This window comes from Tiliqua scincoides, chromosome 3 (genome assembly GCF_035046505.1).
Source record: "Tiliqua scincoides isolate rTilSci1 chromosome 3, rTilSci1.hap2, whole genome shotgun sequence".
In the NCBI taxonomy this organism is placed as follows: domain Eukaryota; kingdom Metazoa; phylum Chordata; class Lepidosauria; order Squamata; family Scincidae; genus Tiliqua; species Tiliqua scincoides.
In genome coordinates this window covers 60,942,469-61,014,557 of record NC_089823.1, presented here as the reverse complement: position 1 = coordinate 61,014,557, position 72,089 = coordinate 60,942,469, and the positions used below count along the sequence as shown (strand labels likewise).

The 72,089-nt window shown below is 43.2% G+C and overlaps 3 protein-coding genes and 1 pseudogene across 9 annotated transcripts; 1 reads left to right on the top strand and 3 right to left on the bottom strand.

Moving 5' to 3' along the window:
- Positions 1-18,893: 18,893 nt before the first annotated feature.
- LOC136646583 (5S ribosomal RNA) lies at positions 18,894-19,010 on the bottom strand (annotated as a pseudogene).
- Positions 19,011-30,753: 11,743 nt separating this feature from the next.
- C3H21orf140 (chromosome 3 C21orf140 homolog) lies at positions 30,754-31,512 on the top strand. Its single transcript, XM_066618860.1, has one exon. It carries the CDS (start codon positions 30,754-30,756, stop codon positions 31,510-31,512), a length of 759 nt encoding a protein of 252 aa, XP_066474957.1.
- A 5,762-nt stretch (positions 31,513-37,274) lies between these two features.
- Positions 37,275-49,672, bottom strand: SMIM11 (small integral membrane protein 11). 7 transcript variants are annotated; one of them, XM_066622046.1, is made up of 5 exons: positions 49,595-49,616; positions 45,722-45,803; positions 44,000-44,110; positions 40,813-40,929; positions 37,275-37,495 (listed from the first exon to the last, which is right to left on the bottom strand). In XM_066622046.1, exons 2-4 carry the CDS (start codon positions 45,756-45,758, stop codon positions 40,826-40,828), a joined length of 252 nt encoding a protein of 83 aa, XP_066478143.1. In that variant the 5' UTR covers positions 45,759-45,803; positions 49,595-49,616; the 3' UTR covers positions 37,275-37,495; positions 40,813-40,825. The 7 variants fall into 7 exon arrangements, with proteins under 7 accessions (XP_066478143.1, XP_066478142.1, XP_066478144.1 ...); XM_066622045.1 differs by lacking the exon at positions 49,595-49,616 and adding an exon at positions 46,486-46,568; XM_066622047.1 differs by lacking the exon at positions 45,722-45,803 and having other exon boundaries at positions 40,813-40,993; positions 49,595-49,672.
- Positions 49,673-53,049: 3,377 nt separating this feature from the next.
- Positions 53,050-53,427, bottom strand: KCNE2 (potassium voltage-gated channel subfamily E regulatory subunit 2). The gene has a single exon (XM_066622508.1). The coding sequence runs from the start codon at positions 53,425-53,427 to the stop codon at positions 53,050-53,052; it is 378 nt and encodes a 125-aa protein (XP_066478605.1).
- Between the last annotated feature and the right edge of the window lie 18,662 nt (positions 53,428-72,089).

Genomic DNA, 72,089 nt, shown 5'->3' with positions numbered 1-72,089 from the left:
CCTAGTTGCAGTAGATGAGAAGTGAAGTTTCAGTTCATGCTGTGTTGTAATAAAGTAACACTCAGCACTTTTTTAAAGAAGTTTTTTTAAAAATTTATTGTAAAATTTAAATGTATACATGCTGGTACATCTATCTTCACAAAAGAGAAAAAATCACAATAATTTTTCCTTCTACTTTATTCATTTCACAACAATCAAAGATGTCTCAACATGTCTTCTTTTTACATGCTTAAAATATCACACTGCAGCAAGAGCAGCGGCCCAATCTTAATAGGCCAATATGCTGTCATTGGTTCTCATATTCTGGTGAAGCAGAGGCCTTTCCAGCATTGCAACATCCTATGTGCTGTTGCACGCAACTGGCATTCACTGGAAATGGCAAGCTGCAGTGGCTGAGTGACAGCAACAGTCCTGGATACCCTGTTGCCTGTAAGTTGGCACAGGGGATGGGCAGTGGGCAACCAGTATGGAGTAGGAAGGGGGAAGATTGGTGTGGGACCTCGACAGAGCGGGTGTGTGTGACAAGGACAGGAAGAGGTTGATTATCAGTGGCAGTGGCTCCACTGATATCCTATTCCCCCTTCTTGGCCTCTATCCACTTCCTCACTCAGAAGATCCACTTGGAGTTTCACTAACCAAAGAGCTGGCACCGGTCTTAGTAGATCTAACCTGTTAATTGGGTAAGAGGCACTTTTTCAAGTGGGTGCTCCTTTTTTAGCAGGGGGAGAGTAACTGGCCCACCTCACCCCAGCACTGTCTGTTCTAGTGGCTGCCTGCTGGTATTCTTTTGCATCTTTTTAGATTGTGAGCCCTTTTGGGACAAGGAGCCATTTAGTTATTTGATTTTTCTCTGTAAACCGCTTTGTGAACTTTTAGTTGAAAAGTGGTATATAAATACTGTTATTATTATTATTATTATTATTATTATTATTATTATTATTAATAATAATAATAATAATAGATTATTATTATTATTATTATTATTATTATTATTAATAATAATAATAATAATAATAGATTATTATTATTATTATTATTATTATTATTATTATTATTATTATTATTATTATTATTATTATTATCGGAAAAGTGGAGGCTTACCTCAAAGAGAACTTAGGGACTGCCTCCCTGCAGAATAATACTCTGTTAGCATGGCTGTATTGGAAGGGGGGGGGAGGATTGAGTTAGGATTGGACCATCAGTGTACCAAAAAGTGGTGCATTTTTGTCACTACACTTATTCACTTATGTATTTCTCTCTCTCTCTCTCTCTCTCTCTCTCTCAACCCAAGTCATCAGGTCAACTCCTCCAACGGGACTCAAGTCAAAGCTACCTCCAAAATGGAAGGAATTAATAACAAGTGTAAATGGCTAAGCATGCTGCATGTGGGAGAAAAGGGGAGGATTAATGGAAGTGTACCAATGATGACATAACATTTGGAGGTCATTGTATATCTTGAAAATTAGTAAAAATAGGGCTTATTTCAAGTATATGTGGCTATGATGGGATCTTAAAGTTCATTTTCAGTTTGGTCAGGCCTGCACAATTTGGGACTCAACAAACCAATGAAACACAACTCACTTGGTATCTGCTGGGGCCAAGTGCTTGACTACCCCCTCATTTTCAAAGTCCCAGGCAGGAAGCAAAAAGAAGAGGTGTATTGAATCTTTTAGAGGTGTATTGATCAATTTAGATTTATCACGTTGTGCAAAGTGGAGCTAGGCCGTCTTGTGCCAGTTCGTGACAGTGTTCTTCGAAATCCTTTTCATTTATATGATGACCTAAATCTACCTTGCATTGCTGCGAACATATCTATTCATATCTCCCTATTTATCATGTATTTCCTTATGAGTGAATACCAGGGATATTAAATCGAGAATGATAAAATGAGGTCAATTAGCATGAACAATACGTTGGGTCCTTCCCATGTTAATTGCCAGTCAAGGCTTTCCTTAGAAATCCCTGATCAATCAAGGCACAGCTTGGGAAGGAGAGTACCTCGTGAAGGAGAGATCAGCAGAGAGCAGCAACTGTGTTCCAGGGACAAGGCGAGGGTCAGGCGAGCTGCCCACTTCTGAGTGCAGCTGCTATCTCTGGTGGCAAGGGTGATATTCACAAAGGGTTGTTCTTTGGGGGTGGGGGAGGTTGGAAAGCCCTATTACAGACACTTCAGAACACTCTAGAACAGTGCTTCTCAAAGTGTGCTCCATGGACCAGTGCCAGTCTGTGAGCTATTGGCTGCTGGTTCACAGCATAGCCCCTGTGGTTTCTGACTTCTGGTGGGTTGAGGGGGTCCAGAGAGATTGGAGCTGTGAAGTCTCCCAAAGCTTGCTGCAGCACTCGGACATTGCCTCTTAGGTTTGGCATGCAGGGCAACAGGGTGCAAGGTGGGGGGGGAAAGAAGAGGGAAACAGGAGGCTTAAAAGCAGTGGAGGCGCAGGGAACAGACCTACAGCAGGAAGGGCGAACAGCAGGAAGGGCGAACTTATAGGAAGAAGGAGTAGAAGACAGGAATAAGATAGCTTGAGAAGCACTGCTCTAGAACACCACCATGCACGTATGAGCATAAGACATACCAATGGTCAGCCTAGAATCACCTGCTCTGACTGGTTCCCCCAAGATCTCATGCAAGGAATTTTCCCATCACTTGCTGCCTCATCTATTCAACTGATGTTGGTGCTGATTGAAACTGGGACCATCGGTTTCCAAAGCATGTGCTCTACCACCAAACTACAGCCCAAACATTTGTACTTGATGCCTTGAAAAATGCCCTGAATAGTTGAATTTGTTCTCCTGCTTGAAGTGCCCTTTGCACACCACTTACCTCACAGATTTCTCCCTCTTTACAGAGATAAGGTACAACAACAACAAGAACAAACCTTTATTAGGCATATAGTTTTACAACTAATATCTCCAGACAGTCATGTATGAAGGTATATGTTAAAAGAGAGATAAAAATAAGGGTTAAAACACAACAGTTTACTTCCAGAGTTGCTCCAAGTTCCTTAGGACCAGCAGCTTAGCCTGCTTCAAGTTGCTCAAATATAAAAATTTAGCAACTGGAAGGGTCACTAATTCAGATTCACCCGCCAGCAAAAGTTGTAAAGAGGTGATCTCAGAGAGACCTTTTTTTTGATTCCTGACAATGAGGGGAGATACTGGTCTCTGAGCACTTGATTGAAAGCACAGTGCACAACAATGTGTGGAAGAGAGTCTGCCTCTCTGAGGCCACAATTGCAAAATTGTTCTTCCTTCGGGGCATTTCTAAACCTACCAAGTAGGACTTTAGAAGGCAACATGCTGCAACAGGCTAATGTAAAAGCCCTCCTTGCAAAGGGGCACTCTAAGAAGGTCAGGTACTTTGGTTGTTGACCAAAGGTATTGTTTAGATGGAAATTTAGGGGCAAACATTTTTTTTGTGCTGCAGCCATAATCTCTTGCCTTTCTATGTCGGTTAGTCTTGTTGTCAAGAGCCTAATAGAAACCTCAAGTGTAGCAGCTCCTTGTAGATCTTCTTCGAGACCCATTTGTCTAATTTTCTTATTGAATAGAGCTAAGCAAGGAGATAACAGCGAGTCAGTCAATAACCCCTTTAACAATGGGTTTTGGTCAGCCCTAAAGCACACTTTGGCCCAGTATTTTAAGAAACTGGACCAAGCTAGAAACTCCAGCCTAAATTGGCCTGTCTCCAGGCAAAGTGCCACAAAAGGAACGCAATGTGGTACACCTAAGATCTTATATAGAAAATTAGAATGGATCTTTTCAATTGAGTCATTTAATGCTGGCATCCAAACAGGAATGCCATACAAAATTTGAGGTGTAACTTTGGCATTAAAAGCCTGGAGAGCAGCTGGAATGAATGAGTTACCCCAAGAGAAGAAAAAATGAGTAATAGCCTGAACAGCTAATTTGGATGAGTTGATTACAGTAAGACGATGGGAAGACCAGAAATGCCGGTAATGAAACCGGAGACCAAGATACTGAAATTCCTTGACTTGTTGTATTGATTTACCATTGAAAAACCAAGACTGTGGTTTCCAAGAGTGCCCAAACACCACAATCTTGGACTTTTCATAGTTTAGCTGCAGGGCGTTGTTGGTAAAATATTCTATGCAGGCGTTAACCAGCCTTCTTAATCCTATTTTAGTTCGGGATATCAGGGCCATCAGCATACAAAAGTAGAGGGATATCCACTGAACCTAATTTGGGGGAATGCGTATTGAAGTTTGCTAGATAGGGAGCCAGATCATTAATGAAGAGATTGAACAGGGTGGGAGCAAGAACACACCCCTGCTTGACCCCCTTATTGATTGGAATTGGGGCCGAGAGGCCGCCCCTCGGAGATAATTTCACTTGGCAAGAAGTGTTTAAATGAAGGGCACGAATTAATATTAATAGCCTTTTGTCCACTCCCATCTTCTCAAGTTTATCCCAGAGTCTATCTCTGTCTATGGAATCAAAGGCCGACTTTAAATCTAAAAAGGCCACATATAGTCAGGATTTATTTTGAGTCCTTTGTTTGGAGATTAGGTGGGAAAATACCACACACTGATCAATAGCGGACTTATTTGGTGTAAAACCCGCTTGCTCTGGGCCTATGATGTTATGGTCAGAAATACAGGCTGAAAGTTTCTTCAGTAGATGGGAGGCATACATTTTCCCTGCTAGGTCTAAAAGGCTGATTGGCCTGTAGCTAGGGGGGAAGTTTTTATCCCCTTTTTTGAAGATGGGAACCAAGATAGATCTAGTCCAAGTATCTGGAAGTACCCCAAATTTATCAATTCTAGTTAATAGTTATACAATTATTGGGGCCCACCACTCTGGTGCTTCTTTATAAATATCAGGAGGAATTGAGTCTGGTCCCGCTGCTTTGCCCACCTTTAACTGATTAATGAGTGAAAGAGTTTCATCCAGTGAGACTGCAGGCCAATCAGGGAGATCTAACGGGAGTGGCATATTAACCATGGAGATAGGTTTAGATTCATCAAAGAAGATTGATTTAAAATGTGCTTCCCACATTTTAGCTGAAATTGCTGTGAAACCAAATGAGTTTTTATAGAAACAGCCTGATATAATTTGCCAAAAATTCTTGGCGTTTTTAGATCTCACAGATTTAAAGAGATAAGGTATTTAAAGTTTCATAACCTACAATTGTGTTCAGTGAGATGACACTTGTGTTCTTCTCTTGTGTTTAAAAGAAGCGGGGTAAATCCTTAACTGCTCTGAATGGCCAATAATAAATCTCTTTTTTTAAAAATAAACATTTGTTTACAAATGGCACCAGTGTCTTCTCAGAAGCCCCGCTAAGTTCAATGGGGCTTATTCCCAGATAAAGATGCATGGGAATGCAGTGAAAAGGTCTTACACCCAGAATTTTGAAGTGAGTTTGGAACCATCGTATTCATGACCCGAAGAGGCTCGGTCTGGTGGTGTTCTTTTGCATCTTTTAGATTGTGAGCTCTTTAGGGACAGGGAGCCATTAGTTATTTTTTGACTTTTTGAACTTTATGAACTTTTTGCTGAAAAGAGGTATATAAATACTAATACTACTACTACTACTACTACTACTAATACTTCTACTAATACTAATAAAAAGCTCTTGTAGTCTTAAGTATGGTTTCCATGTTGTATCCATTACTTTGCTGATTGTCATTATGCTGAAGGACATTATACTGGCGATCAAAATTTAAAAAAATACATGCACCACCTGTCTGAATCACTTTTATTCTGCATCACAAGAGCCTTGCCCATGTTTTGATAAATTTACTCGCAAGTGTCAATGAAAAAAATGACAATTTAAAACAATAAGTGAATGACTACTATCTGGACCGCAGTTTCTGTTTAATTGACTAGGATAGTCCACAACTGCACAAGAGTATCACATTCTGAGTCAGGAGACCATTCTGAACATAAGAAAAAAAGTCAACTGCAGTAGCTGGTTTCTTCCACCTCAAATCTGGATCCACAAGAAGTACCTTGGTCCAGTGCCAGCACACAAGAGATGTAATTCTATGGTTTTACATCGCAAGCATAATTCTGGTCAATTACTACGAGATATTACTCGTTTATTTTAATAATTACAATTATTATGTTACTACACACGTTGTAACGTTAATTACAATTACATTAATAATTACAATTATTACTCATATTACCTGTCAAGCATCTTTATCAAATACTGAGGAACCTAAGAATCAATCAGTAACCAATGATCTGATAAACAGCAATTAATCTCAGCTGCATCAAGTGTGACTGTGATCAGAAAAACTACAGTACTCGATGCAGATCGTGGAAATCCAGGCTCATGTGCTGAAGGATAAACTGTGTTCCTTTGCTTTTCTTAACCTGTAAGGGATCAAATAGGACTTTGCACCTCTCCTGGGAACTATCATTGCCTTCCTTGGAATCCTGGCTGGAAGGGTATCTGGAATGGAAGCTATGCAGAGTACAAACAAGAGACTGTACACACCCCACGTCCTTCCTACAATGACTGTTGCAATTGAACCCAAATGCTAGGGTAGCATAGCAGATCGTATCACATGTATCATACTGTAAATTCATTACTGCCCTGTCTCTAAACAAAAATCAGCTACTTTATTATTTAGAGACGTTTATGTCCCTCTTTTCTCATCATGTTAATCAAAGCAACTTACAATAAACATCAAAAGCAAAATTATATTTAGCAATGTCAAAAAAAGTGTGTTAAGAACAGTACCCAAAGCTATTGGCACAAAATAAACATGGCGGGTACATTTAGTTCATTACTGCAGGCTCTGCCAGGAGCTTCTTATGACCCTTGAAGATACGTACTAGGATTTGAATCTGGGGATCTTATACATGCTAAGCATGTGCTCTGCCACCAAGCTATGACCTGTCAGCTAAGTGCTTGTTTATTTGTTTGTTTGTTCATTTAAAAGCCTAGCCTTCCTTTGGTGGCTTATGCAATCACCAAAACAGCTTACAAAATATATGCAAATAACAGCCTTCTACTGAACTAGAACAATGATTCATACAGTCCTACAATATAATAGCATTTGTATCACATTTCTAGGTGAGCAAACAACCTCATGTGGTCTTTACAACAACCCTTTACGGTAGGTATGCTCTTTTTCCCATACTGCAGAGGAGAAACTGAGGTTCAGTAGTTTGCCTGAGGCCATGTGCAGCACAATCCTATCTTGCATTGGAACAGGCAGGCCAAGAGAAGGTCTGAGCTGTATCCAGCACAAGATTGGGGCCAGAATCGGCTCAGCCGGAGGAAGGGGAAACTGTTCCCTTACCCTCAGGTAAGTCACCACAGCCTCAATGGGTCTCCTTGGACCTGCACCACCTCAGGAGGTGGCACAAGTCCAAAGAGAATGGTATGGCTTGGAGCCACTCCATGCTGCTCAGGGAACTGTGTTGTAGTCTGGCATAACTGTCGGGTCCCAGCCCCGCTTCCTGCTCCCCTCCTGTCTGCCCCCTGGGATGCCCTCTACCCCTCCCTGTCCCCAGAACACCTCACTCCTACCTCCTCTCCGCCCTCCCCAGACCCCTGTGTCAGTCAAGTTCCACAGATGCAACCTTCCTGGTGCAAACCACCACAGAGGCTGGGTGCAGCCTCTGTGATCCAATGCACCTTCATGTGCTGGTGCGGCTTGCCCCCAAGGAGGCACAAATGTGCTTTACAGCACATTTGCGAATCTCCTTGGCTGGCGCAAGAGACTTGCTTGACACAAGGTTAGAACTGTGCCTTTAGTGAGTTCATAACAGGCATAATTTGAACCAGGGAAATTCTGATTCAGAATGCACTCTTAGCCATCATGCTACATGGCTCTGTACTAGCTACTGAAACAGATAACAGTTCTCCAACAGATTATAGCCCGATAAACAGATAACAGATAAAAATCTGATATTTTTTAATGGAAAAGCTAGGGATTGATGCCACACTTTAAAAGCATGCTTAAAAGCATTACTTATAGCACTCAGCTATGAGTAATAACAAAACTATCTGTTACTGCCAACATAACCTTGTCATCCATTACGACCACAATAAATTCACTAGCCATAATTCACTACAGTAAATTTACCATGATCATAACTCTTGCAGTGAACATTATAAAGGGAATGACCAACTGAGAGATTATGGAACTAAAGAACGAATAGCAGGTTGACTGCTAGTGGTTACTGGGGGCTAGTTCACACAATACTTTAATCACCTGACCATGTGTGTTCACACAGTGTGCACATAGTGTAATGATCTGTGCCTGGCCCTTCTCCTTTGCATGTGGGCGAGCCTATTTAACCAGGTGCGGTGGTGGTGGTTTGTCCCAGCTGCCCCTCTACTTGAGTTGCCAATTGCACTTTAATAATAGGTCTAGTGGCATAGTAGGTCTAGCAGCATGTATGGAGGCATGGACTGGTTGAACTGGGGGAGGTCTGTGGCTTAGTGGCAGAGGGCAGTTTTTGCATGCAGAAGGTCTCAGGCCACTCCAGATAGGACAAAGAACAATTTATGTCTGAAATCCTGGACAGCCACTGCCCAACAATGTTGACAATACTGACCTAGATGGGCCAATGGCACTATTCAGTACAAGGCAGCTTCCTAAGAATCCTTCCCCATGCAATTAAGAAAGCTCAAACAGAAGCAAGGAAAGGCAGGGTCTAGGAGGGGGGGAGGGGTAATTTGTACCTGGGCCCAGGGTCAAAAGGGGGGCCCAGGAGCCAAAGGAGGGAGCCCAGAAATTTCCTAGGATCTGACATTTTCCTGTCTACTCAGACTTTTTGTCCGTACAGGATGCTGGAGACACTACTATGACTGGGGATGCTGGGGACATTACTGATGCTACATGGATGGGTAGATCTGGGCTCCAGAGGCTTTTCCAGCTGTCTCTACCCTCCTTTCACCCTGCTTCGCCCCTCCCTGCCCCTATTCTGCTCACCCGTCACCACCCTCCTCCTCTGTTTCACTCCTCCCCCTTTGCAAAGGGGCCCAAAAAAACTTGGTACCCCCTGATAAAATTCCTTCCCAGCACTGACATAAGGGCAATGCAGCTTCAAGGTAAAGGAACAGACATTCCCTTACTTTGAAGAGGCCTCCGTGAGTGACACCCAACTGCAGGATGCAGCACCTGTCCCATTGGCACCACTATGCCAGCGCTGGAAAGCACCGACATAAATGGTTAGGATTGCACCCTTAATTGTGTGAGTCCATCAAGACAATTGAAGTATCATTCCAGAGTGATGAGAGATTGCTGGAGGGCAGAGCAGCAACTGGAGACAGTGTTGAAACTGAGATAAAGGGAAACTTCTGGCTATTCAAGGATAAGCTGAGGTGTCTGTAGCAGATGGAGACCCAACCCAGGCCATTTTTATTAAACAATTAATTGCAAGGTATTGGAAAGGGTACTTACAGTCCCCATGAGCCTCCTGGAACCTCACATGAAAGAAACATATTAGTCTTCCCTTTAAACCTCTACTTTCTCCATGGGGATCAACAGGGATAAGCAGAGCAGACTAAAGGCAAGGTGATATCTCAAGATAATGAGATCGATAGCAGAACATATTGGCTTTTAATTCCCCCCCCCCTCAGTGACTGAAAATAGAAATGATGTCCTATTGATTCATTTCACCTGAGAAGGAGACTACAAGCAATAGGGTGGATGATAGTGGCTGCACGACTTCTGATCCACCACAAAGACTTCCATCATCTGAAATAACCAAGAGAACCAGATGCAACTTTTAAGTTTTAGCATATTATAGACTGAATGGAAATTTGTGAAAACTAACAAGGTCATTCTCCTGAAAGGCATACACCTTCAGCCTAACATAGCACACTTTCTGATGACATAGTTCAGAGATTTTCAACCACTGTGCCATGACACATTGGTGTGCTGTGAATGGTCCACTGGTGTGCCACCATTAATTAATAGGGTCAATGGGGGAGTTTGAGAGAGGGCAGAAGAACCCAGTGTCATTCTTCAGTCAACTGAATTGGGTGTGTGTTATTCCATGTAGGCTTGCTCTGATGTATTTTGTTTGTTATTTCTATATCTTAATAGTCATTTTTAAAATTATAAAATATATCCTTTAAAAAGTGCTGGGATGCCGTGACAGTTTCAGCACCTTGGCAGTATGTCTTGAGATAAAAAAGTTGATAATTGCTGGTATAGTTCACAGATCACCTGTTGTGCAACAGTAGCCCTAAGTCATGCAGACATCAGGAAGAATGTATCTATTCTTGAAATCTCACATCCTCCCAATTGTTCAAGATTACCACCACCCAGCCCCTTTGAAGATCATGCTCCCAACTCTTCCCTTGTCTGTGCAACTCAGCCTGTTGCTGCAATAAGGAAGTCAGCTTCGATCCATGGTATGCAAAACTCCAGAGTTGTCTTAGAGTTCTGGAATGGATGATCTCAAGAACCTTGTCTAGAGCTAACCTCAACAGAAGATCTTAACCCTTAAAGCAGTGATTTTCAACCTTTTACATCTCAGGGCACACTGACAAGGCACTAAAATGGTCAAGGCACACCACCAGGTTTTTGAAAATTGACAAGGCACACCAAGCTGCCAGTGGGGGCTCACATCCCCCATTGGCCCTGACCTTCCCCCAAATTCCTGTGGCACACCTGTGGACCACTCGCGGCACACCAGTGTGCCATGGCACGGTGGTCGAAAATGGCTGCCTTAAAGACTTAGGTAAGGTGATAAAAAAATTAAAATTAGAGAAAAATTAAAATGAAATGGCAACATGTCATTAAAGACTCCTCAATGACAGTGTGGATATTTCAAAAATATGGCTACTTCCACCCCTTTCAGTGTTGTGTCCATTTCATCAGAGAAAAGAGCCATTCTTCTTTTCCAGAAAGGAGAGAAGAATCACTGAACATAATTCTCCTGGTGGGAAAAACTGGAATTGTATGTAGAAGTTTATTTCTTTATTGGAATTGTATATGTAATTGAAAATTTGAGGATGAGGATATGAACAATGGTGTACCAAGAGTGAAATGGGGGAGAGTGGTATCCTGGGGCTTCTCCTACAGCAAGGGCAGGGATGTCATCAGCAGGAGTGCTCAGGTTTTCCCTCTGAAACCATGTTTCAAAGAACCTAAGCAGAGAAGACACCTGAGGCTCAGCAGAATTTATGATGACCAAACCTTCAGCTGACCTTTTTTCTAAGGCTGCAATCCTACATGCACTTTCCTGGGAGAAAGCCCTATTGAACATAGTGGGACTTACTTCTGAGTTGACTGGCATATAATTGCACTGTAAGTGGAAGTGTTTGAAAATGGTGTCATTTATTTTACTCAGAAGTCAGTCCATTGTGTTCAATAAGACTTAGGCTGTAACCCTATCTCACTCATTGGAAACAAACAGCTCTAGCTGTAAGTTTGTTTCTTGTGTATGTAGTCCATAATTACATGTGTTTCCATATTCAAATATATGTTTGAATTTTTCTTGTGTTTATAATAAAAATGTGTGACTAGTGTCCTGTCCAAAATATTCCAGCTCCTTTCCAGTGCCCCCTTTCTGGCTAATTAACATCTCACCTTCTCCAGAAACCACAGCTTCAGTGTTTGACTCAACATGAGTGGCCCCTGCAAATGAGAAGGAATGTGCTGATTCCTGGAGAAAGGGAAAAATGCATCCCTTTGAAAGTTTAAAAAACTGAACAGTCCTTTAGCAATAGCCTCCTTAATGAGAGAGAGAGGCAGCTGGCTGACAATCCAAAAATCCTCTGTCCTGCAGACCCCTCCCTTCCCCCAGCACATGAAAGAAAGGTGACCATTTTGCATTGGTGAAGGGAGGGGCTGAGTGAAGTGCTGATGGATTGTCTTCTTAATGACTCTTATCTTAGAGTCAAAAGGTCTCTAAGCAAAGTCACTGGAGCAAAGAAACTTTGTTTTTTAAATTGATTTGCTATAGTGCATTTTTTAAAATCCATATGAGTGCTTGGAACAGAACCCACACAAATAATTAGTCTCAACCTGTACCTTATCAGTTTGAGAGCAATTAACAAAACTTATTGCTATACAAACACTCCCTGGCAGTTCCTCTTGTCCAGAAGCTTTCCCTTCCCCCAAAACTTCACTTAGCTTAATGCAAGCCCAGAGCATCTAGTCCAAGTCCACAGCAGCTTCAAAGCACAGTCCAACAGAATCTTCCCAGTCCCAATGGCATTCCAGCAGCATCCCCACATCTGTCCTTGAATGGGTCCCATGCAGATCTGTCAGGCAGTCTCCACATCCTCCTCCATTCCCCTCATGTGCCTTCTGCTCTTATTCCTGCAGAGTCCCATTTTCATAATAAGGTGCAACTGTTGAGCTACCCCTTCAATCCATGTCCACCAAAGTCTCCATTGGCCTTAATTAATTACAGCTGTGGACTGCAGCCTCTATGACTCCAGCCACTAGTCCTGCCCTTCCCAGAGCTGTGAACCAGCTGTCAAAACATGGGGATCACTGTCAACACCACATCATCTGCCCAGTGATCTCCTGATCTTCCATTATGACTAATACCATGTGCATTAATTCTAAATAACTCTAGAACAGTAGCTCCAGTATTCGCAGTCATGATGTCCAGCCATATTTTATGGTAGCTTTGAAAGTCCACTGTCCTCATCGAGCTATGTAGCATACCAGACAGGAGAAAATTTACTGTACAGTCCAGACATTCAGAAAAATATTATGACTCAAGGTAATTTTCTTTGGCCAATATTTATATGGGGTTTTGTTGTTGTTTTTTTGTCAAACCTTTATTTTTCAGTAAGAATGGGCCTAGTTAGATAGAGGTGGTGGCTTTAGACCAGTGTTTCTCAAGGTTTGTTCTCCACTCTTCCACTTCACATGGTCCACCTATTCAAAGTAGCACTGGAAGTAACTGGTGATAGCATCATTGCCAGTTACTTTTGGGTTTGGAAGCCAGATGCAATGCAACAAACGACAGTAAGAGGCTCCGGGTGGATGGGAGGGCTTTTTGGAGAGTGGAAAAGCATGCTTTGGAACTCTGCCCACTGAGCCGAGCCTCCCACTGCTGTTTGTTGCATCACATTCCCGGTCTCACTGCCAGGCAGCAGGTGTCCAGAGATCCCGCAAGTACCACCAAACACCACCTCAAGGACCACTGTTGGTATCCGTGCCGTTGGTTGAGAAACACTGCTTTAGACAATCTATCCCCTGCTCAGTGAAGTCAGACTCCATTTCTGCTGAGGGGGAAAAAAAACTGCAGGAACTTTCATTCAACATCAGGGCTAATTTCAGCAAATGTGGTAAACAGTGTGGAAATCTACATGTTAGTCATAAAATGGGTGTATATGCAAAGTGGTGTAAAGTGTACTGATAAGACACTTGCAGCCTAAGGGGAAACAAAGCATAGCAGGAAAAGTTGCAATCAGGCAGATGCAACATTTTCCATCCCAGAGTTTTGTAACATTGCTCCTTTCTGCCTTTTCTGTGACTCGTTTGCCTTGGGGTAAAAGTAACAAACAAAGAGTATGTTTCCATAGGACAAGCTGGAAACAATCTGCTACAGGAACCTATGGCCAAGGCAGGTATAGTATTTCCATGTGAAACAAAGTCACATGAAGCCAACAACTGTGAAGCAACAAGTTCCATGTGCAATGTGGAATTGGGCTGCAATATATTCAATATGAAGTCAATCAAATTGCACATCATACAGTTGATGAACAGATTACCATATGTCTGTAAGAGGATATCGAATGACCTCTTTCTAACGTGGTTCCTTGTTCTGCAATCCTAGACATCGGCTTACTGCATGTCTTTGAAACAATGGCAGAAAGCCTAGCATCACTATCACTGCGTCTTCCTCATTGATATTAGCTGGACTTTCTCAGAAGTGGGCGTGCTGATCATTTTGACTTCCCTGTCACGTGGACCTTTTCCTTACTATTGGTTGCTATAAAACGGAAGAAACCACTCCTCCTTTCTAATATTTGCTGCATAGATAGAATCAGCTTAGGGTTGATATTAAACTTGCCTCAGCCAGGGCAGCTGCTCACACCAGGCAGAGCATGAAGTGTAAGTAGACAAATACAGTCTGTATGCTGCTTTTATTCTATATAAATGCTTTACTATATCTGACCTGTGTATTTGCCTCTGTTTTCAGGAATGATTACTGAATGTGATTGTAGGGGGGAAAGGGATAATTACTCTTTATTGTTCATGTTTCAGAGATTTGATTTTTTTTGTCCCTCACAGACTTTTTCAGAGAAATGAAGATATTCAAACTATGTCCATATGAAAAGAAATAATTTTGTCATGAATGAAATCATATCTGCAGTAGTTTTTGGTTGGCTCAGGAGAATTGGAGCAACCAAGCTATTCCTCTTCTCACTGCCTAGCTAAATGAAACCATGTTTGCCAAAACTTTTGTTTGGGTGTTTGCTGTCTGAAGAATAACAATCCATGATGATAATGCAATTAACAGCTCAATCCTAAAGCCGGTGCCTCCGCTGGGTGCAGCAGCACCAAAATGGCTATTGCTGTATCCAGTGGCACTGCCAAGGCCACCAGAGGTCTCCTCAGGGAATCTCCAAGTCTCACAATGGGGCTTCTCAAGTCTGCACCAGCTATTTTGCTGGCACAGACTTGAGAGACTGACATGGAGTTCAGGATCTGATGGAGCAGGGCTCCACCATATCCACCTCCCACCCACCACTCCCAACACTTTGAAGCGCTTCACAAATCTAACATATTATTATTCATAGGCAGCCTAGCAACTTAGGTGTGCTTAATTATGAAGCTGAATTAAACAATCAAGAGTGAAAATTGCAGGCTGCCTAACTATGATCACTTCACATGGTCCACCTATTCGAAGTAAAACTGGAAGTAACTGGTGATGGCATCATTGCCAGTTACTTTTGGGTTTGGAAGCCAGATGTTTGGGTAGCTCTGAAAACCAGGCAGGGATCTGGAAAGAACTTGGCTGCAGAGCTCCCACATTGACAAATCAGTGCAGAGTAAATCATGGCAGAGCACTTAGATCTGCTGCAAAAATGCCCATCCAAGGGATGAAATGCTGGGCGGACATCGAGACCATTTCATTCAGCGGAATGTTGTGGTACAACTTTGCTGTGAAGCAATATAAGAGAGATTTTCAATGTTTTCTTCTCCTCACAGCAAAGCAGAACCTGGGAGAGATTTTGAGAAATTTTCAACTACTATATTCCAGACTCCCATGGCATACCTGCAGATCTTTCACAGCATGCCAATGTGCCATGGCACACCAGCTGAAAATCACTGCCATATATTGGACCAACAAGTCAAATATCACATGTAGTGTTTTCGTATGGCAGCAATTTTCAACCAGCGTGCTGAGAAAGGTCCACAGTTGTGCTGCAGGAGTTTAAAATCACAGCAGTTTAAAAGCACAGCAGTTTAAAATCACTGAAACAGTCTTCCAAACACTGCTTGTGCTATTTGACCTGTTATACACATAAAAATTATTATTTTCTCATGAGAAAATTCAGTCATTATCTTGAATGTTATGAAGAGAGGGAGTTGGGCAGGCCTGTGATTATTTAAAAAGGTGTTGTTTTAAAATTTAATAATCAAAATAATAATACAGGTTGAGCCTCATTATTTGCTTGGGTTCCACGCACTCACATGGATGGCAAAAAACGCACTATAGCAAATCAATTTTAAAAACAAAGTTTCTTTGCTCTGGTGATTTAAAAACAGCCTTGCTGACCTTTGTGATGTTAAGATAGAGTCATTAAGACAATCCAACAATCCAACAGTCATTAAGACAATCCAACAATCAGTGTCTCTCAAGGTGTTTAGAAATGCTTCACTCTGACCCCTCCCTTCACCAATGCAAAGTATCTTTTTATCAAGTGCTCAGGGGGAAGGGAGAGGTTGCCTGGAGAGAGGAGGATTGATGGATTGTCAGCCAGCTGCCCTCTCTCTCTCTCTCTCTCTCATTAAGGAGGCTATTGTTAAAGGACTGTTCAGTTTTTTAAACTGATTTCAAAGGGATGCATTTTTCCCCTTCTCCAGAGATCAGCACATTCCTTCTCATTTGCAGTGGCCATTTCTGTTGAGTCAAATCCGTGTATAAAAAATCAGTGTCTAACAAGGTTGGACCAGTACTAGTGTAATTAATAATAATATAACATTTCTCTAAGAAAGCAGACATCTACTCAAATCATTGTTCTAGGTCAGTGTTTCTCAACATTTGTCCTCTGCTGTCCCACTTCACATGGTCCAACTATTTGAAGTACCACCAGAAGTAGCTGGCAGTGACATCATTGCCAGTTACTTCTGGGTTGGGAGGCCAGATGTGACATGACAAACACCAGGAAGTGGACTGGAGGGCTTCTTCAAGCGCAGAAAAGCATGCTTTGGAATCTGCTACTGCAGATTGTGTTGCATTCCTGGTCTCACTGCTGGGTGGCAGGTGTCCAGCAGTCCCTCAAGTACCACCAGATAGCATCTCAAGTACCACACTGGTTGAGAAACATTTTTCTAGGCATTTCTTTAGAGTGCTGCTTCTAGATTTGGCTAAAATCTCTTCCCATACAATGTATTTCAACTACAGGCATGTGTTACTTAACAACGGACCATTTAACCATGGGACCACATATACAAAAATGGTCAGAGCATAACAAAGAGGCTCTTAATGAGGCACTCCATAGCCTGCAGCATAGCCTGTCTGTTTACTCAACCAAGAGGCTTTTAATATAAAGAAGAGGCAATTTATCTCCAGTAGCCTATGTAGCCAGCTGGTGTATGGCAGGGAGTGTCTGTTTACACAAAAAAGGCACTAAATTGGGCTGAATAAGAACATAAGAACATCTTATGAACATAAGAACATAGATCAGGCCATAGGCCCATCTAGTCCAGCTTCCTGTATCTCACAGCGGCCCACCAAATGCCCCAGGAAGAACACCAGATAACAAGAGACCTCATCCTGGTGCCCTCCCTTGCATCTGGCATTCTGACATAGCCCATTTCTCAAATCAGGAGGCATGCACATCATGGCTTGTAACCCATAATGGATTTTCCCTCCAGAAATTTGTCCAATCCCCTTTTAAAGGCATCCAGGCCAGATGCCATCACCACATCCTGTGGCAAGGAGTTCCACAGACCAACCACATGCTGAGTAAGGAAATATTTTCTTTTGTCTGTTCTAACTCTCCCAACATTCAATTTTAGTGGATGTCCCCTGGTTCTGGTGTTATGTGAGAGTGTAAAGAGCATCTCTCTATCCACTCTGTCCATCCCCTGCATAATTTTGTATGTCTCAATCATGTCCCCCCTCCTTGCCACAAGATCTGGCCTAGATGCTTTCAAAAGAGGATTGGACAAATTTCTGGAGGAAAAATACAGCAAGCCTGTGTGGGTATGTGCAACCTCCTGATTTTGGAAGTAGGCTACCTCAGAATGCACGATGCAAGGGAGGGCACCAGGATGCAGGTCTCTTGTTGTCTTGAGTACTCTCTGAGGCATCTGGTGAGATACAGGAGGGTGGACTAGATGGGCCTCTGGCCTGGTCCTTATGTTCTTAACTATCCATCACACAATTAAGCCTCAGGCTTCCATAAAAGGGGAAAACTGTGTGGGCTGACTATGCAAATACACAAAGAGTGAGCAATCTGCAAAGTATTGTCCACAGCAGCTAAGACAGTGATAGATAATTTAATTCATGGTTTGGTGTTATGTAATAAGTAGCAAGGAATCTCAAGGCCCTGCCTTATCCAACTTTCCATCACCTATGCAGGTGCAATGTTCCCTTACTTTGAGGAGACTTCCATGCCCCATAGGCACATCTGCATCAGCGCTGGAATCTTGGATAGGATTGGCCCTCATTCTTGCATGCTACCTTCTGCCCATCTCCTTCTATGTATTTAATACCTCCCTCCAATCCTGGTTTGAAGCAAATAATAATGTATCATTTCTTCCAGTCAAACAAAACATTTGGTTTGATCTTGGTTTCTAACCCTTGGTTTCACAGGGCAAGCACAAATGATAATATGCATGTTCAGAATAAACATGTTGTGGCTCAGACCATGATCAGAAGAAGGAACTTGCCATGGGGGGGGGGGAAGAGAGTATGCAAGCCTGAGTATCCATACTGAATATGTTCACATAATGAGCACCTCTGTTGTTGGGGAGAGCACTGCTACATTGCATACTTCAAAATACATACCATTTCTGTTCAGTGTACACATGCTTGCTGATATGTAGGCACATACAGTTACAGTATTCATGTTATGCTTAATACATGTGCAGTAGTACACATGTTCTGAATTCTACATTCCAACATTCCCATGTTGACTTTTAAAATGAGTGTACATACAGTCACTCACATGAAAATGTGTACATGAATACATTTATGTATATACTGTCGTACCCCTGCCCAGAAGGGCAGCGCCAGTTTGGTAGACGGGTGGAGTCTGTCCAGTGCCACTGAGACTGAATAAGCAAGACACTAAAAGGTGGATGGCTAGGAAGGTGTTTATTGGTTAGCAAGGCATGCCTGGGGCCCCTGAGAGCTGCCTACTCAAATTCAGAAGGCGTTCTTCAGTTGGGTGGGATAGTTTTTATACATTTCAGTTGTCATTCAAACAAAGTGTCTCCCAAAAAGGGAAGTTCCCTTGATAACTTTCCTACTTTGTCCTTCTCATGTACCCGCCTTCTTCACTCTTTCTTGCACTTGCCCCCACCCTCTCAAAGGAAGTCTAGTTTTTGACCATTTTGCGATGCTTGCTGTTCCATTTCCATCTAGTGTGTCTAGATGGAAAGCCTCCCCCCACCCAATCTTACCTCTCCACCCCCTGGCACATCACACAGAGCACTGGGCAGTGGACCACAGGCCCAGCGCCGGAGCTGGCCCAGCATGCTAGCTCTGGTACTGGTTGGCAACCTTCAGTCTCAAAAGACTATGGTATAAGCCTACAGCATCTGGTATTCCCAGGCGGTCTCCCATCCAAGTACTAACCAGGCTTAACCCTGCTTAGCTTCCAAAATCAGATGAGATCAGGCATGTACAGGGTAACAGTTGCTGGGCCCACAGTAAGGCTCGCAAACATGTCTTACATCATGTTTGCAAAGTGCACGCTGGTAGTAATGTGGTGCACCAGGCTCATGACTGGGTCCTAAGTCATTTGTTTATTTTATGTATTTATTTGAAAAACAGTATATCCCACCTTACTGCTTATATTTAAAGTGACCAATGTGGCTAACAGCATAACATAATATTTTAATAACAAAAGGATGCTAATCACATGCTTTGACGCTGTTGAATAGAATACCATGGGTAATCGAAAGGATTTTGCCTCTGTGCCTGCAAATATGTACTTAATATGCCTGCAACTAAAACCTGCTTTTAAAAAGAACATGGAGAAATACAGTCCCAGTTTTACTCCACTCTTGACATTATAATGATGACAAAATTCCAATTTCATGTCTACCTGAGATTCTGGCTTCTGTAACTCCCCAAAATAATAATTGTTGTTATTATTGTTGCTGTTATAACAATGTTGATGTTATAACAATGCACATGGGCAAATCAATAGGTGGCACAAAGCCAGTCTGGCACAACAATCAATCTGTTTAAATGGCCCAGGGAAATGGTAATGAGACAAGCTTGGGAAATGACACCTGAATATTAGGGAGGAGCCACAGCTCAGGGAAAGAACATCTGTGGAAGAGCCTTTTGCTGTGCATGCAGAAGATCCCACATTTAATCCTCAGCATCTCCAGGGCACAGAAGAAATTCTATCTGAAACTCAGGACAGCCACCCCCTGTCAGTGTAGATATACTGAGCCAGGTGGACTAGTTAGGCAGATTTATTGTTCCTTTGCAAGATCTCCACATCCATCAGAAAGGAAAGCCTGACTCCTTAGCCTTGATGAGGCTAGATATGGCTGTGTTTCTTTGCTGAAACAGGACTTAAAAGTCAGAATCAACTTGTTACATCTGGAAAACCTTTCGAGGGCATGCTTTATGACTGTATGCTACCTTTCAGAAAAAGAAACTCAAAGGAATTTCCTTCACGATACTGATCTCTGTAAGACACCAGACGTTTATCAGGATCTTTGCTACAGTTGGCTCAGGTAACTATCACTGAAATAATGTCTTATTGATGAACATAGTATGAACGTAGATAGTATGTTTATATTTATTTTTGTTATAACTAGAGGCCTGCAACCTGCAGTATTTTGGCTGACAAATACCTATGCACACAAGAACCTCCTGCTGCAATCAACCAACTGCGGGAGGATCTCCTTCAACCAAACAGCATGCTGACTCTGTTCTTTTCTTTATCTTTTCTCATATGATCTTTTTCCCAAGCCCACTTGTCCTTCCTTGCTCAAATCCCCAGATCCCTTGCTAAGGGTGGTGATAGGGGTCAGCCAGGCTGGATAATGGCCAATGGTTTGCACACTTCATAGGGCCCAGCAGGGTAGCCAGGTTGCCCCCTGAACTCTCAATACCAGGCACAGATGGGGCCATCATGTGCCACCAAGGGACAGGCAGGGGCCCAGTGCAGGACCTTGTTCCAGGACCCTCAGAAACCTGGCAGTGTCCCACAATCCTGCTTCCACCCTATCTCCCTCCTCCCTAACCACCATCCCCACAATTTAACACAAAATGGCTCTTGCCCACCAACCATGTCTCCCCCCTCTCACTTGCCTCCCTCGCCATCTCTTTTTGTTTCCCTTCTCTCTTCTGTACATGTGCTGATCATGGCAAGCAAGGCTTCACTGCAGTTGAAGATTTATGACCGAAGCAGGTAAAGCAATTGTCTGAGGCTTCCTCTAATTTCCTTGATTCTTTCATTCATTTATCAGTGGTGATAGAATACAGAAAACAGACAGAAATAGCTAGTGCAGCCTTCTGTGACCCACTCTGGAGTTCATTCTGCTATGGCTTATATCAGCTCATGCATTTCTTTGTTGCATCTATTAAAAACTCCATGTGCATGAAATACAAATCTCACTCCTTGGACTCATCAATCCTAGGTGCTATTTGAATGTAAATGGGAGCTCAGCTGGCATTCCAGGTGCACCAGTCACAAGCCTTATAGTAGGATAAACACTGCCATTAAATTATAATAATACCAGAGGAGGAGGAGGCGGAAGAAGGTGAATTACCAGAAATAGCAGGCCTTGAATCATCCAGGATGTTCCTGAAGCTTCACATGGCCAATAGTAGCTCACCTGAGGACTTGACAAAAAATAATCAGAAACAGTGCTTAAAAGGAAATGCCTTCCTGGCCACAATCAAAAGTAAGATTCAGCACAGAGCCAGGAGGTGATATAAAACTGCTGGAGGCCAGAGGGGAAGACACTGCTTGTGGGATGGGGAAAGACGGTTAACTACGAGAGGAACAAGCCCAGCCAGAGCTACAGTTCATTTTGAGCTTGGTACCTCCACTATGATCTCCTCCTGTTTTAACACTGCTGTAAGTACAACACTTTTTATGGAAAGAATTTCTGCCTTTCGTGGGAACTTTACATAATTTTGTGTTTTCAATGAACATTTTTCTGATCTACTGGTACATGTTCTATAATACTTAAGTGACTGATTTTTCTAGTTTGATAAATTGCAGGTTGGTTCTGAATACTTGGCATATATTTTTGGATGCACAATTGGCATACAGTGGGATAGGACCGAATGGTAGAAAGAAAGATATTAGGTCTAGTTTGATGAGCTACTGCCAGTCAGAGTGAGGTTCAGGATTATACTGATGAATTCTGGAAAACGGGGAGAGCTGGGAAATCACTATGCCCTGAGTTATCAGGAAAACAGACTTTGCTTTATAAACACAGCAAGAGATGTTCCACTGGGTGCAACATGGGTGCTAGTAGACAAATAGCTTCAGCTATATTTCTAATTATGGAAAACTGGCTGTAGAAATGATTTATATTCATTCATATGGGCAGGAGGTCTGGTCTAGAGGGTAGAGCCTCCGTTAGCCCGAAGATAACATCAGAAGGTCGCCAGTTCGAGGACACCGGCAGCTCCCTAAACGACTGAGAATGGCGAGACCTTGAAGCAGCTGACAAGCCCAGCTGAGTGATTCCACCTGCTCTTGGTGTGAGCAAGAAGCGTCTTAGCTGCCCTCCATGTGAGAGATGGAGCTGCTTGTCAGCCTGAGTGGGAGAACTGGAGGCCAGAAGTGAGACCAAACCAGGAAGATCCATCTGAAATGTTGTCGGTTCTTGAAAGAGAGAATCTCTATGATGGTAAAAATCCCCTTGAGGGATTTAGAAACGCCTGCCTATGTAAACCGCCTTGAATAAAGTCAGAGGAGTAATCCGATGACCAGAAAGGTGGTATATAAATACCGAGTTGTTGTTGTTGTTGTTATTGTTATTGTTATTATTATTATTATTATTATTATTATTCCAGCTTACAAAATAATGAACATGTTGCATCAGTGTTCTGCTTCTTCTAAAGACTAACATTTATTTCAACAAAAGTATGTGTGAGCTGGAGTCTGCTTCATCACATGAAGTCCGATTCCCTTTAACTTCATGAATCAGTTGGCGTGGACTCTCACCTACAAAAGCTTATGTGTTAGCCTGTAAGACTCTTTGCTATATTAGATACTGGGCACAAACAATGGTTTTCAACTGGCAGCACCAGTTTAGCAAGTGAATGGCTCCACATTTTCATGGCAGTTGCCTTGACAATAATAATTTGCCTCAAGTTCAGTATATTAAAAGAAAGTTCTCTGCTTGGAGAAAAATGGTAGAAAAATGTTTTATTTGGTGTGCTTGCTACATAAGAACATAACTGAATGTAAAATTTTGAGAGCATGATTCTCACTCTCTCTTTTTGCTTTATTTTTGCAGCCTGAGTGGCACTCCGCCATGGAGCTCAACCGCAATGAAACAAAGTCTGTGCTAAGACATTTTTTTAAAATCTTTGTGGAACACAAGAAAAGGTCAAGCAACCCATGCTTTAATTACACAAACCCGTATCTTGAGGAGCAGGAGGAACTCACGGCTTCTCTGTACATCCTGATCGTGATTGGGTTTTTTGGCTTTCTCCTTTTCTCTTTGATGATCAGCAATATTGTTTCCAGGAAGCGGGAAAATTATGCTGACTTCCTGTACAGTGGGGACCCTTGGAGAAAGGATGGAAAAATACCTCAGATTAAGAAAGAGGTGATCGTTGCTAACAAGAGCATCCTGCCAGAACTGAGCAAAACAAGCCAGTGTGAAAAGACCGACAGCTGCGTCACAGCAGCCAAGACTCCAAGTGTGGAATCAGTGCTGAAAAATGTATGAGACTGCACCTCACCTGAAGCAGGTTGGCTCATCTTTAACTCCCAGTGAGGTGGTTGCTCAGAAAAGCGTGGGACTCATACTAGCCTGGGCCAGTTCCTGGCCGGGCTCCTCTTGTGCAAGCTTCCCACTCACAAGTGGTGAAGAGAACAGCATGTTTCTTAGCAGCGCGACAGCTTGCCTGTTCCAACTCTGCACCTTCTGATGGAAGGCAGAAAATCAAGCACCAGCTTGCACAACCCTTTTATATTCTTTTTTTATACTGTATCAGTTGTAGAAGAAGAGAGTCTCCATCCGTATGTTCTTCACTGTGCCATTTCAAAGGCTAGTACTTTCCCCAGTGTGGCCTATGGGTTCCCTTCATCTTATTCTTCTTAGCATTAAGATGTATGGTTTTTTTTGTTTTAATGTTTCGCAGGGATTAATGTTCAAGACAGACACTCCGTCCTAGCAAGTGGTCTTCCAAGGCGCCTGTGGAGCACAGAGAAATGGAAGGGTGGGAATACATGTAGTCAAATCAGTCTGCATAAATAAGCCTAAGGATTATGTCAAACAGTGTTTCCTTTCTTCCCTTTCAAATTTGGCTGCTGCTATCAGGAATGCACTGCGTCATAAAGTTGGGAGGACATGGAGTAAGTCGTACTAGATAACATGGAACAGAATAGGGGAAAACAGCACATTTTTTTTAGCAGGCCCATGTTTCTTGGATCTTATAGTTGCACCCTAAATAATGTTGTTACTTATAGATGTTAGAGGAAAAAATGGTTTTGAATAAAGAGAGGATTATAGTTCTTTCTATATGTTGTCCTTTCAGGCCTGGTGTTAACAGAGAAGAAAACAGTTTTACTCACTTTCATCCCAAATTGAAATTAGGCTTCAATGGGATCTGCAGTTATAAGATCTTCTCATTCATAATTAGCAGCCCAATTCTACCCCCACTACTCCATAGCATGCAGCCACGCCAACAAAGCAGGTGCTGTTTACTATGGTGGGGTGGTGACTAGAAGTCCAAAAAAGGCGTATGTAACTGGTGTAAGTCTGAGGAGAAGAAGGTGGTGAGTTGGGCTCGAAAACTGGGGATAAGATCCGGTGCACACTGTTGCCACTGAGATCCACCCAATCCAGCCAACGAAAGTCCTCCTGCCCTCTTCCCTCACAACTCTGAAACTCCCCCCACTTCCCATGGCCCATTCCCTCTGCCACCTTATCTGGTCTGATGCATGCCTGTTTTGATAGTGGTGGGCATTCAGATCTGCCATCAAATTGCATCGGTGGCTCCAACTTGCCCAGCAGAGTTGCATCATTTATGGCAGCAACATGCTATTTGTGACAATGGAACTTGAGTTCCACTGGTATAAACAGACTATGGGATTGGGCTGTGACTAGAGTTAGAAGCCCCAGGTTATTTTAAAACCTGCTTTCGTTTGTTGGGATTAGATGGAGATGACATAGTGCTACTATGCACTGCCCAATCACTTTTGGATCATCATCAAAAGGAGATTCATATTGGTCACTTCCTTTTCCCTAGTTCTCCTACCCTTTATAGGCTTTATATTAATTTAGTAACCTATATTTTTCAACACATGGGATAATCCAGGCTTTAAATGCCTGGATAGGACTATAAACCAATTCAATAAACCTCTCAATTGATCATATGAGATTTAGTTGATTTTATCAATTAAATAAATGATACAATTTGCATATGAGTAAAAACAATGGTTTTGATAGAAAATTTGTTTTTAGATTATGCCTATATGCTTAGCATACTTTTGTATTCCCTTTCAGAGAAGGAGACGTGTTTCTTTTAAATTGTAGTTGCGATCCATATTTTTAATAAATACTTCTATTTTAAAAATACAGTGTTGTTGGTTTTTTTAATGTTTGTGCTGTTAAGGCACCTTTTCAATCAATAAAAAAAAACTATGTAAGCCAGCAAACCTAAAAACATCTACTACAGAGTAGACTCTACTGAACACAATGAAACTTCTGAGTAAACATGTTTAGGATTATGCTGTAACACAATCCATTACGATTACACAATTATGATGCAACTGAAGTTTCAGCCTGAATCTGAACAAGAGCTGTATTTGTGCATATTGTAGTAGGAGTTGTTTTTCCCCCCTTATCTTTAAATGTAGAAACATGGCATGAAATTTCCAACTTTTATCCCACTCAACCAACATGCCATCATACTTTCTAGCATGTCTAAACAGATCCCTAAGCAAGTTTGTGCAGGGATGTCTTGCTTCTCAGGAATTCCCATTGTGTACAAAGTAAATGAGCTATTGTCTGAGACACCATTGAGGCATGTTGAAGTGAAGAGGAGGTGGACCAGAAGACTGGAACTCTTCATGCATACCTGCACACCAGGATGCCCATCAAAGCTGATGGGTCTTTACCTAAAATTTACATAAAGTGCTGTTCATAACCATAATTAAATGCAGCCTTCCATGTTCCAGCTTTCAACTCTGAAAACATTGCTGACTCTGAGTCTATTCATTTGACCCTTTGAGGTTTAGGCAGCTGTACTTTTCAACCAGCCCCTGCTGACTTTCAGCAGCAGTGACTCGTGGCAAGGTAGATATGTGAATTTAGCATGGATCAGCGTCTCCAGTCACCACTGCAAGTGACAAAGTTGTAATTCGATGTCAAAAGTCAACCTGTGTTGATTTTGGCACATGATATTAGATTACTGTGCCATAGGCTACCATGAACTAATTGAAAACTTGGGAAGTCATAGACTCCAGTGATCATGTGAATAGACCAGTAATTTTCCATTCTTTTCATCTCATGACACAGTGACAAGGTGCTGAAATTGCCAAGGCACACCGTCGGTTTTTGGACAACTGACAAAGCACATCATTGTGCCAGTAAGGGGCTCACATCCCCTAATGGCCCTACTAACAAATGACTCTCCCCCAAACTCCCATGGTACGCCAATGTGTCATGGCACATGGGTTGAAAATTGCTGGAATAGACCCTCAGGGCAAACATGCATAAGGATAACAGCAGTACAGAGTACATTAAAAAAAATGTAATTCTAACAAAGCTCTTCCTACATATTCATTAATGAGCTTAGTGTATTAGAAAAAGTTGAGGCCATTCTAATTTGGTGTATGTGACAAGTGTCAGAAATTTGAATTTTCATGTGGTTTGAGGACACTGAATCCTTACAATGGAAATGGTGATTTCACAAGTAGCAAATACAAATAGCATCTCAAAGCAACTGGGATTTTCTAACCAGCCTTTCACTGCTTCCTGCTGAAGTTTTGCTCAGATGACAACTTTCCTCTGCAGATTCACTGGAATTCCCTCATTTTAGCAGCCTCACTTTGCTCAGATGATTAGTACATTCAGATAACTGGTTTTCTACCATATACTTCCACAAATGTTTCCACACAGATAGTAAAATACTATACTGATACTGATATGGGTACAAGAATCTGTATATTTTCCCCATGGAAGATGAGGTGTTACTAAGGGCATGATGTTTCGAGCAGGATAATGGCAGGGAAATCATTAAGTAACTCCCCAATACTGGTAATGGTTGTAATAATAATTAGACCCAAGGATCGCATGGTAATTAGTTTAATTATGGTAATCATTCAGGACAACAGCCTCCTGAGGCTCCTTTATATTTAAAATCTTTTCTTGGCTGCACATATAACATATACAGGCAACTTGCATCTTGCACAAGGATTACATGCCAGAGTCAACAGGTAAAGCTAAAATCACATATATTCAAAATAGCTTTGAAAATCCCAGACATTCAGAAAATGTGTACTGTCTTTTTAAAAGCAGCAACACAAGCAGGAACTGAGACTGAACAGCTTCATCCTCCAGTCTCAGGCTCCCTCCAGGGCATGGGTTTAGTAAGCGGAATGGTGGATGGTATCACCTTCATTACTTAAACTGCTGATTTTTATTTTTTGGTTTGTCGACCTAATAAAGTTGAATTAGTGCAAGTCTATCAAGAACAAGATGAAGACTGGCTGTATTTTGCCTCTAAGCATTATGATCTTCGTGGGACTTTGTGGGACATATATACAGTGTATGTCTGGGTTCTAAGAGCACATCTTCACTTAGTAGTTTTGACGTGCACATTTGATGCATGTCCAGCCCCTGAAAAGCATGTACCTACAATTGTCCTGCTGGTCCATACTTCAGGCACTGTGTAGTCTGCACTTCAAGACAGTACACATGCACATACATGATAGTGTCCTTGGAGAAGGTCCCAGGGTTAATCTCTACTATCTCAGGAAGCAGGGCTAAGAAACGCCCATTCCCATGACTCTACAGAGGCATTGTCAGCCAAAGCAGACTGCACTTGGCTAGATGGACCAATTGTCCAAGGCACAAAGATGCCTGACAGAGTCCATCCACAAAATATATCATACAAACACATAAGCTAATTACTAAATATTCAATGGCACGATCCTAACTAGCATTTGTGGTAGCAAAAACATGATTGACAGTATACATGCCTTTATGACATCACAAACAGTGTGGAGCTGGGGGACATTTTGGGGGTGCTGCCACAAATGACAGCAGTGCTGCCGTAAAGGACATCCTGCGCTAAGGCAGGACAGTCATCACCGGAAGTGTGCCATGAGAGAAACAGTCAGCAGCAGCCCCAAACTCAAAGAAGCCTCAAACCAGGCCATAACAAAAAAGATGGCTTTTACAATTCACCTGAAGGCAGAAATGGAAGAAGATAGCTGGGCCTCAGGAGGTAGGGAATTCTACAATCCAAAATTGCAGAAAAGGCCTTCTCCAGGATACCTGGCCATCTCTCTTCAGAGAATTCCTTGGGACCCAAAGCAGGACCTCTCCAGATGATCTCTGGAAGGAGGCAGGGAACAAAGTTAGGATCCGATACACACCAGTGCCACTGAGATCCACCCCTTCCTCTCCTTTCCACCTTCTCCCTGCCCCCTTCCTGCCCAGAAACTCCCCCATTCTTTCCCCTCTCTGCCCCATTCTGTCTACCCCCTGCCACTTCCACCTTGCTGCCGCTTACCTTTGCAGTTGGAGGTAGCCAGCAGAGGCAGCAGTGGGCCTCCAGTATCATTACCGTTTGCAATGGTGGACCCAAATTGGCTGTGGTGGCACACCGCGCACATCACAGAATAGCCATTTCCAAGAGAGTGTGGAACTGTGTTCCACTTTCATAAAGGGCAGCCTAGTCTTCATTAGGACTAGACTGCTAATGAGGCCAAAGAAATTTGGGTGGACCTTCAGAGGGTGAAGCTTTGGAGGATGACTTTGTAGGCAAAGTAGATGTATTTGTAGGCAAAGGAGATAATCCGAGTGGAGGAAAATGGGACTTAACTGTATTCAGAACTGTATTCAGACTCAATCCAGAAAAGACAGAAGCATTCCTTATCAGTTCAAAAACAAATCTGGGAATGGGGATTCAATGGGTTCTCTTTGACAGACCAGGACTCAGTTTGCCTGCATTTCTGCAGTTCAGCATTGCTCCTGGAATGCCCAGTGGCCACTCTGCAGTGCATTTGCCCAGATTCAACTGGTATATTAAGCTGCAGACATTCCTGAAGAAAACAGATCTGGTCAAGGTCATCAATGATTAAATGCTCACCACCAGATTAGAGTACTGAAATGTGCTCAACATGGGGCTGCCCTTGAAAAGTACCCAGAAACTGTAGCTGATGCAGAACACCAGCCAAGCTGCTACCGGAAGCTTGATTCCTGGAGCGTATCACTCCATATCATCATTGGCTCCCAATTTGTTTCTGGGACCAGTTCATGAAGCGATGATCCTGGAAAGCCCTCAATAGTTTGTGTATGCAATATTTGTAGGACTGCCTCATCTCCATATCAGACTGCCCTATAAAGATGAGAGGATGAGGACTGTAATTTTTTTTACCTTAATAAAAATATTTTAAAAGTGACTCTCATATTATTTGTTTTGCCACTGCTCATTCACTGTACTTTCCCCCTTGTACTTTTTCCTTACTGATCAGTGTACTTCTCACTGAAGCTTTCTCAGTGAAGCGTTAAGTGTGTAACTGGGCTCTATGCTTGATTGTACGCAGCAGCCTGCAATTGTTGCTTGTGAAATGCTACACTTTATAGCTTAGTCACGCTTTTAGTCATTCACTACTTTGACTGGCAGTACTTAAGAGCCAGAGTACTGAGTCACATTACTTTGACAGAAATAAGTCAGCCAGCAAGGCAGATAAGTGGGGTGTAGATCGATACCTGTATGGGCCACTAAGCATAGCTAAGGCAAGGAGGGTGCTGCGGTGAGAGGTGTCTTTTGTGTTTTGTGGGGAAAGATGACGTTTTGAAGACCTCTTCCTGTTGCTGGGTATAGCGCAACTTTGTCCATGCATGGCTAACATGAGAACATTTTTAGCAATGCTGATTTGATGTGACTGATATGTTGGTGGTGTTGCCATGGGCAATGGGGGAGTGGCTAGCAGATTTGTTACAGTTTTCTTCTCTTGCTGCTAAGATGGCATAGGATCCTTGTAGTATAGCTGGTTTACACCAAAAGGTTTGGGAGACTACTTTAAGCAGATCATTTCAAGGCATGTGGTCCTAAAGAAAGAAAGGAAATACTTTGTTTATAAGAACACCATGCTTGGATGGAGTCCTGTGTTGGCAACCTTCAGTCTCGAAAGACTATGGTATCGCGCTCTGATACCACGGTTCTGGAACAGCGTCTAGTGTGGCTGAAAAGGCCGATTCGGGAGTGACAATCCCTTCCACACTGGGAGCAAGTGCAGTCTGTCCCTGGTCTGTCTCCCTGGCTATGGGCCTTCCCTCTTTGCCTCAGACTGCTGGCCAAGTGTCTCTTCAAACTGGGAAAGGCCATGCTGCACAGCCTGCCTCCAAGCGGACTGCTCAGAGGCCAGGGTTTCCCACTTGTTGAGGTCCATCCCTAAGGCCTTCAGATCCCTCTTGCAGATGTCCTTGTATCGCAGCTGTGGTCTACCTGTAGGGCGCTTTCCTTGCACGAGTTCTCCATAGAGGAGATCCTTTGGGATCTGGCTATCATCCATTCTCACAACATGACCAAGCCAACGCAGGCGTCTCTGTTTCAGCAGTGCATACATGCTAGGGATTCCAGCTTGTTCCAGGAGTCCTACATGCTTGTTATCTAGCTGGAGAGGGGGGATTCTGAGAAAGAGGGATAGTCTGAGATTAACAATCAACATAGCAAAGACAGCTTTATTAGAAAAATAAGAGGGGAAACTCTCACATCCCATCCGGCTAGCTCACTAGCTATATTTCCCCCTTCAGATGCAGAATGTTCAACTTCCAATGATTTTAACTAAGCTATACTAGCAATATTCTAGAAAGCAGCCACTGGTGTTGGTGGGACCATAGGACCACTTTGCTTGGCACCAAAAAATGAGACTGCATTGTTGAACTTTGGTTTTGTTTTGTTCATATTGAATAATATGAAGTCCATTGTGAGATCATCAGTGCCTGCACATCATCAGAACTTCATGGGCACTTCAGTGTTACTTGAAGGTTCAAGATGTATCGAATTGTAAATCCCCTTTTAAAGCACATCATGCACCGGAGTTATATTGATGCTACTTCAAGGAAACAATGTCTCCAGTATTTAAAAACCAGGAGAACTCTACAACTGAAGGGCTACACTACCATCTTTTTAGGTGAAACTGACCTTTCAGAAAGTTTGATAACAGGGGAGAAAGTTCCTCATGAAGAAAGTCATACCTGGCCAGTATGGACCATTGTACATGCTGGGAACAGTGAAGGGTGGGTGCCTTGGAGGTACAGAGTCTTTCTCAAGGACGACTTGCCTGTAGGACAGCAGGAAGATGTCTTCCAAGAATTCTGTGACTTCCTGTCCATCACCTATGGGAAATGCACCATTGTGGCCAGGGAGAAAAGACAGCCAAGAGCAAAGAATGAAGGGTCCAGTCAGGAGGAGGAAAGAAGTGAGCCTCAGATTCCGTCTCTCCTGTATTTATCCAGCATCAAGTGCTGCCCCGAGATTGCCAAGGGAACAGGTCATGAGCTGCTCTCAGTGCCTTTTCCCTACAACTACCTGCACCCTATGGACGCTGCCTGGTCATCTCTGAAATGGTTCATCCTCAACAACAGAAAAGAGTTTTCTCTGCGGTCCTTGGAGAGGACCTACTCATACCAGTGCATCCTGTTCAGTGACTTGATTGAAAAAGGACTAGAGAAGATGAGTCCGAGTAAGTGGAAAGTGGCAGTTAGCAAAGTGCAGAGGTGGGAAAACTACTATCTGGACAAGTTTTCCTAAGGACTTCTCAGGCCATTGCTCAAAAGTTTGGAAGTTGGCTAGTCCCTGTTGCTAAATCTACAGGGATATCCACCTTCTACATCATCAGTCTTTTCCATCAGCAGTAAAAATAAAAGGAACTGTTAATATATTATCTTCCTGGAATATGTTACAAGGTTTGTAAATGCCATTTAAGATCCAGCAGTGAGCAGGTTACTGCCATTGTGATGCTAGGCACCCTATATTATAATTTCTGATATTAATCAACGGTTGCTGAATTGACCTATTATATGTACATCTCTCATCCTACTAATTAATTATGATTATCAAAGTCAATATTAACGAGGCATTGTTGCAGAAGAATCCTTTTGTACTCGGACATACTGTACTGTAATCAGGTGGTACAGATGGCTATGCAAAAGACATTGCGAATCTAGGGAGGGGCTGTTGCAAAAACACAGCAGCTCGCCTGCTGATAGGAGTCCTGCAATTTTATCAGGTTGGGTCAAGGTGGAAAGAGACCACAGCTCAGTGACAGAACTCTTGCTTCACATTGGGAAGGTCTCAGGCTCTGATTTACGCTGGATGCAGCCAGTGTAGCCAGTGAAGTGTAGGTGGAATGTGATTCATATGTCCCAGCCGGACCTGCACCACAGCTGCAGCCTTCTGCACTAATTGCAGCTTCCAAACTGCCTTCAAAGATAGCCCCATAGTGGTACATTGCAGGACTCTTAGTATCTAGTAGCTTTAAAATTACAGATGGGGCCTCATTAACCCATGCTAACTGGTTAAGAGGCACTTTTTCAAGTGGGTGCTCCTCTTTTATTTAGCAGGGGGAGAGTAACTGGCCCACCTCACCCCAGCAGTGTCTTTTCTAGTGGCTGTCTGCTGGTGTTGCATCTTTTTAGATTGTGTACCCTTTTGGGGCAGGGAGCCATTAGATATTTGATTTTCTCTGTAAACCGCTTTGTGAACTTTTTGTTGAAAAGCGGTATATAAATACTGTTGTTGTTGTTGTTATCCACAGGGATTTGTTCTCAGACCCCTGGGGATACCAAACATTGCAGATAATGAAATGCATGGTTTTCACACCTTTAAGCCCTTCGGAGGTGACAGGAGCTGTACTCCAATTGCCTCCAGAAGGCTTTCTGAAGCCCACAGAGGGTGTGCACCTCTGCCCGTGGCCTCTGCAGGCTTCAGAATAGCCTTCACCCCCACCCCCACCCCAAAAAAAACACTACTTCTGTTTTTTATGACACATATTGCAAATGTTTTTATGCCATATAAGGCATTCTGAGGCCCAGGGAAGCCAGAAAACCAGAAGTAGTGTTTTTTTATAAGCCGGAACAGCCATTCTGAAGCCCACGAAGACTGCGGGCGGATGTGCACAGCCTCTGAAGGCTTCAAAAAGTCCTCCAGAGGTGAGTGGAGCACAGCACCAGCCGCCTCCTGAGGGCTCAGGTTGGGCCAAGTCTGGGTCAACGTGGGTCCAGGGAACCATGTTGGGCCAGATCTGCGGATACACAATCTCTGGACTTGGAGGCCTCATCTGTATGTACCATATAGCGGTGATGTCCCTGTGCCTAAGGTACTTCATCACATGCATTAATAAGGATAATTAATTTCTCCTCCATCATAACATAGGGTGCATGTGTTTATTAACTTTGCTTAAAAAAAAAGTAGGTTATACATAAATGCAGTAAATGCAAACTTATGGTACATGGTAAGCCAGACTTCTTTTCCCCAAGTTCACATTTTGAGTGTGATTCTGGATCTCAGAGAGATAATTAATTAAGGGCAGGGGTTGCTTTTTAATTATGCATGCATGTAACATGTTGTGTTTTCGTCTAGCTTGCAGTATAGATTTTGATATTGAAAATGTGTTTTCCTCACTAGAAAAACAATCCTATTGATTTTAATGGGGTAACCTCAAAGATGAGTCTGCTGCTCACAAAACTTTACAGAAGTTACGCATTACAAAGGCATTTATTACCTGTACACAGGAAATATTCTTCAGTATTTATAGTACTGACCATTATAACTTATCTTTTCCTGCTTGTATAATTCCATGAATAAAACTTGGCTGAAATGAACTAATGGCTTGCTTCAGGATTTATTCAGAACACTAAAAATGTATTTGCTGCATTCATAGATTCTGAGCAACTTTTGGCCCACATATTATTTCTTGTTTATATTTTCAACTGTGCTGCAAACTATCATTTGCATGGTAGTTTAATTTTTCCCCATTTCTACTTTACTATTACAATTATTACTTGCCATATACATTTTGGAAGGTAAATTTCTTGCCTCCACACACACACACACACACACACACACACACACACACACACACACACACAAACAGGAGACTTAGTACAAAAGCCTCCTATTTTTCTCCCTCCCCCCCCCCCAAATCTGATGCCACATAACGCTGTTTGACTGGGTGTTCACTGGATGCGTTTAGTTTTACCATATGCAGTGTCAATGTCATATGTCACATGAGTGCGGTGCCCACGCAGTTCAAAATGGTGGACATTTCAGACATCATATAAAACAAAGGACCATGATTGAATTATTCACTGCAGAAGAAATCAGTCCAACTGAGAGCCATACTCAACTCCAAAACGTGTATGGTGCCATTCCATTGACTGTCTCTTTGTCTCAGGGTCATAATGCTGGGCCTAGGTTTCACCTCCTGTGATGATGCATGACGGAAAATTTCACTCCTTGTTTTTATAGCATTCCAAACATTCCAAAGAGATTACTTTCTGGGCTTTGTTGGCTTGTCTGTCAGCATTTTCGGGACCCGCCAGGCACAAACCTTTCTGTAGTCAAGCTCCTTAATGATGGTCTTCACAGCTGGTTTTCAGATGCTTACTGTATCAGAGTTCATGTGTTGTGTTGTGACAGTTCTCTTTGATGAGTTGATTTGACTCTTGTTTTCTTCTGTCACTGCTTGGCCACTCAGAGGCTTGTCAATGATGTTTATTTCTCCACTCTTGAAGCATCTCACCCAACGTCTGACATACCAATGTCAAAGCTATTGTCACCATACACATTTTGGAGTTGAGAATGGATCTCAATTGTACTGATTTCTTCTGCATTGAGGACTCCAATCATGATCCCTTGTTTTATATTATGTCTGAAATGTCCATTTTGAACTGCTCTTGCACCGCACTCACGTGTCATATCACATTGCCATTGAGTATGGAGAAACTAGACACATCTAGTGACCACCCTGTCAAACTCACATTATAGGGTGCCAGATTAGAAATTTAAAGAAAATAGGAGGCATTACTTTCATATCAATTTTTGTATTTCTGGAACAGGGATATGGGAAAATGTCTTGCACCCATTGCCCCTGGGTCCTTAGCAAAAGATTCTCCAAAGGCTTCCAGGGGTATCAGTGCACACAGTATCACACCAGATCAAGAAATTAGCAACTTGAGCAACCCATAGAGATGATTGGTGTGTACTATAAAAATATAGATCCAGTTCTAATTATTTCAGGTCGTGACCCACTGTTTGGGAACCACTGGCCTAGTACATGCCTTTGTCCCAGTTCTCCAGCAACCTGGTTGCTGGTACTTGCCAGGTTGGCAGACAGCAACTCTATAGCTTTGCCGCGGAAGCTCCGTTGATGTTAATGAGATATCAGTAAACAGTAAACATGTTTACTAATAAGTAAATCCTATTAATATTAATAGGACGTTACAGTTGATTGAGATGTTTACTGAGATACCGATCAGAATAATCCAGATGTGACTGGATCTCACAAGACCATCATTATTTTGAATGCAACTCCATGCAGAGGTGTTATCTAATATGGGTACCTGAGTGTTCTATTTCTGAGATCCAAAGGAGTGGAATGTACATCCCTTGCACAAACGGAAACATTCCATGTAATAACATGTGCAATACTCCCCCATAACAGAATTTGGGTTTATGGCCACACCAGTGCCACTCCCCACATAAACATATGGAGTAAAATACAAAGCCTGATAATAACCCACATTGCTTGGAGATATTCCATTCAAGACCATGCTGCACATTCCTCTTTTGGACTCTGCAGTGAGGTTGCCCCTGTTCTTGCAGAACTCCTCTGTTCTCACTGAAGCACCAGGTATGTGTCTTTTGATTCAGGGCTAATGCCAGCAGAACATTATGCCCAAATCATTTGTCCTTTTTCTCCATAAAAAAGTCATACAAAGTGCAAAATTTTCCATAAGTGACTACAGCTTATGCTGAAGCACTATCTGGGCCCTAAAGACATGGCATCAACTTTGTGACAGCCCAACATCAAAGTTAAAATAAGTCTAGTCAGACAAAGCAAAGATTCTAAGAGGCCCCTAACAGCGCAAGACCCCACTTTGCCTACATCCTTGTCTTGCTGCCCAATCCCACTCACTACCATTACCAACGACACAGCGTTGCTGAAGGAGCATGTGTTGCATCCAATGGCAGAGGGGGCAATCAGGAAGCCGGTGAGCGATTAGTAACAAATATTTTCTCAACTATGTCTTTGCCATGGAAGCTGCATTGATGCAAATGGGATTTACTTAGTAATCCTAATTGGGTCTCCGCAGACCTATGCCACCTCTATAGCTGGCTTAAGTCCAAGAAGAGAAAAGGAATGAAACAGTTTCAATGAGAGGGGATAGGATCCTGGTGCATGCTATTACTACCAAGATCCACACCCCTCTGTCCCGCCCTGCTCTCCCCTTGCAAGCCCCCCCCCCACCAACTTACTGGCACTGGAGGAGCCTTTGGGAGTCACTGCCACATGAACTACACCTCTTGTTTAATTGCGGCTGCAGTCTGAAAGCACGCAACAGCAGCCAGGCTTTCACACAGCCCTCAAGCCCTAAACTTGAGTTCTAGCAGCGTAAGACCCCAATAAGACTGGGGCCTTAGCTTTGGTAGTTGCAGCAACTAACCCTCTTAGCAGGCTCTAAACAACTGCCAACTCCCTTATTTGATGGGGGAGGGGGATTATCACAAGTGGCCTGTGATTCTTAACAAGATTCATCACAAGATGAATCTTAACAAGATTCATCACAATGTTAACAAGGAAGAAAGCCTTTCCAAGGCTTACTCCAAAGCATTCAAAGCTGCAGTCCATTATATTTCTCAATAATGAGCAAGACTAGCCAATCTTGCCAGTGAGAAGTTTGCCAAATTTCCACAGGATGGCAGTATAGGATATAATAGAAAATGTTTCGCTTGATCTTAGTCAAAAGGCCAAGATGCCATGTGAACCAAAAAGGGCCAGAGCTGCTATTGCAAGACTAATCAAACCTTTAAAAGAGGTGAGGGGTCAGGTCTCCCAAATCACAATTGAGACAAAATAAATGGTCCACCAGAGATCAATAATATGCTCAGGAAAATAATACAGGGAGTGAGAGAATGCGTTCTGGTCAATGAAGATCGACATAAGAACAGTGGACACAGGGGCAGAACAGAACACGGAAGCCAGTTCAGATTTGTCCCTATCAATTGTGCTTACCCTTCCATAGGAGGCTAATGAAGCCAATTAATCACAATCATGACTAGTTATGTTCCATTGCTTTGAAGGGGTCTTATTCACAGCCAGCTTTGGCTAAAGTGAGGCTTACAGAAATTAACTGGAGAAAGGGGAGAATTTAGCACGTTTGAATGAACTTACAAATGAACATGTTTTAGAGGAAAATATGTGGTTTGTTTAATTATGAAATATTTTGATGGCTTTTTTTTTTAATCCATTGCAACCTTTTGCATAGAATTTCCATCACAAGACAATAAAATACATTTTACAAAGGGAGCTTTTACTGTATAAATACCCTAACAGAATAGTCTTATTATGTGTGTACAAAAAACAAATCAGCATTCTGTTAAAATAAATATTCCTCTTGGGACTTTATTTGCTTGGCACACTTTTCAGATTCTGTGAAGTCTTCAACTCTACCAGGAAAGGAACATCTATGTACACTTCTGGTCACCATACCTCAAAAAGGATATTGTAGAGCTGGAAAAGATGTAAAAAAGCATAGGCAAAATTATCAGAAAGCTTTTGCATTCCTTACAAAATAAAGTCATATTTCGGGCTTTTTTTATCTCAAGAAAAAGGCCCATAATTGCCCCATAACTATCCAATTACATCACGGAGGGGTTTTCTCCCTCTCTCACTATAACAGGAACCAAAGGTCATCCAGGGAAAATGATGGATGGGAGATTTATGATGGATAAAAGGAAGTATTCTTAATGCAGAGTATAATGAGTCAGTGGAAATCACTGCCACAAGATATGGTGATGGCCACTAGCTTGGATGACTTTAAAAGGGGCTTGGACAAACTAATGGAAGACAGTTCTAGCAATGGCTACTAGTCATGTATGCGCTATGTATGTTGTTATGCGCTACCTCCAGGTTCAGTGGCAGTAAGCCTCTAAATACCACTTGCGGGGGACTAATGGCAGGAGAGAAAAATGACTCTCTTTTGCTTGTGGGCCTCCCAGACTACTGGGACCACTGTGGGAAACATAATGCTGGATTAGATGGACGTGTGGCCTGATCCAGCCAGGCTTTTCTCATGTACATCACACAGACCAGCACACAGACCAGAATGGTTATTTTTGCAGTAGCTGATTAAAAACCTCAAGTCTCCAAAAGGGAAAGTTCTTCACCTTTGATTCCACAGGGCATGAGTGGGTAGGATTCCTTATACCAAAGCTCCTCATGCTATTCTTCCCAAAGCGTCCTCCCTGCACATATCACAGTAATGTTCATTGCACTGGGTTGGATCGAATAGTTATTTTCCTTAGACAGAAGAACACTTTCCTTTGGAGGGAAAAACTTTTGTAACCATGGGCACGACCCTTAATTAGAAATCCTCGGCTAAGAAAACAGTGGGAACCACTTCTCCCCTGACTCACCACTGCCTAAGTGAGGCTCAGCAAGGTAAGTATCCTTCAGTGCAGTGTTGATGACATTTCTGAGCAGGGTAACAGCATAAGTATGTGCCTCTTATGCCATATTTCTAAGGGATTTTTAAAGTAGCATAAATATTTTTGATACCAGTTCCCATAGTGACCAACAAAGCATAAATCAGAACACTCTGGCACCACCACAAATCCTACACAACTGAAATACAGATTAAGCTCACAGAAAGATTTAAGAATCACAACTAGAGAAAGGGAATGGGTATATTCATATTTTTCCAGTGATATTTTTGTCAATAATGCAAACTCACAGGAATGCATCTGAATGTATTAAATAAGTTAACACTAAACAAAGATGTTTGCAGAGTTTAAGAGATGACAGGGCTGTTTCTCAAGCTACAACAATCCCAGGAAGTACTTTTACTCAAGGAATAATTTGACTCCTTCAAAATAATTTGAATTTTGTGTGCCAAATTAGAATTCCAAAATGTCATAAGAGACCTTTGTCAATCAAATCAAGCCTTTGCTCTAATTGCAGTAGAGGAGTCCCATATCTCTGTGAGATCTATATCCAAGCACCACAGAAAGCTTTGAGTATTACTAGAAGCTAAGGTTTACTAAGACAGACACTTCTGGTAGAAAAACTGAGCCTGCCCAACAACCCAAGGCCAGGGAACCTCCAGCTCATTTGTGCACATGCGCCAACAGAACCATCTTGAAGACAGGTGCCTTGGAAATCAGAAGCCTCAGAATCTCGTGCAAATTACCTGGGGAAGCTTCAGGAGATGGAAATGCCCAAGAGAAAAACTCTCCTTACCAAGTGTAAAACTATGTCAGATTAGCTATGCCTAGCTAATTAGATTGCAGAGCTTCTGTGTGCCTCTTTGTGTTAAAAAGCACCAAGATGTTCTTCCAGTCTTTCCTACAGGATATAATAATGTGACCATATCCTAAGCTATTTACTTTGAAGGTTCCTTTGGTGTACAGGAAAATGTAGCACGCAGGCAACCACCTTGGAGAGCTGGGGTGATTTCACCCAAAGACTTCCCTTTAACCCTCCTATATTTACTTATCCTGTGTCCTGACCTGTCAGGATGCCCACAGAAATCCACTATGAATTCCTAGCTTTCAGAGCCTGACCTTGCCTGCTTCCTCTTCTTCTTCACAGTGCAATGCTGTGCCTGTGTCTGCGACACTCACTCACGCAAAGTGACAACTCCTCAAACCCCAAGCTGCAACTCTGAGCTGCCTCAGAGCTGAAATCACTTTGAATGGAAACACCTGGAATGCTTGAGCTGAAATCGCAGAGTGTAATCACAAGATCTTGAAGCAAGGCCAACCTTTCTTGAGCTGAAGTATGGCCACGTTCCAGACAGCCCTCTCCCTGATCCTGCTGTTTGGGCCTTGAACCTATGCCAGTCTCGACTTATAACTTCATGCCTGGGACCTGCAGAAGGCTACAGGTTTCAGTCACCAGCATCTTTAGATAGGGTACAGAAAAACCCCTGTATGAAACCCTTGAAGAGCAGCTGCTAGCCTTTGTTGACAATACAGAGCTACATGGACCAAGGTTCTGACTCAATGTAATGCAGCTTTCTGAAGGTCATGCTGACTTTTCCCTGTGAAGAGTTCCAGAACAGGGAAAAGCTGTAACAGCTGTAACCCATACAGCTCCCCTATCCACTCTGTTCTGCTTCCCTCTCCCTCAGATGTTTGTAGCAGTAAGCACTTCCTGATCAGAGCATAACAATAAGAATTACAAATGCTGACCATGGGAATTATGTACTCTTTTCATACATAAAACTTTTTCTCATTGGAGAAATGCTTGACTCTCTGTTGACCTTGAGTCAACAAGCTTGAGTCAACAAGCTCTTCAGGGTACCTTAGGGCACCTGATCCCATGCAAATTGTACAATCATATGCATGTCGACTCAGAAGTAAGTCCCACTGTTTTCAAAGGGCCTTGCGCTCAAGAAAGTGTGCGCCGGATTGTAACCCAAGTCTCTCACAACTGCTAGACTTGGTGTAATATGGAGTCATTCCCTAGTCTAAATAGAGCTAACCCATCCAAGAAGCATCAGGCAGCAGTCTGGTGGGGCGTGCCCATCTCTGTCTTCCTGCTTGCCTCCACTGTTGCTCTTTCTCCTTCCATTCCCTGGGTTGGAAAAGGAAGAGGGAGATGGAAAGGCAGAGGAAAAGTAGAGGGGAAGAGAGCGCTGAACTAAAGAAGTGGGAGGAGCAGAGCCTGGCACAGCGTTGGGTTGGGGGGCAGCATTTGGCAGGCCACCACAGGAGGTCTTGGGCCGGCCCTGGGTATACAATCCACATGTGTTTAGAGACAGGAGTCCAAAGAAATGTGGTACTACAAGACATTTCCATATGATCAAATTTCCAAACAGATGGTACCTCTTAAGACACATCAGTTTTCTTTCTTCTCATCTTCCCTTCTCAGCTTCTCCTCCTGTTCTTTTTTCATTTTTTCCTCAAGCCTTTTCCGCTGATATATTTTTACACCAGCAAACGCTAAGCAAAGAATTAATGTTTTAGCTGCTAAAATGTACATTAGCAGTGGAAAATTTTCCAACGCCTGAAACAGAAAAAAGATACAAACACCATGTACACATGGTTTTCAACCACACTAATTATAGTACTGCATTAAATGCGGTTTGAGCATTTTTAACATGTGTGGGTCACCTATAATGTTCCAGGTTGCCTTTAAAGTTATTGAACAGGCCTAGATTAGTCATCATGCAAAATATACTATAGGGTTGCGGTTTGAGGACCGTAGTAAGTGCCTGTGTGGGAGTGGGGAAGGCAGTGGGTGCAGGGGGAAGGCAGTGATGCAATCCCCAGGATTGTGTCACTAAGGGGGCACAGGGACTGGCATGCACATCTCCCCCCTGCCCCTTAAGGGAAAAGATTCCAGGGCCCTCAGGCCGGGGCATTGCGATGCCCCAGTTTGAGAAGCCCTGCTATGGGGTAAAGCTTCAGGCAACCTTGAGTCTCAATAGTGGTATACAGGTGGGGCTTCCAAATCCATGGATTTTTCATGTGCGGATCTGGTTCTACGTGGGTTCTCCTGACCCATGTGGAGCCAGACTTGGCCCATCCTGAGCCTTCCAGAGGCAGGACAGCTTTATAGGGATCCTCAAATAATTACATGTGGGGTCTTGGTATCTACAGGGGATCCATTCTTGGACTCCCCCCCCCCTGCTAAATTTAGCAGATAATTAAATCTGTGATTGGGCCCACCTGAGTCCGCCTGCTGCCTCTGCGGGCTTTGGAATTGCCTTTATGGCAAAAAAAAAAAAAACCTATACAAAGTTCTCCAGGGGCTTCCGCAGGCCTCAGAATGCCTTATATGGCATAAAAACATATTTTCTGGTTTCCCAAGGGAAACTGGAAGTAGCTTTTTATGGCTAAAAAGGCAATTCTGAAGCCCATAGAGGCAGTAGGTGAACACATGCTGCCTCTGAGGGCTTCAGAAAGCCCTCTGGAAGCAAATGGAGCACAGCTCTGGTCGCCTCCGGAGGGCTCAGGTGGGGCCAATCACAGATTTATCTACTAAATTCAGCATTCGTGGGGGGTGTGTGTCCAAGAATGGATCTCCCACGGATACCAAGACACCACCTGTAATTATTTGAGGATCCCTTTAAAGTTGTCCACGATACATAATATTATGGTGGCTGCCTCCTTAACAAAGTTCACATTATAACTTTAAGTGTGCCCTTGTTATAAGTTCTAAGAAAATGCATTGGTAGCTTCCCTAGAGTGGTGAAAAGAACAACTGTGCTTTCCACTGGTTTAGGAATTTGGGACAAGAGCAGGGACCCCACTCCTCTCAGTGTGTTCACATTATTGTGCTGTATGAGTGCAGGTAAAGAGGGAACAATATATGAGTTACAAACAGGATTAATTTTAGGGCTCCATACCTTGGCAGTTAAATGCTGCCAAGAAAACATTGCTAAGATTTCACCCCTTGGACACCCTAGAGGCTACATAGATTAGCTGAACAATGAGTACCAAGAACATTCATCACATTCTTGAGCGCCTTTTTCTTCAGCTGTTGATGCATCACTTCTCTCCTTGTCAAATGATGATGAAGAGAAAGGGGCTTAATCCTGCAAGTAACAGTTCATGCAAATAGTCTAGTATGTAATGAGCAGTGTTAGACTGAAGGAGCTGCTTAGAAAAAATTGCAGAAGCTATTTCTTTGAGGGGGAAAAAGGTGCTCTTCTCACAGTAGTAAATGCTGTATTCGTCCATGAATAGATCCTCTAGAGTTAGACTTTTAATGTAGACAGCTTTTTCAACAAGCACACACTATCTTTTTCAACATCAGCACCATCTTTTATTTGAAGCTCATTAAGTGCTGGCTGCACCAGCACTGGAAAATTGGATAGGATTGGGCCTTCCATGTACTACAAATAAAAAGTACTATAAATTCATATCCACATTCACACTACACACTAGAATCTAGATGCTGTAGTGGTTTGTTACAATCAAGTCCCCTACAGGACTATATTCAAAAAACATCCTCTTAAAAAAGAAGCAGCAGCAACAACCTGTATAGGCATATCAAATAGTGTTGTACAATACTTAGGCAGGGCCAGATTAAACTATGATGGGTCATGAACTATGTCAAACCTAAGAGACCCCACTCCACACCATTACCAAAAATAGTTTTTTATTCCAATAGAAAGGACAAAGAAAATAGACATGTTAAAGATTTATATCTGTGTATATTTATATATCCATAGGTGAAAGTGCAATGTAAAGCACTTATACAGCATTAAGTCATTAGATTATGAAGTACTTTCAAGTTAAAATACTTCATTTTCTTTATGATTTCTTAATATATATAAAAATTTCAGTTTATCATTTGAGGCCATAAGAAAAGACTTTGCTTCTAAAACAGACTATATACAAATGGAAACTTTTGGATTTAGTGATCCCTTGTAACGCAAGGCCCTACTGTAGCATACTTAGCTCATGCATAAATCCAGACAGTGTTTTTCTTATTCTGAAAGGGCAAAAGTGAAGCCAATATTCTTCTTGTTTATTTTGCTAGCTTTAGCAATCTGCTGTAATGAAGCAACTACAACATCTTATAATTCATTGTTTTGAGTTGTAATCTGCTACAATTCAAAAGTGTTTTCTTTTCCAATGGCAAGGCTACGCTCACGGTGCACCAAACCTAGTCACAAGTAATAACTTATCTGCCCAATATCAGTATTAAGAAAGGGTGACCTAATGGAAAGACATGGGTTCAAGACCAGACAGCCTGAGGGGTTGTTTATCTAGTGAGATATATTATCATCTACTGGCAAAAGAGAGTCAAGATAAAAGTCAGGCAGTTCTATTGAAAGAACTCTTGCGCAGAAGAGAAAAAAAGCAACAAGGCAAAGCAATGAATTTATATGGTAGAAAAATGCAACTGTCAACCTCCTCCAGGCATGCACAGCTATTGTTAGTCAAAATTGGGTTGGTCATTACCAAAGGCATTCACGCAGGATAAACTGAACTATTTCAGGTCAACTCTTTTGGCCTGGAAATTGAAATGCAAGCTTTTTTCAAATTATAGTGTTCTCACCTTCCAGTTTAGCAGCATCTTGATTCAGTGGCAATGTCAAGAGCTGCACCTCAGGCTGAGCAAAACTACGTTGGTCAGATCTGTAAGAAACAGGTAAGACCAAAAAGCCACCTGAAAAAAAGAAATTGAAATATACTCAGATAGTCAGATGTAGCTCAGATATATAAGAAATTACTAGGCACAGAATAGTCAACCAGTCTGGTTCAACAGTTATTAATACAAGCCTTACACATAAGTATATTTATGTAGGCTTCTTATGTAAATATATACAGAAGACATTCAGGGCTCTGACTACTTGGACAGATACAGAATCTTCAAGAAAGCTCTTACAGCAACTGACAGGAAGATGGTTTGCCTCTGAATGACAGGAACAGCAGCCAGTCAGAATGCAGCCAGCAGCAGAGAATTTACAGCTCTGGGACAGGTGCTAATGTTTCACTGGGAGGTGGCGATATTGCTTTCCACTTCCTGAACATTCCAGCAGCCACTCCGTCCCAAAATTCAACTCTGCTGTATATACATGCACATCCACTAAAGTTAGTTGGGCCATTGAAAGCAAGGAGACAAGTGGCAACTAACATTATGTTGGCTTCAGTTGGAAGTAGTCTTGACTCACTGTAGCTGAACTGGGGTTATGGTATGTAGCACTCTCATTAAAAGCTTGCCCATTTTTCCTAGCTGGGGTCCCAATCCTATCTAATTTTCCAGTGCCAGTGCAGCTGTGCCAATGGGGCATGCACTGCATCCTGCGGGGGGGGGGCAGTCACAGAGACCCCCTCAAGGTAAGGGAACATTTGTTCCTTTACCTCAGGACTGCACTGTGGCTGCACCAGTGCTGGAAATTTGGAAAGGATTGGGCCCTAAAACTCCTATACGCAATGCAATCTTTGTTTGTGTTCCTTCTCCCTTTTTATAGATTGTGACCCCTTTTGGAGTAGGATGTCATCTTATTCCTTTCAGAAGTAAAACTTTTGAGAACATCTTTATAAAAGGCAGTATATAAATATTATTATTGCTCCCCAAATTATTTTCTTTTTTAAAAGCTATTGCATGTGGAAAGCTGACACGTTTCAGCAAACCATCTCCTACAACATTTCCATGGGCTGCTAATTTACCACATACAGGAGGTTTCTAATGAACAGAAGCATGTGATCCCACAATTGCATATTTAAGTGATATAGTCTGAGAGGGACTGAGGAGATTCCAATGTCTATACAGCAGTTTATTTGAGAGAGAGAACAAACTTTGGCCTCTTCCTTGTGTTTGGCCACATAACAAGTAGTCTGGCCTTTGTCACATTTCCAGACAAGCAGGCCACAAGGGGTCTGGAGGCCAAGAACTGGACTTCTCCTTACCCACCCAACCTTTAGCCAATACCCATCTGCTTTAATGAACAGTCTCAATGTGACTGGCTCCGACAGCAGGGAAGAGAAGCATTTAAAAGGAGCAGAGTTAGAGGTCCAAGGTTAGGGAATCCAAAACCTGTGTTTTGGAGCAGAAGCAAGGGAGTGGCAACAGCACACAGGTATGTTGTTGTCTGAGTGCTTCCAGAGGCATCTGATGGGCCACTGAGATACAAGAAGCTGGAATAGATGGAACCTTGATCTGATCCAGCAAGGCACTTTTGTTCTCTGTTTTTGGTGTGTGGGTGCAAACACACAGAAAATAGTAAAACTGTAGACAGAAAGTTGGTCAGTAGAAGCAACACTCAGTTTCTCTTACTCAAGAACTGGCCCTGTCTGCATTCCAGACTCCACATGTTCCCCCTATCCTGAGCTCAGAAACATCTTCTTGTCAGTCCTTCCTATGCAATAAAATAAGACAGGTTATCTGATTTTCTCTACATTTTCTACAGAGCGGTATTTTAATTGAACTAGGACCAAGGGAGGGTTTACACCTTCTACTCTTCTTTCCTACCTCCACCTAAATCCGAATCACCTATACTTGGAAGTTGCTCTTAGACATCAAGAGAATTTACTCCAATGAAGAGTGCTTCGGATTACAAGTGCAAGTTGAAAAACCAGTACATTTATTCTGAAACCACCTGTCCACATCCGTTTTGAAAATCCACTCTGCAAGGTGACCAGTCATAAGTCATGTCACCAGTCTTCAGTAGCTTCTCTCCCAGTATCCACTTGTCCACATCTGTTTTGAAAATCCACTCTGCAAGGTGACCAGTCATAAGTCATGTCACCAGTCTTCAGTAGCTTCTCTCCCAGTATCCACTTGTCCACATCTGTTTTGAAAATCCACTCTGCAAGGTCACCAGTCATAAGTCTCCCGTAGCTTCTCTCCCAGTATCATACTCATTAGTTTATACTGTTTCTATGTTTTGGTCTTGGTTTGTAAGTGTCAGTTGAGAATTGGTGCAGAAAACAATTTTCTAAAAATGTGCACCCTCCCGATAAGCAAGATTCTCTACTTTATACGTTAATAGAAATATAATGCATTTGCACTGATATCATTGGCTTAACAAGAATGCTTACACACTGTACTTTCAAGGTTATGTTCTCTCTTAAAAGCCCAGGAATCCGTAGGCAGCTGAAGTTTCATATTTGTTTTTGCTCTACAAGTCAGATAAAGTGTAGATACGAGTTAACTTAAACTCTGACATGATTTGCTGTCCTGAAAATGTAAAATCTCTCAACAAAAGAATGATACAGAGAAGGACGCCAAGCTCAGTATCTGGATTTACAAAAGGAGTTATTAGCACCCCACAAAAGTAAGCATTGGGACAATTGAAACAGAACTTATCTTCTAGTTACATACAAATTTCTGAGTCATGAATCAAGAAAGTTAAAACTCAGCGTGACAAACAACACGACGTGTCTAACAAAACACTACATGCATGCATGTAGTGCCAGTGGCTGCTTTAGTCAAAGAAAAAGCAGGTTCAGGACATGGCTGTTTAGAGGAAAGAGGCTATAACCCTTTCCATGGCTCTGTCTCAAGCTGCTGTTCTCCCCATAGAGATCTAAACACGTTTCCTTAAGGTTGCCACGGTTAATGATAACCAACAGTGGTTACAGATACTTTTACTAAAGCTGACACCAGGGGTGATATAACATATATGGTACTCCTCAGTTGCCACTAGTAGTTAAGGATGCTCTCCCCAATTCCTCAGTGGTTGTAACTAATAGCGATAACTACTGTTCACACATTAACTCATAGTAGGAGTTAGCCATTATCAGCATCTAGCACAACCATGCAATTTGCCCCATTCGCCTTACCAGAAGCACTTTGAAGCTACCGTGGTTGAGCCGCTAAGTGACAAATGGCACCACTGTATTGACTCTCCAGCACAGGGCAGTACTTAACTTTAGAGGGGATTACATTATTACTCTTCCTCTTCACAGAAAAAAAAAAAGCAGCAACTACCTCATATTCAGCTCAAAGAACACAAGTGAGGTGGCCATGGGGGGGGGGGGGAGAAGTATGCTTTCCTGTCCAGCAGAAATGAAATAACTACATTCTCACCCAGAACTGGCAGTATCTTCTGTGTAAAGTTATTCCCTGAGAAATCCTACAACAACCTACAATCTTACCAGGACAAACTACAGGTGAAGCCTATTTATCCGCATTAGTTTCGTGACCCAGCGTGATTAACAAAAAACACGTTGTGCTAAATTCCACAGAGTTACGCAAATACACTACAGCCTGACACTTCCAGATGGAAGGAAACTAAGGCAGCTGTTATCAATTCCCTCCCCTCCGTACTCAGCCCTCTGCTGAGTGTGGAGAGGATTGCAGGCTAAATCACATGCTTTGCTTACTGGGAAGGCTTGCTTGTGTCGGTGATTGCCTGCACCATGGGGGGGGGGTTGCTTTTGCCAGTGATGCCAGCGCAGGGCAAAGGTGTGCGTGACTTTCAGTACCCCCACCCCATTTACATTGAGACAAATCCGAAGATAAAAATCTGTGGCTAAATAGGCTGCACCTGTATACAATCTTCCCACAGTAAATCACGTTAAAGTTACATACAGAAAGATGACACTCCTTGGAGCCCAGGCACAGAAATAAGCAACCACAGGGAGGCTGCTCCAAGTGATCAGCAATTTGCATGCAGCAGCATGGAACCAGCTCTTTTCATCACAGCACATGTGTTGTGAAGGTGTGTACAGGATCCTCCTTCCGACAAGCATCCTGCTACATTGATCAGCACCTATGTGGCATGGCAGCATTGAAACAGAGCTAGTGTTGCATGACTGCTTCAGAGACTGAGTGGCAAACCAGGACTTCCCCAGTTCTGCTGTGAAGTCTAAGAAAGTAACCTGAGGATAGGACCAAGTTATCTTACAGGGTTGTTTTAAAGATGACATTAAGAATAATACATGTGAAACACTTTGCACACTCTACAAGTGCTATAGAAACACTAAGTGTGACTGAAACAGCCACGTAGCTGTTTTATCATCTGTATCACCAGGGAGAATCTGAGGCAAGAACTCTTGCCATCCACCTTTTGTTAGGCTAGGCAAAGCCTGGAATGAAAAATTAGATTTAAGACAGCAGAAAGGCAAAAGGCCTCCACAGGCCACAAATGCCCCTCCCACCCTCAGCTTTGCTTATTGAAAGTGAGAGGAAGGCATGACAGAAAAGGGCACTGATCATTAGTGTAGCTAGAGGGGACGCAAAGCACTAAGTTTTGCAGGCAGCCACACTGCAGCTTGCAAGCAGCCCCTCCCCTTCGGAACCATTCCGGGCACTGGGAGCAAAACATGAGGTGCCCTACAAAACTTAGTGCTCTGACCCCCCTTTAGCTACACCACTGGCATTAACACTTCAGGAGAGAAGATGAAGCCTGGAAGTTCAATAGGTTTATTCTTCTTCTGCCCTAAAATGCTCCATGGACCAAAACAAACAACAAACAAAAAGTAACATGTTTGCAACTGCAGCATCAAGGGAGCAGTTTATTCACTTCTCACAGCTTAGAAAAGTAACACAAGCAACAGTGAAATCCAGGGCAAAGCAAGCTTCATTCCTGCATTTGAACAATGCTGCAGGGTCTGGATTGGAAATGATTCAGTCCACTCCATTAGGACTTGGTTGGACTTTTGATGCTCTTTCTCCTTGATAGGATGGTCTAAAAATGTTTCTGAAGTTTCAGTGTGCATCCTTCCCACTTACTGAAAGGTAAGCCCCATGCACAGGAAAGTCAATGGGACTTAACTTCTGATTAAACCCAATTGGCTACACAATATCTAATTCCTTAATGAAAAATTTTAGTGGCTAAAAGGGGGGGGGGAACGATTTCAATCTCTCTCCCCACCCCCGCCACATTAATGTGCATCATTGCTCAGAAGCAAGTCCTCCTGAGTCCCTTACTCTCAGGTAAGCGTGCAGAGGATTGTAGCCCATGCAAAACTGAATGCAAAGCAAAAGGATTGTAAGTAAAACGACTGCAATGCAACAGAAGCATGTTCATGCAAGTAGATATACTGTACAGAAATAGGGCACCAGAACATTTCATGATCCTAATTGCAAACTCACCACACCTCCTAATTGCAAACCATATATGTTCCCCCCCTTCCCTTCTATAAAAAAGCCTTAAAAGTCACTCTTCCCGTGATTTTCAAACCAATGCAAACACTACAGTACCTCCCAGCAAGCAGCAGCCATTAAACACCGGAAAAACTACAACACCCAGAAGCCTTGCTGTTGAAAAACTACAGCCACCACTACTACATGTGGTAAAATGACTGAGAAACCTTTCATCGCAGGCATTAGAGGAGAACATAGCACTGGGCATCGTGGCGTTTGGCATTGTTGCAAGAATGTGGATGAACAAGCGAAAGAAGGGAAAAAATTCTCCCTTTTATTATTAAGAATACTTTTACAGTCTTCTCTTGGGAGTTTATATACCAATGCTAAATATGTCAGATTGAAACCTTAATGGGGGAGGAGGGGGTGGAAGTGAAGAGTTTTTAAATTAAAATGTTGGGTTGGTTGTCCCGGGTCAAAACACCCCAAGTCAGGGATGTGCAGTGGGTGGGGAGGTAGATGAGGCAGAGCCTCCCCATCAGAGTCCTTTGGGAAGCGCCAGCGCTGCAGGAGGTGCGCAAGCACTCCAAACTAGTTATTGACATTGACACTACATGGAATATGGATGTTTTGCCCCAGTCACAGTACATTTTCTGTCTTCTTGTGTTGGTCAAAGCACATGGATTGAAAGTGCTTTTGCACCTCACACAGCGGCGGCACTTTTCGAAGGACTCTGGTGGGGAGGCTTTGCCTCACCTGCCTCCCCACCCACTGTATATCCCTGACCCAAGTTCAAGCACTGAAAATCAGGCTCCTAATATAATAATGACACAGTTTGATTGCAAAGGCGTCAGACCCATTTGACTAACATGAGAAGAATGAAAATGTACTGTGATTGGAGCAAAACATCCATATTCCGTACAGTGTCAATGTCAGTAACTGGTATGCTGGTTGGTGTATTTTCTGATTCACAAATCTGTCAACCTAACAATAAAGCTGCAGTAAAGCAAGATTGTTACCAAGATTGTGACTTGTAATAAGTGCATAAATCTGTAACTGCATGGAAATGGTGAATTGTTAGGATCCCAGGCAAATACTAGTGGCCCTTTAGGATTAGCAGCCTCTGTGTTAACACTGGTGGGTTCCAGAAGCCACAATGATGCCTAATAATAACAAAGGGTTTCATAGGGTAGGTAAGAAGCAAAGTTTGCTGTCTCCTGGGGGTGGGATGTAAGAAAAGGATTCAAAAAGGGGTTGTAAACAAGGTCTTCAACCTGGTCTCTGAGGAACAGTAGGCCTCCCAGGAAGAGCAATAACCCAGGCCCCTCTTTTCTACAGCTTCCCCAGCACAGCACAGCATGTGCAATAACAGTCCCAGGACCTTATCCCAGATTCCTTCCCTTTTACTATATCTCCTTGCTCCTCAGCAAGGAATCCCTCCTTTCTAGGTCAGACGAACTAATCACAGCACCTGTTGTCTGATTCTAAGGGAAACCCTGGATTTTTGGACTCTGCTAACCTGAGAGAAAGGTTTTCCCCAGGCAGCCTGCTTCTGTCTGCAACTCCCTAGTTTCAGGTGATGGCAGCAACAACAGTCTCAGTTTAAGGGTAGGGGTGGGCAAACTTTCAATTTTAGGGATCCTGAAGAGGGAATTTCAGCAGGTGCAGCTTGTCATCTCACAGATGACAAGCTGCACCTGCTGAACTTCTCTCTCCTACACAATTGTTAAAGGTGCAGGATCCCTAAAATTGAAAGTTTGCCCACTCCTGTGCTAGAGCCTAAGCTCTTTACCATCCATTTTCTACTACAGGCAACTGACACCACTTCGGCAGGGGGAATTGCCTACTTTTGTCCTGCCTGTTTGGGTGCATGTTCTTTAATAATACATAATGATGACTGCATGTTCTAACTCATGATGGAGTTAGATATTGCATTCATCATGCACTATGATGGTCCCCTCAATGGGCAGTGCACTTTGTGTAGGAGAGCCTCAGACACTTGTTGGGCAGGGGTGTGAGTGAGTAACGCAGTCCACAGTTTTTGAACAGGGCAGAAGCCCTGTTGGATCATTTCCCTATACCTGTATATGTTAAGTGAGTTGGGGGAAGGAGAACACCTATTGGCCATACCCCACCTACCATGAGTGAACATTGTATATTTTGCTCTTGCATAGCTGAAGAATGCAGCATTGAACAGGGTCAGGAGGTCACCTTACAACAGAATTTGGCCACCAATTAAGATATTGCAAAATCTACAAAAATGTATGTTGCGACATTGGCCTTGCATAATTAAAATGCAAGATTCACAATGATTTTTATCTCCTACCTCTTCATATTTTCATGTATTACTCAGCATTAGGGAAGACAGCAAAAGGAAGCCGGGGAGGGGAGGAGAGGTGGCTGCTCTCACACATTCCCTTGAACACTTGAACAGAGCTTCTGCAGTGGCTTCCTCAGAGTTGGAATCACTGCACAATCAATTGGGTACCTACCTATGCTGAAATACCTCTATACCTGTAACTTCATGTGCATACAAGCCAATCTCTGCCATGGAGCCATGAAGGAATATCTACTTCAACAATAGCTTTAAGCGAATAGTGCCACAGCTTAAAGCTGTTGAGCTGCAGACTTTTCAGAATGTGTGTGTTCACCAAACATTTCACCTGCCCCAAACTCTGGCTTTTGCGTACACAAGCTGATCAGTGTGTTTTAGAGCATTGGGATGCTCAAGGACTCTTCTTCATTAAGAAATGGGAGAAACTCTTACTGCCTGACATGACTCTTTCACAAAGACATTCCACCTTGTCTTATATTTGAACTGATCAAAATTCCCTCTCCTGAATATGTTTCCCGTGATAGCGTAACACTACCATGCAAGACTGAAATATTTTCTTGAATAAAACTTAGTGTTTTGTTCTTGTGACTAAATACCCATACCTTGATGGGATGATTGCTTCACCACTCTTGCATGGGCCAACAGGAAAAGGAAGATCTAACATTTCATGAAGGTTGGTTGGGGTGAACCTATAAAAATAGCCAGAAATCTAGCTAAAGGGATCCTTAAGTAACTGGATAGCCTCTTCCATCTTGGCCCAGAAAAATGGCACAGCGATGGAGCCAAGCTGCTGGGAGCCCTAGGACAAAGGCCAACACTGGGTCCTGCACGATACCCCGTGATGGTACATTGGTACTGAGGGTTAAATGGTCATTCCAACCAGGTACGCTGTCTAATGTGTGCCTGACCTAGTCACCTCCTGATGCCATTTTTGAAGCTACGGAAGCATGTTGTAGATTTTTCCAAGGATTTTCATTTTGTTACCATCCTTGTAAAGATTCTCAGAGGATCAGCCTATTCTCAGAAGCCATTATCATAAGCTTGCTTACTTGCTCCTACTTATCATCTTCATCACATTGTCTTCAAAACAGATAACACATCTCTTTGCCCGGAATTGTTTACAACATAACACGGTTTAATATTTAACTGGCTTTGAAGTTATGATGACACATCCCACCCCTGCCACCTTAATTCTCTGACACTTCTTAACTGAGGTTGAGAGGATCTGCCCCACAGATCAAGAAGATCTAGGGCTTCCTTTGTCTTTTGCAGCAGCATTTTCATGGATGGTGCATTTGGGATCATCCTGGAGCAGGATTTGGTTTTTGAGCTTTTCATTCCAGTCATCCACAATATATTGGTGATAAGGGTCATTGGAGTGTTCTTGCCTCTTTGATTTCACAGTGCTCACCAAGATAGCAACAACAATGAAAGCGAAGATGCCAATCATCACCATGAGATACAAAATGACATAATAAAAGTTTTCAGCCTCAACTGTTGCTTGTAAGGCATCTTCTTCCGCTGTCGTATTTCTACGCCAATTATCCATGTAGTTGATGAATATATCCTTGAAAGTTCTTTCCAAAGTTTGGGTGAAGTTCTGAAGAGCAGCCATAATTTCAGGAACTGCAATTAAAAAAAACTATCAATCATCTCTGTGAGGTAGAATAATAGATTTACAGCTATCTTCAGAGAGGGACATTTAATATTTGTCTACACTACAGGGGAGGATGGTAACATTCTGGATTGTGGTTGATGTAACCATGGAACAGAAATAATGCAGTGAGGAGAAGATGACTATCCCCTAGACCAGGGGTGTCCAAACTTTTTGGCAGGAGGGCCACATCATCTCTCTGACACTGTGTTGGGGGCTGGGGGGGGGGAAGAATTAACTTACATTTCAAATTTGAATACATTTACATAAATGAATATATTAGAGATGGAACTTATATGAATGAATGAAGGTCTTGCAATAGCTCAAGACCTAAAAAAGGCCTTGCACAAAGCAAGGCCAGCCTTTCCTTTGCTACTGCTGCTGCATCAGAAATGAGAAACTGCAAGCAGTGGAGAGAGCCCTTGTCCCACAGCTCACGCGAGAGGTCAAACAGTTGGCCATCACGCTGAGAGAAATTGCATCAGGCTAGCGTGGGCTCCAGCAAATCTCTGGAGGACCAGAGGCTCATTGGAGACTGAGGCCTTCCTGAGGGCCGGATTGGGAGTCCTCGAGGGCCACAAGTGGCCCCAGGGTCAGGGTTTGGGCACCTCTGCCCTAGACCCTTTTTAGCTTTGTGCAACAGACAGCCCAATTCTATTTATCCCCTTACACTGTGTCACACACCAGCCTCCTCGATGGGGCTACTCTGATCTGTGCCAGCAAAATCACTGGCGCAAATTCAAGCAGCCTGTGTAGTGCCAGGCTGGCTGTGAGGGGGGTTAGGATACAGCCTAAGTTGCCAAGGCCAGTCCCAACCCACTCCCAGGCCCAGTCTGCCTACCGTTTTGCTCTCCCCTGCTCCAAAATGCCCCTGTCCCACCCTCCCATCACCCTTTTCAAAAAACCCCCGGCCCCCTCCTGAGGCTGGCATTTACTTACCCCCTCCACTGCTGGATCTGTGCTCTAAGACTTACATTACATGAAATGCACATGAAATACACATACAACAGCATGTTTTTCCCCTGTTTACCATGGCACTACTTTCCTCCCCTTCTGCTCTTGACTCCTTTGGGTCTGTTTCTAGATTGTGAGCTCCTTGGGGCAGGGACCTGATTTCTCTTCTTAGGTAAAGCACTGTGCACATTGATGACACTAAGAGCCCAATCCTGAGCTTGGCACTCCGGCTTTCCGCTGGAGAGCACTGTCACAAACGTACCGTAAGTCATGTCTGCGAGGCTTACCGCTGGGCGGGTACCTGTGCTAGCCCATACCTGGCTGGCACACAGCTAGCGCAGGATGGGCGCCCGTCCTCCAAGCAAGGTAAGTAGGGGCGGGGAGGGGGGCAGGAAGGAGGCGTTTGGGGGGGATACGTGGAGAGGGTTAGGGTGGGAGGTGTGCCGGGGTGGCGGGGGCGGGGGCGGGGAGCAGGAGCTGGGAGGCATGCCGGGGGAGGGAGCAGGGAGGCAGAGATCCTGTCTGTTTGTGTAGAGCTCGGCACCCTACACAAACGGCTTTACCTTACCACCAACCTTTTGGTCAGCAGTAAAGTGAGTAGCCCCATTGCAGGGCTGCTTCCCTTACAAAAGTCCCCTTCTCCCGAGGCACCAGCCTGTGGTAGGCTGAGGCGTGCAGGATGCGGCGACAGCCGTTCTTGGCGCCGCTGCAGCCACGCACCCCGGGCAGCTCAGGATTGAGCTGCCCATCTGTACAATAATAATATTAAGTACCCCATATATTATAATAATAAATATTCTGCTTTTTAAGCTCAGAATGTTAGATTAGATATAGGCAGATAAATGGTTTAAGAACCCATTAAGAAATAGTAATTTAAGTCACATTCTTGGAATATAAAATGATAAAGGAAAACCTGTAAACAATAGTGATGTGGTAATTTAAATCTAATACAACTGTGAAAGGCAAGGCAAAACTATTTAGATAATTGAGACCCAAATCCTAATAAAGTTTCCCACACTGACATAGTTGTGCCAATGAGGCATGTTCTGCAATCCTGCAGTTGGGTGGCAGTCACGGAGACCTCTTCAAGGTAAGGGAATGCCCTTATCTTGTTGCTTGGAAGTTGGTTAGGATTGTGCCCTTACCTTAGTTAATTTAGATAAAGACTACATCTAAGATAGGAAAGGAGTTATTTGAACCATAATGAGTTTGGTAACGCTGTTAATATATGCAGTGTTAACTCACCAAGAATGAAGAAGAACGAAGTATAATATAAAAGTGTAACAGGAATTTATAACATAAGACAAATACACTAACAAAATTCAGTTGCAGTGATAAACTTGATTAAATGTTGATATGCCTTTAATAACCACAACATGATGGTTGGAAATATGGGCTAGGAGTTGGTAATCTCTGGTTCGAATCTCAACTCAGCCATGGACTCACTGAGTGGTCTTAGGTAAGTCACTCTCTCTCAGCCTCACATATTAAGTCTTTGAAAACTGTTATTTAATTTAGGGCGCAATCCTAACTCCTTATGTCAGGACTTTCCAGCACTGCCATAGCTGTGCCAATGGGACATGTGCTGCATCTTGCCATTGGGTGTCACTCATGGAGGCCTCCTCAAAGTACGGGAATGTTTGTTCCCTTACCTCAGAGTTGCATTGCCCTTATGTCAGTGCTAGAAAGCACTGACATAAGGGATTAGGATTGCACCCTTACTAGCATAAAGGTTTTAAGTGACAGTAGTAATAAAGATTGTTGGTAAGAATGCTTGCTATTTTTGATTTAACACTCTTTTTCTCAGCCCACCTGTTTCATGTCACAATACACTTTCCAGCGGTTGTCTTCATACACACATAAACTGCCTTCAAAAGCCAAATAACATCCTTTACAGCGCAAATCTAAGCATGTAAATCCTATTGTGTTCAATAGCACTTCTTCCCAGATAAGTGTGTTTAGGATTGTAGCCTTGGCACTAATTTCAGTGCCTTTTTGTGCATTCTCAAAACACTCCTTATTTTCACATCAGTTTTGTTCTGTCTAATATTCTGCTTCATTTAAAATCAAAGTTAGCCAGGGTTTTAAGAAAGGTATTGTTAATAGACACTTACCTCCTCTGTGCTTTTGTAGAAAGAAATTTGCAGCAACAATGGGTGTACATTAACAGCCTTGTGAGACTTTTGAAGAGAACAGGGCATTCTTAAACCTAATCTCACTGGGAAGTTAAATATTGGCTGACACCCAACAGGTAACCTTGATGCTTGGCAGGTTATATAAAATACTTTTTGGAACTGTAAATCATTGCAATATAACACTTAAAAGGAACAGTCATGTGTTTTTCTTCTGCTCACTTGTACCATTGGCACTTGTTTGGGCCCACAGCAACAATATGATTTTACATTTAAATGGATACCTAGTGCAATTGTAATGGGAGTGAAATAAAGGAGCTGAAAATGCTGTCTCCCCCATGGGGAAAATATCTGCACATAATCATTTTATCAGCACTCAAAATGTCCAACCTCCTAATCATACATCACATTTCTTTTGCCTTCCTAAATTTTATTTCCCCTTCTGGGAATTTTTCTCCTGGCGCAAACCTTACCTTCACTTGCAGCTGCCAGGTGGGATGTGATTCCTGTGGGGTGGCCCAGGTCTTCCCGCTGGCACCGCTTACTAACTGGGTGCTTTACATCACTTTTCTAACACCCAGGACCGGCACTTTATCTGTAGCATCAGAGCTCACAGCCCCTAGGATTGGGCTGTAAAGCTGAAATCCTATGCAATTATCTGGGAGTAAATCCCACTGAACTCAATGATACTTACTTCTGAGTAGACATGCCTAGGCTTGGGCCTTGAATGACAGTGATTTTCCCTTTCAGTTGTATTGTTCAAAATAATTTATTTACAGTCACTGCAGCACGTGAATTCATAACTTCAGTGCAAAGTTTGTTCGCGATATGACTTTCCTTGTAAAATCTATGCTGTGTGTAATCTTTATTTTAATGATCTCCTTGTGTAAATGAAATATGACAAAGAAAGCCCATGGTATAATTTCTCTTAACCTTGACAGTTTTTAAGGAGAGAGATTGTTTCACTTAGGATACAATCCTATCTTGGCCTGAAACAGGCAAGCTAGGAGGTTTGCACTGTATCCAGCACGTATAGGGCACCCCAGTGGCTCAGCCGAAGGTAAGGGGACTTCCCCTTACCCCTGGGCAAGCCAGTGCAGCCCCTATGGATCTCCTCAAACTTGTGGCACAACTCCCAGGAGAGTAGAGTGGCTTGAAGCCGCTTCACACTGTTTGAGGAATGGGGTTGGGATCTGGCATAACTGCTGGGTCCCAGCCCCACCTCCCGCTCCTTGCCCGCCCCAGGGGCCACCCACCGCCTGCCCTCCCCCTGCCCAGGAACGCCTTCCTCCCACCTCCTCCCCATCTCCTCCTCGCCCACCCCAGAGCCTTGTGTCAGCCAAGGTTGGCCAACGCAAGGCTCGGTCCCTCTGTCCCAGTTTTCACCACACCTTTGGGCATTTTCTGTTTTCTTTTGAGCAGCAAACAGCATCTTAGGGAATGTTTTAGATCAGAAAAATAACAAGGGGCGATAGTCCTTCTCCTCCAAAGCAACAGCCCCAGTCCAATCCCCCCCACTCCCAGCTGCTTTTAAAATATTGTAAAAAGTGGGACATCCTGGCATCTTACCTGGTTTACCAGGATGTCCCACTTTTATTTTGTCTGCTTCACCAATTTTTTCTCCATGTCAAGATCTCAGAGTTTCAGGTGGGGACAATATATCATCAGTACTATCTTACTTTGTGGGATGGCTGTCTGTACCCACAGTGATTCTGTGAAGCATGCTTCTTTCACTAGTTTATTGGAGTCTTATGCCTTCTTTGACATTTAGACAAAAGTTCCCAGTATATGCTCCCCTTTTACAACAAGGGATAACTGATTGTCACTGTTCCAAAAGGTTTCTGATATTCCAGCAGAGATTGGATACCTATGCATTTAAAGCACATATAAATACCAGGACATTGTGTCCCTTTCCAAATGTCCTTTTTTCCCTCTGATTCTTTTGTCTCTTTAAACAGCTGTCATGTGTTTCTAATTGCCCATTGCTAAATTCTAACTTACCCCACTTTAAAGACGTGAAAGACTTTCACAGTTATTCCCAGTCTGAACCAGACGTTCCAAACACCTGTTGCCTTTCTCCCATAAATTAGTTGCCACAAAACTCTTCTGAGTCCCATGGCTGTTTTTTTTTTATTTGTTTGTTTTTTAATGTCAAGCACCAGCAGTCTTGTTCCAAAGATCAAGCAATTCACACACTTGAATCAGAAACCCAAAAGGCAACGTAGACATTATTTGTGGCTTCTGTGGCTGGAAGTCCACTTGTTTGTTCTTTCTTTCTTTCTGTACGAATGAATCATGTACGAGAATGAATATTGGTCACAATATTCCCCACCAGCTTCCCACACAGTTTAAATTTTAAAAAATTTTCTTTAAAACATGGCAAATTGATCAGGCAATAAATTGCACAGAACTCTCTTTTGGCAGGTTGCAGCCACCTTTTCCAGTGTTTTGTACACTCACAGTGGGTCCAAAAAAGAACTCATGTACATTTCCCCCTCACATGCACTTTCCCAAGAAACTTAGAGCTGCCACCATTCTGTTTCTCCTCATCTCTTCCAGTTAATAAGTAGAATAGCACATTATGTTTGGTTTTATGTCATAATGCTGTGACTACCTCCACCTCACATGATTGGTTGTCAGTAGCAAGATCAGAGAAACACACAGTGTGGGATTTTGCAAGAATGCTAACCACTCTGTGTTTCCTGCAACATCTGACCTCAAAGGCCAGGCCTGAAACTTGCTCTGCCATGAAGGCTCTACTGCTTTGATTTTTGTGCCACTTTTCTGATTCAATACACAAATCTTGTTCCAATAATTATAGCGTAGGATAAGTGAGGCCTTGTTTTGTAACCTAAAGGAAAAATGAGAGAAAAGGACATTTAATGAACATCAGTGAACACTGTTAGAGCACTGCAGGTGTAGGACAAAATCAAAGGAGAAAGTGTAACATTATAGGGTGTGTATTTTATCTGCAGTTTATGGCTTGTGTTTTTCTTTGTACTTTTTGTATCTGCATATAAATCCTATCTGAGGGGAGGGTAATAAAAAAGGGGGGAATATTGTGTTTCTTTCCTAGTTGGTTCCCACCAACACTGAAGGGGGGGGATCTAAAATCAAGAGATGTTTGTTTCTCATTTTCTTTCCTTGCAGTTCTAAACGACCTACAGTGGAATTTACGCTCATTAGTAAATTTTTCCCAACAATAAGGTGCAAAGGAAAAAAAAAAAGAGAGAGAGTGAAGAAAATTCTGAAGGAGCAAATGCTATAGAAGAAGGAGGCTGTAGAAGAATTCTGGCCACAATGCCAGAAAATACTTAAAATATCTTTCAATTATAGTTTTTACGTTCCTTAATATTTCCCTATATACAGTACTATACAGTAATTTAGAAATTGGTCCTTTACATGCTGTGAATTGCTATTGTAATTGTTGTGATAAATTAGTTAACTGGCTTCCTGCCCGCTGATATAATTTGAAATACATGGTTACTGACATTTTATGTATTGCAGTTTGCATTTTTGTTATGGCCTATGGCTGATATGGAAATCAAACTGAAACTGGGACATTTTTTATACAAGAGTGTATAAGGAGTTTCAAATGTCAAAAACTATATGCATAATCTGTATCATTTGAGCTTGGGCTCACCAGGAGATATCCCTGGAATCTGTTTTCCTAATTCAGTCTTGCATATATGAAATAATAATGAATATGGCAGATTTTAGCATGTGCAGAATGTTTTCCTTACCATGGGAGCAGCCCCAGACCTCTGGGCACCTGAGGCAAAGCGCCAAAGTCACCTCACCCACCTTCAGCCATTAAAAGGAATGTAGGGGAAGTGTAGGAGGCTAGGGCTGCATTTTTGATTACCCTGCATCCCTTGCAGAGCCTGTAAGGATCAGACAAAGAATCCCCAATTCACCCCTTGATGAGCCAGATAAGCCAGGCATTTGTCATGCTAGAAATTAAGCATGAAAGTCAAAATTCAAAGAAACAACATGCGTGAAAAAGAAGAACCCTGTGTGCAAGAATTTCATTTCTCGTTTTTCCAGCTGTTCAGCTTAAAATTTAGCTTCCCTTTGACTGTCAAAACTACTGGAGGCAGTGGCATTGCTAGGAGGGTGCGGGGGTGCGGGCCGCACCGGGTGACGCACCCTGGGGGTGGCGCACTAAAATTGCGGCATTAGCAGCTGCCCCATATGCCATGCACCGTTGGATGCGGAATGTCCAGCAGAATGCAATGCAAAAAACCCGAGTGAAATCATTCCTTTCCTTCAAAAGTTATGGCCAAAAAAACAGAAAGAAAAAATGCATGGAGCCCTATGGAAAGTGAAAGTGAGCCATATTGCGCATTTACTCATGAGTAGGCTTACTTACCATAGTCCGTCAGAAAGGACAGGCTGAGAGGACTCCAACAAGGTCAGAATGGTCCTGATCCAATGAATGCAGCCCCCAAAAACACCCGAGAAGGAGGTCCCCACTCACAGCTGCAAGTCTATTGAGACCTATGGAAAGCAAAGCAGCCTCATGTCGCGTTTACTCACGAGTAGGCAGACGTGACTTGGCTGGTGGTCAAAGGCAAAGGGGAATGTGAGGACACCAGAATGGTCCCGATCCGATGGAGCTGGAGTGCAACAAATGCTTCAGAAGGCAGCCTCCCTCCCCACTAAAAAGGACAAAAATGTGGCTTGAACTGGTAAGGGGCATGTTTTCCATTTTGCTCTTGCAAAGCCAGGTGGGTCTTTGTATTGATATGCTTGAAATAGAAGAACTTTAAACTGGGCACTGGGGAGGGCTGGAAATCTCACTGATTCTTTTGGGGGGGTGTTATTGCAGGCAGACTACAGGGGAGGGGATTCGGGGGCTTCTTGTAGTGGGGGATTCGATTATCAGAAACATAGAGAGGGGGGTTTGCGATGGATGTGAGGACCGCATGGCGACTTGCCTGCCTGGTGTGAAGGTTGCGGACATCACTTCTCGTCTAGACAGGCTGGTAGACAGTGCTGGGGAGGAGGTAGTGGTTGTGGTGCATGTCGGCACCAACGACATGGGCAAGTGTAGCCGGGAGGTCCTGGAGGCCAAATTTAAGCTATTAGGTAGGAAGCTGAAAGCCAGGACCTCAAAAGGTAGTGTTCTCTGAAGTGCTACCTGTTTCACGCGCAGGGCCAGCTAGGCAGGCGGAGATCAGGGGTCTCAATGCGTGGATGAGACGGTGGTGTAGGGAGGAGGGGTTTAGATTCGTTAGGCACTGGGGAATGTTTTGGGCCAAGTGGGGTCTGTACAAGATGGACGGGCTTAATTTGAACCAGAATGGAACCAGACTGCTGGCGCATAACATTAAAAAGGTGGCAGAGCAGCTTTTAAATTGATCCCTGGGGGAAGGCTGACAGGAGCCGAGGGGCATCCGGTTCGGGACTCCTCATCCCTATGGGACGAGGACGGGGAGGTTAGAGAACAGCAAGACAAAGGCAGAGTAGGAGAAGAAATTGGGAATGGTAGCGTGATGAGATGTGATAGAGGGTTTTGCACAATGAGAGGATGCGGGGACAAAGGAGCGAATAAGCAGCCCACCCTGGGGCATTCCATGTACAAATGCTTTTATGCGAATGCCCGAAGTCTCCGAGCAAAGATGGGAGAACTGGAATGTCTGGTGACAAGGGAAAACATTGACATAGTAGACATAACGGAAACCTGGTGGAATGCAGAGAATCAGTGGGATACCGCAATCCCGGGCTATAAACTCTACAGGAGGGACAGGTAGGGGTGTGTTGGAGGTGGGGTGGCCGTTTATGTTAAGGAAGGGATAGAATCCAGCAAATTAGAGATTGAAGGTGGGTCCGACTCCACCATAGAATCTCTGTGGGTTAAATTACCAGGCCTGTGGAGTGATGTAATACTGGAGGCGTACGATCGTCCTCCAGACCAGAAATCGGAAGGGGACCTTGAAATGAGGAAACAGATCAGGGAGGGACAGGATTGTAATCATGGGGGACTTCTATCCTCATATTGACTGGGTCAATTTCTGTTCTGGTCACGAAAAGGAGACCGGATTCCTTGACGTGCTAAATGACTGTGCCTTAGAGCAGCTAGTCATGGAGCCCACCAGAGGACAGGTGACTCTGGATTTAATATTGTGCAGTACTCAGGACCTGGTTAGAGATGTCAATGTTACGGAGCCGTTGGGGAACAGTGATCATGCTGCGATCCGTTTCAATGTGCACGTCGGGGGAAAATACCAGGCAAATCTCTCACAAAAACCCTTGACTTCAGCGGGCAGGTTTAGTGGCATTCCCTACTCAGAAAGAGGATGTACCTGTGACAGGAATTGTGTGGAGACATTACATCATATATTTTTTTACTGCCCACTCCATGATACCCTTCGTAAGATCTATCTGGCTCCACTGCTGAACAAAATGCAGGGCTGGGAGGATTCATTTAAATTACAAACTCTTCTTTCCATAGAGGAAACTGACTCTCTTGACAAGGTTGCCAACTTTGTTTCTGGGATTCTGGCAGGACAGAATTCTGGGTCTTCCGCTATATTATGGGGATTGGGGGAGGGGGTATTGGATGATTATGAGTGCTTTATTTTATTGTGTGTTCTGAATGTTTAATGTTTGGTTGTTGTTTCGTATTTCCATTATCTATGCCAATAAAGGTCTTATGTATGTATGTATATCTGGACTTTCAGAAGGCGTTTGACACGGTCCCTCACCAAAGGCTACTGAAAAATCTCCACAGTCAGGGAATTAGAGGACAGGTCCTCTCATGGATTGAGAACTGGTTGAAGGCCAGGAAACAGAGAGTGGGTGTCAATGGGCAATTTTCACAATGGAGAGAAGTGAAAAGCGGTGTGCCCCAAGGATCTGTCCTGGGACCGTTGCTTTTCAACCTCTTCATAAATGACCTGGAGACAGGGTTGAGCAGTGAAGTGGCTAAGTTTGCAGACGACACCAAACTTTTCCGAGTGGTAAAGACCAGAAGTGATTGTGAGGAGCTCCAGAAGGATCTCTCCAGACTGGCAGAATGGGCAGCAAAATGGCAGATGCGCTTCAATGTCAGTAAGTGTAAAGTCATGCACATTGGGGCAAAAAATCAAAACTTCACATATAGGCTGTTGGGTTCTGAGCTGTCTGTGACAGATCAGGAGAGAAATCTTGGGGTGGTGGTGGACAGCGCGATCAAAGTGTCGCCCCAAGGTGCGGCAGCAGTGAAGAAGGCCAATTCTATGCTTGGAATCATTAGAAAAGTTATTGAGAACAAAACGGCTAATATTATAATGCCATTGTACAAATCTATAGTAAGGCCACACCTGGAGTATTGTGTCCAGTTCTGGTCGCCGCATCTCAAAAAAGACATAGTGGAAATGGAAAGGTGCAAAAGAGAGCGACTGAGATGATTACGGGGCTGGGGCACCTTCCTTATGAGAAAAGGCTACGGCGTTTGGGCCTCTTCAGCCTAGAAAAGAGGCGCCTGAGGGGGGACATGATTGAGACATACAAAATTATGCAGGGGATGGACAGAGAGATGCTCTTTACACTCTCACATAACACCAGAACCAGGGGACATCCACTAAAATTGAGTGTTGGGAGAGTTAGAACAGAAAAAAGAAAATATTTCTTTACTCAGCGTGTGGTTGGTCTGTGGAACTCCTTGCCACAGGATGTGGTGATGGCGTCTGGCCTGGGTGCCTTTAAAAGGGGATTGGACAAGTTTCTGGAGGAAAAATCCATTACGGGTTACAAGCCATGATGTGCATGTACAACCTCCTGATTTTAGAAATGGGCTATGTAAGAATGCCAGATGCAAGGGAGGGCAGCAGAATTAGGTCTCTTGTTATCTGGTGTGCTCCCTGGGGCATTTGGTGGGCCGCTGTGAGATACAGGAAGCTGGACTAGATGGGCGTATGGCCTGATCCAGTGGGGCTGTTCTTATGTTCTTATACAGAGTAAGCTCCATTGACCACTATGGGATTTACTTCTGAGTAGTCATGCATAGGCTTGAGCTCACAGGCTGCAATCCTACCCACACTTTCCTGAGAGTAAGCCCCATTGACCACAATAGAACTTACTTCAGAGTAGATTCACTTGGTGGAACAGGACTGGTTCCCCCTTATTTAATTATTTCTTTTATTTTAATTTAATTATTTATAATTATTTACTTTAATTTGCTTGATGATGTCACTTCTGGCCATGACATCACTTCCAATGGTCCTGGACAGATTGTCATTCTAAAAAGTGGATCCCAGTGCTAAAGGTTTGAGAACTGCTGCAATAAGTTGTTAGTAAGTTGACATGGGGTGTATGTATGTGAGACTCTACAGCTGTTCAAAATCACTAAAATCAGAGTTTGGAGGAATTATACCATCATGTTATATATCCATCAATGCGTAATTTCATGCAGAATGCAATGAAACAAACCACATTGAAATATCTGTGTTCTAAAAAAAGGTACAGCCAAAAAATCAGTGGGGGTGGGGTGATGGTACATCACCACGCCCACCACCTGGGGCGTTGCCCCACCCACTGCATGGGGTGATGAACATGGGGTGATAAACAGGCCTCCTGCACCGGGTTATGCAAATCCTAGTGATGCCACTGACTGGAAGGAAGCTGTAATGAAATGTAGGCAGGTTCTTTCTCTATGTATGTGTATCACTTCATCTGATCATGGCCTAATCCTATACGTACTTTCCTGAGAATGAGCCTCACTGAACATATGAAGACTTACTTTGGAGCACACATGCATAGATTGCACTGTAAATGTACTTATTTAAAGTCCCATAGGTACAATGAGTCAAACTGTTCTTGCAAGGACTTAGTAGGACTATTTTGTGAAGTAAAATAGATGGAAGTAGATTCCTTTTAAAATGCATTTTTACATAAATGCAGCCTGAAGGAGAGCCAGTTTAAGCAAATGTGATATGGATATTTCATCTATAATTGACAATCTATTTCTCAGAGCAGTTTGGGAAATAATATTCAGGTCCAAAGCCTCTAACTAGAAGAGCCACCTGCTGGTGAAATATTAATCACTGAATGCCAGGTGTACCTTTCAAACAATATACCCAACAATAAAAATCTATCTTAATATTCAGAGGAAAATAAAAGTATTTTGCTTTCAGATACTTATAATGGTCATTTTGTTTACTAGCTTGTTAGAAGATCTGGTTTCAAGAACCATTCACTTCCCCTAATTTGTATATTTGCATTTATTTAATGTATGTATGTATGTATGTTAAAATAATTATACCTTACTAATGACCCATTCCTGACAGGGCCCTATGCTGCCACAATGAGCATTTTGGCAGTATATGGTCCTTTATGGTTGCTGAAAAGTTTAATATGCCGTTTCGTGCAGCCGGGCTGCTGCCGAAAGCATGGCATCCCTAATGGTGCACCTCTGCTTTGTCCATGTCCCTCAGTGCTAATAAGTCAGTACGGAGAGGGGGAGGTAGGTAGGGGGTGGAACAGGATGGGATGGGGCAGTATTCATAGTAGCAGTGCTACCAATATTTTATCTCCCTTCCCAGCCTTGATTCACTTTCCTGGGTCCACTCAGATTTGAGCCAACTTAAACCTCTGGCACAGTTCTGAGTAAACCCATGCAGGTAGCAGAAGCTTACCCCTGGGCAAGGCAACAGATATTCCTTATCCAGAGGAGTCCTCTGGGACTGCCCCCATGTAGGATGCAGTCCTGCAATCAGGTTGCAATCCTATTTGATAGGTTTGGACTGTTACTCCCACATGGGCTCTAAAGCTGCAGTCCTAAATATACTTACTAGGAAGTAGGCCCCACTGAAAACAGTGGAGCTTACTTCTGAGTAAACATGCATAGAATTGCATTGTCAGTGGTGGCTCACAACACAATAGCAAAATACACTGAACAATAAAAACAATAAAATAATAAAATAGCCAAGTTTCTCATTTTAAATCATTAACAATTCTTTCTTTTGAAATAATATTTGAAACCTAGGATTGCAGCCTCACAGTATAACCCTATGCATAGCTACTTAGAAGTAAGTCCCATTTTGTTCAGAGAGGCTTGCTCTCCAAAAATGTGTGCAGAATTGCAGCCTAACAGCCCAAGCCTAGCCACACTTTCCTGGGAGTAAGCCCCATTGACACCAATGGAACTTACTTCTGAGTAGACATACATAGGATTGGACTGCAAGTTAAGTGTCCTGCAAGTGTCCTTTTGCATAAGACTGAAAAATGGCTTCTGTGTATATTTTATGGAGAATAAAATCAAAATTTTCATTTGAATATTTTCTATTTATTTGTCTGATGAAAGTGAAGGTTGTAGACCTTGCATTATAAAAAGTATATTGGAAATAAAGACCCCTATCTCATATCTGCTCCAGTTATTCTAAACAAATATAACTTGAAGTGAGATTTTTGGGCAACTTAGAGCTTTCTGGCCAATTTATCTAAACAAGTTGAGGACAGCATGTGCTGTCCACATGAAGCAACATTCAGGAGATGATACCAGCTTTCATCTTTTATCAGGAAGAAAACAGTTGCTTTGTTTCTGAAGGACACTGAAACATTCCTTTTTGATAGTAAAATGCCAACATCTCAGTCAGACATATTTCTCTTCAAACTACATATGTATACAACATCAGTGTGTGTGAGCCATGTATGCTTCCATACTGGAAGCTCCTCTTTTTTGTTTGAATTTCCCAATGCAGATGTGACACCAGAAGAGACCAAGATACACAGAGAAGGGGAGCTTCACCACTGTTTTAAAGCCAAAAATTGCTCCCCTAATGTGGCAATTAGCCTCTGAAGCAGTGATTAAGAAAAGTGTTGCTACAGAGGTAAATGGCTACTTCAGGGGGCAATTTTTGGCTTTAAAACAACACAAGGAGCAGAGTGCACCTGCATGTCTCTTTTGACCCTCTCCTGTAAAGTCTAGTTCTCATGGAGGTGGTGAACACAGGCCTGAGCTATATTGCTTCAGACTGCAAGTGAGGCATGACTGAATGTTCCATATTGTTATCATTACATAGAAACTTGCACGTTGCGGGAAGGCTAGACTTGGCTTTCTCCAAAACTTCTTGTTTCCTATGTGCATTGATTTATTTTTGTGTGGGTGGGTGGGCTGCCAGGTGGATTGAGTTATAACTGTGGACCCACAAGTTGAAGAACATTGCAATAGAAGAAGAAAGAGGTAGTCAAGTTGGCAGATGCTGGCTGCCATTTTCAAAATGACCACTGGGTGTCTCCATAGTGCTACAGTGCATTTTTGTGTTTCAAATGCCAGTGAAAAGTTTTTTAAGTAAAGTCTAGAACTCGATGCACATAAATGAGACAAATTTGATGTCTCTACTTTAGCAGGTAATAAAAGTGACCACAAATCTTTATTATTAGTGAATTGGTTATGTTTTTTAATGGTCATAACATTCTGTGCTATGATTCCAGTTCTACAGGTGTGGAACTGGAGGATGAGAACATGAAATTGCCAGAACCCACTGAGTCAACAGGACACAGATTGTCAGTGAACAACAATTTTTCTAATTACAAGTAGTTTTAAAATTGGTGCCTATACAAAAAGAGATTTACTTTGGAAATTGTGGCATCTGCAACATGATCAATGAGGGTTTTTCTCAGCATGTTACTCTATTCATGATTGTGAGGCCACATGCTAGTGGCAGGTGGGGTACATGTATTGCAATAACCCATTACAGGTAGCAGAGCTAAGAAAGAAATTTGTACTGGACTAATAGCCCAATCTTACCTCACTCCCTTGCAGAGATGCAGCAGTATATCCTGGGGGTTTTGGTATGTTGAGGCCTCCTCAGGGTAAGGGAACATTTGTTCCCTTGCCCTGAGTAAGCCCCAGCAGCCGCCATGCATGAACCTGTGTCAGTGTAAATGAGAACTTAATATATGAACAACTGGTGGGGCAGTTGTGGTTCCATTCAGGACCTCTGGGGCTTTTTGTCTTTTCTCTAACATAGCATCTGATCTCAAGGACCCCATTCTTTTATAACCTCTGCAACTTTCTAGCAAGCCAATGCTCTTGCAAAGGACTCTCTAGCCTCCCTCCTCACAGCAAGAGAGGTCCTCCCCTTATGAACTTCCCTCCCAGTTGTAATTTTTTTTTTTTTAAGGCACAGGTAACCCGGTCCTAAATTACATAAAGGGAGGCTTCTGCCCAAGCCTCCACTTTTATACAATTTGGAAACAGCAGAATAATCTGAGACACTCCAGTGCTTAGCCTGGAATTGTTTATTGTTCTAAATTATCTGAAAAATCCAGGGTGTCCTTGAGATAAAAGCAGCAGCTTTCTAGTGCTTAAACCAGTGTGTATATTTCTGAATCACAGAGACAAACTTCTGTAAAGCTCCTTGAACTGGCGCATAACATTAAAAAGGTGGCAGAGCAGCTTTTAAACTGATCCCTGGGGGAAGGCCGACAGGAGCCGAGGGGCATCTGGTTCGGGACTCCTCATCCCTATGGGATGAGGATGGGGACGTTAGAGAACAACAAGACAAAGGCAGAGTAGGAGATGAAATTGGGAAAGGTAGGGTGATGGGATGTGATAGATGGTTTGGCACAATGAGAGGATGCGGGGACAAAGGAGCGAATAAGCAGCGCATCCTGGGGCATTCCATGTATAAATGCTTTTATGCGAATGCCCGAAGTCTATGAGCAAAGGTGGGAAAACTGGAATGTCTGGTGACAAGGGAAAATATTGACATAGTGGGCATAACGGAAACCTGGTGGAATGCGGAGAATCAGTGGGATACCGCAATCCCGGGCTATAAACTCTACAGGAGGGACAGGCAGGGACGTGTTGGAGGTGGGGTGGCTGTTTATGTTAAGGAAGGGATAGAATCCAGCAAAGTAGAGATTGAAGGTGGGTACGACTCCACCGTAGAATCTCTGTGGGTTAAATTACCAGGCTTGTGCAGCGATGTAGTACTGGGGGCGTGCTATCGCCCTCCAGACCAGAAATCAGAAGGGAACCTTGAAATGAGGAAACAGATCAGGGAGGTGACAAGGAGGGACAGGGTTGTAATCATGGGGGACTTCAATTATCCTCATATTGACTGGGTCAATTTGTGATCTGGCCACGATAAGGAAACCGGATTTCTTGACATGCTAAATGAATGTGGCTTAGATCAGCTAGTCACGGAGCCCACCAGAGGGCAGGTGACTCTGGATTTAATATTGTGCGGTACGCAGGACCTGGTTAGAGATGTAAACGTTACTGAGCCATTGGGGAACAGTGATTATGCTGCGATCCGTTTTGACGTGCACGTTGGGGGAAGAATACCAGGCAAATCTCTAACAAAAACCCTTGACTTCCGACGGGCGGACTTCCCTCAAATGAGGAGGCTGGTTAGAAGGAGGTTGAAAGGGAGGGTAAAAAGAGTCCAATCTCTCCAGAGTGCATGGAGGCTGCTTAAAACAACAGTAATAGAGGCCCAGCAGAGCTGTATACCGCAAAGAAAGAAGGGTTCCACTAAATCCAGGAGGGTGCCCGCATGGCTAACCAGCCAAGTTAGAGAGGCTGTAAAGGGCAAGGAAGCTTCCTTCCATAAATGGAAGTCTTGCCCTAATGAAGAGAATAAAAAGGAACATAAACTGTGGCAAAAGGAATGTGAGAAGGTAATACTGGAGGCCAAGCGAGACTATGAGGAACGCATGGCCTGCAACATTAAGGGGAATAATAAAAGCTTTTTCAAATATGTTAGAAGCAGGAAACCCGCCAGAGAAGTGGTTGGCCGTCTGGTTGGTGAGGAAGGGAAAGGGGAGATAAAAGGAGACTTAGAGATGGCAGAGAAATTAAATGAGTTCTTTGCATCTGTCTTCACTGCAGAAGACCTCACTGTCCAAACGGCCCCTCCTGACCAAGGAATTAAGTCAGTTAGAGGTTAAAAGAGAAGATGTTTCAGACCTCATTGATAAATTAAAGATCAATAAGTCACCGGGCCCTGATGGCATCCACCCAAGAGTTATTAAGGAATTGAAGAATGAAGTTGCAGATCTCTTGACTAAGGTATGCAACTTGTCCCTCAAAACGGCCATGGTGCCAGAAGATTGGAGGATAGCAAATGTCACGCCTATTTTTAAAAAGGGAAAGAGGGGGGACCCGGGAAACTATAGGCCGGTCAGCCTAACATCTATACCGGGTAAGATGGTGGAATGCCTCATCAAAGATAGGATCTCAAAACACATAGACGAACAGGCCTTGCTGAGGAAGAGTCAGCATGGCTTCTGTAAGGGTAAGTCTTGCCTCACCAACCTTATAGAATTCTTTGAAAAGGTCAACAGGCATGTGGATGCGGGAGAACCCGTGGACATTATATATCTGGACTTTCAGAAGGCGTTTGACACGGTCCCTCACCAAAGGCTACTGAAAAAACTCCACAGTCAGGGAATTAGAGGACAGGTCCTCTCGTGGTTTGAGAACTGGTTGGAGGCCAGGAAGCAGAGAGTGGGTGTCAATGGGCAATTTTCACAATGGAGAGAGATGAAAAGTGGTGTGCCCCAAGGATCTGTCCTGGGACCGGTGCTTTTCAACCTCTTCATAAATGACCTGGAGACAGGGTTGAGCAGTGAAGTGGCTAAGTTTGCAGACGACACCAAACTTTTCCGAGTGGTAAAGACCAGAAGTGATTGTGAGGAGCTCCAGAAGGATCTCTCCAAACTGGCAGAATGGGCAGCAAAATGGCAGATGCGCTTCAATGTCAGTAAGTGTAAAGTCATGCACATTGGGGCAAAAAATCAAAACTTTAGATATAGGCTGATGGGTTCTGAGCTGTCTGTGACAGGTCAGGAGAGAGATCTTGGGGTGGTGGTGGACAGGTCGATGAAAGTGTCGACCCAATGTGCGGCGGCAGTGAAGAAGGCCAATTCTATGCTTGGGATCATTAGGAAGGGTATTGAGAACAAAACGGCTAGTATTATAATGCCGTTGTACAAATCTATGGTAAGGCCACACCTGGAGTATTGTGTCCAGTTCTGGTCGCCGCATCTCAAAGAAGGCATAGTGGAAATGGAAAAGGTGCAAAAGAGAGTGACTAAGATGATTACGGGGTTGGGGCACCTTCCTTATGAGGAAAGGCTACGGCATTTGGGCCTCTTCATCCTAGAAAAGAGACGCTTGAGGGGGGACATGATTGAGACATACAAAATTATGCAGGGAATGGACAGAGTGGATAGGGAGATGCTCTTTACACTCTCACATAATACCAGAACCAGGGGACATCCACTCAAATTGAGTGTTGGGCTGGTTATTATGGGATACAAGCCATGATGTGTATGTGCAACCTCCTGATTTTAGAAATGGGTTATGTCAGAATGCCAGATGCAAGGGAGGATGCAGGTCTCTTGTTATCAGGTGTGCTCCCTGGGGCATTTGGTGGGCCGCTGTGAGATACAGGAAGCTGGACTAGATGGGCCTGTGGCCTGATCCAGTGGGGCTGTTCTTATGTTCCTTATGAACTCAGGACCAAATGAGACATGAACAGTGATGAGAACTCTCAATGTCTTTTTCTTTTTCAAAAAGCAGCCATGAGAAGGCACCAC

Coding starts and splice junctions, on each gene's coding strand:
- SMIM11 (XM_066622044.1), bottom strand. CDS start 46,552: ATGAAACTTCAGCTGCCTACGGATTCCTGGGCTTTTAAGAGAGAACAT. Junction 44,111..46,485: donor TAACCTTGAAAGTACAGTGT/GTAAGCATTCTT, acceptor TCTTTTTTTCAG/GTGGCTTTTTGGTCTTACCT. Junction 40,930..43,999: donor AGATGCTGCTAAACTGGAAG/GTGAGAACACTA, acceptor TTCTTTGCTTAG/CGTTTGCTGGTGTAAAAATA.
- C3H21orf140 (XM_066618860.1), top strand. CDS start 30,754: ATGTATCGAATTGTAAATCCCCTTTTAAAGCACATCATGCACCGGAGT.
- KCNE2 (XM_066622508.1), bottom strand. CDS start 53,427: ATGGCTGCTCTTCAGAACTTCACCCAAACTTTGGAAAGAACTTTCAAG.